General features: G+C 49.2%; 4 protein-coding genes across 5 annotated transcripts; 2 read left to right on the forward strand and 2 right to left on the reverse strand.

Annotated features, from left to right (window-relative positions):
- Positions 1-1,338: 1,338 nt before the first annotated feature.
- On the forward strand, positions 1,339-4,152 carry SDR39U1 (short chain dehydrogenase/reductase family 39U member 1). The gene is made up of 6 exons (XM_080925930.1): positions 1,339-1,391; positions 1,661-1,767; positions 1,852-1,934; positions 2,242-2,363; positions 3,077-3,220; positions 3,452-4,152. Exons 1-6 carry the CDS (start codon positions 1,376-1,378, stop codon positions 3,862-3,864), a joined length of 885 nt encoding a protein of 294 aa, XP_080782056.1. The 5' UTR covers positions 1,339-1,375; the 3' UTR covers positions 3,865-4,152.
- Positions 4,153-4,293: 141 nt separating this feature from the next.
- KHNYN (KH and NYN domain containing) lies at positions 4,294-15,440 on the reverse strand. 2 transcript variants are annotated; one of them, XM_080926662.1, is made up of 8 exons: positions 15,389-15,440; positions 14,555-14,772; positions 12,897-14,026; positions 12,635-12,765; positions 12,462-12,558; positions 7,164-7,271; positions 6,878-6,979; positions 4,294-6,437 (listed from the first exon to the last, which is right to left on the reverse strand). In XM_080926662.1, exons 2-8 carry the CDS (start codon positions 14,753-14,755, stop codon positions 6,188-6,190), a joined length of 2,019 nt encoding a protein of 672 aa, XP_080782788.1. In that variant the 5' UTR covers positions 14,756-14,772; positions 15,389-15,440; the 3' UTR covers positions 4,294-6,187. The 2 variants fall into 2 exon arrangements, 1 of the variants encoding a protein (XP_080782788.1); XR_013975283.1 differs by lacking the exon at positions 4,294-6,437 and having other exon boundaries at positions 6,877-6,979; positions 7,104-7,271.
- A 929-nt stretch (positions 15,441-16,369) lies between these two features.
- On the forward strand, positions 16,370-17,568 carry CBLN3 (cerebellin 3 precursor; the record flags this gene model as incomplete). The annotated part of the gene is made up of 3 exons (XM_080926326.1): positions 16,370-16,645; positions 16,963-17,082; positions 17,371-17,568. 3 exons carry the CDS (start codon positions 16,370-16,372, stop codon positions 17,566-17,568), a joined length of 594 nt encoding a protein of 197 aa, XP_080782452.1.
- Positions 17,569-24,809: 7,241 nt separating this feature from the next.
- Positions 24,810-43,305, reverse strand: NYNRIN (NYN domain and retroviral integrase containing; the record flags this gene model as incomplete). The annotated part of the gene is made up of 8 exons (XM_080926327.1): positions 24,810-27,663; positions 29,078-29,179; positions 29,962-30,063; positions 31,258-31,354; positions 31,682-31,812; positions 32,560-33,659; positions 34,248-34,751; positions 43,108-43,305. The coding sequence occupies 8 exons, from the start codon at positions 43,303-43,305 to the stop codon at positions 24,810-24,812; spliced, it is 5,088 nt and encodes a 1,695-aa protein (XP_080782453.1).
- Between the last annotated feature and the right edge of the window lie 11,955 nt (positions 43,306-55,260).

The following is a 55,260-nucleotide window of genomic DNA, read 5'->3' on the forward strand; positions in this document are numbered from 1 at the left end:
CCACTACCACCTATAAAGCCAGTGCTTGAAATCTCAGTCAGCACAGCAGAAGCCTGGGACTCTCTTGCCAGCCAGTTTAGCTAATTGTGAGCTCCAGGTTCGATGCGACCTTGTCCCAAAACTTAAGGTGGTCGGGAACAAGCAATACTATTTTCATGCATGTGCTCTCCAGGATTCACAAGGGTAAAGATGAGCTCCAGAAAAAGAAGCGGGAGGGGCAAGCAAGCAGAGAGCGTAACGTGTGAAAAGAGGGTCCTAGGATCCGGGTAGAAACAATGGTCTACAGTTTAAGATTTTAACGGAAGCAGGGCAAGCAGCAGACACCAAACTTGGTTCTTAAAGCCCCAGAAGACAGTGTGTGGTTTCCACTGGAGCCAAAATTGCAGCAGTTCTTGTTTGGTTTCAGACCAGGGACAAGGGACTGAGGCACATACTTTTCATTTTTACATATTTACAAAGCAGAGTTGGCCTCAGATTCTCCCAGCATCCCTCAGTCCTTACCTGGCATGCCTTACCCGTAACCTTTAAGTTTCCAGCCCAGGAGCTGGGCTGCCCTCCCCCCCTCCCAGAGACTTTTCCCTAAATAATCCAGGCATTTTGCTCTCTCGCTCTAGCCCCCAACCCCTGTGAAAGCCCTTTCTTTCTTCTCTCCCCCACTCCTTCCCATGGCGAGTCCCTTGGCCTCAATCTTTAGGGCCAGTGAACTCTCCCAAGACCAGCTTCCCAATAAACCGACCTTTAATATAATCTAATCCGGCTTGAATTGGCTCATGTCACCGGCGGTAGAAAAATAACTATCATTTCTAAAAGGAAGGAAGAAAGGACAGTGATTTTGGCTGGACGATCAACCAAAATGATCCACAGCTGGGCTTTAGACTTGGTGAAATATGTGTTCCTGGAGCCCGGAGATGGATGAACTGGGAAGCAGAGGGTGGACCGCACGCTTGTGAGAACCTTAGCTGAGGAAGCCAGTGCGCACATCAAATGGAGAAGAAACTCTGGCAGCCTGGAAGCCAGTGCGCACATCAAATGGAGAAGAGTCCTGGCAGGAGGAGGCAGAACAGTGAGAAATGATCAAAGAATGGTAAGAATCCCACAGTGCCGCCGCCCCAATACTGAACAGGCACCCAGCGCTTTGCGGTCTAGAGTTGTGCTGGTTTCTTTAGGAGCGGATCCCTTCTGCACTTCTTCCTCCATCTCCTTTGCGTCATCCACCTCTCTTCCTAGAGAAATGTACAGGCCTTCGCTATTACTGTAACTCCTTCCGGGTCAGTGGAGGGTGGGACACACCTAGTACAGAAATTCCCCCGGAGGTGAGACGCTTAGTCGCATCCGGTATTTAAATCTCGCGCAGGCGTGCTAGCTCCCTGTCGCTATGCGGGTGCTCGTAGGTGAGGGAGGGCTCAGAGTCGCGGCCAGCTTAGGCTGCAGCCCAGAGCTGAAAAAACAGGCCCACAGGGTGCAGTCTCCTAGGCAGATAGTCTGGCCTTGGTTTCCCAGCCCCAAAAGCTGAATCTGTGAAACCCCGTGACCTGTGTCACCTCTGAATCGCGAGGTGGGGTGGAGAGACCTGATGTCAGATATAGTACCGCACCCAAAGGGGCGGGCAGCAGATGACCCGCCTCCACCCCGGAGTAAACAGTTTGTGCTCTCCCATCAGGTGGCGGGACGGGATTCATTGGGACAGCCTTAACACGGCTGCTGAAAACCAAGGGCCACGAAGTTAAGTTGGTGTCCAGACAGCCTGGCCCAGGTCGAATCACCTGGGTAGGTCTAGTTTCTGGAAGGTGGGTGGGAGGGCAATTTGCGAGGGAAGGACAGTACCAGCAGGCACTGTACTTTCTCCCACAGAGTGAGCTCAGTAGTTCGGGGCTGCCCCTCTGCGATGTTGTCATCAACCTGGCTGGAGAGAACATCCTCAACCCTCTGCGAAGGTCAACAGGGCCATAAAGCAGATATCACCTGCACAGGGGGGAAGAGGGTGAACGCCTGTGAGCTGTGCATGGTAGACAATGTCCAAGTGCCCCTTGTGCCTGTTCTATATCGGTGTCTAATAAAACCCAGTGCCGTGGATAAAGAGCTACAGTCCATGACTTCTGGGGATCAGGGGTGGCAGTCCTATATTTCTTAGCCATCCTGAGTTATGCACCTGCCTGACTAGGAGAGGTAGAGGATGAGTCGGGAGGATATGATTTAGATGCATGTCTGTACTTCTGACCGTTTCTTTCATCTTCTCTGCAGATGGAACGAAGCCTTCCAAAAACAGGTTCTTACCAGCCGCCTGGATACCACCCACTTGCTAGCTAAAGCCATCACCAAAGCGGCACACCCGCCTCAGGCTTGGATACTAGTCACCGGCGTAGGTATGGCCTCTGGATCAACCTCTTACATTAACAGGGAGCCAGAGAGAACAGAGCAGGCATCTCAGGCCCTTGGGGCTTGCAGCACCCAGAACAGTGGTCCTTTCCAGTGTAGCTGCCTAGGCTTTCAGCCATGTAGGTGTCTCCTGACCCAGATCTGTATTTTCAGTGTGGTCTTTATGGGTGTGGAAAGACAGAACGTGGGGGGGGGGTGTGCTTGCCTAGAACGTCTGACAGCTCCCCACTCCCAAGCCCCTTGCTCTTTGCACTGAGCTCCGTCTGCCATGTCTCCTTTGAGACCACACAAATGCCAACAGTTAAGATATGAGCAGTAGCCACTAGACTTTTATACATATTATTTAATCCTTGCGACAACTTTATGAGGTAGGTACAGTTACTCCCATATTGAAGATGCAGACTTTTCATACAGAGAAGTAACTTGCCAAAAAAGTCACAGATGTCAAGAACGGTGGAGCTCAAGCAGCTTGGCACCTATGTCTCCGCCCCTCCCACTACAAGCAGCAGCCGCTGGCCAAAGCCTGACCGCCAAGGCTCTCAGGCTTGGGCACATGGAGACGCTCAAGGGGGAAATGGTTGTGGCTCTTTCTCCTGTGGGAACCCAAAGGGCCAAGGAGACTGGGGCTAAGGAGACTTCCACTACAAAGGGCCCAGCAGGACAGGAAGCGCCAGAGTAAACTCATGCTCTTCCATGACAGCTTACTACCAGCCCAGCCTGACGGAGGAATATGATGAGGACAGCCCAGGCGGGGATTTTGACTTTTTCTCCAACCTCGTTACCAAATGGGAAGCAGCAGCCAGGCTCCCCGGAGAGGCTACGCGCCAGGTGGTGGTTCGCTCAGGTGAGGCCTGGGAACCAGCCAAGTGGGAGCTTTCTGGGCTGAGGAGGGCTGAGTTGAAGGGAAAGGATACCATCACTTTAGCTAATACACAGGGGGAAAGCCCCAAGAAGACCCACAGCCCTCAACTCTGTCCACTCCATGGGAAGACCGTGGGAAAACGAGAAGAGAAATTAGAGTAGTGCAGGTTTTCAAGGCTAAGCATTTCCTGTACCACCTCTCTGTCTGCTTTAGGGGTTGTGCTGGGCCGTGGGGGCGGTGCCATCAGCCACATGCTTCTGCCTTTCCGCCTGGGCCTAGGAGGCCCCATAGGCTCAGGCCACCAATTCTTCCCCTGGATACACATTGCTGACCTGGCAGGAATTCTGAATCATGCCCTCGAAGCGAACCACGTCCAAGGAGTCCTGAATGGAGTGGCTCCAGCATCTACAACTACCAATGCCGAGTTTGCCCGGGCTTTGGGTGCTGCCCTGGGCCGCCCAGCCTTCATACCTGTCCCTAGTACTGTGGTACGAGCAATCTTTGGACGAGAACGTGCTATCATGCTGTTAGAAGGCCAGAAAGTTGTCCCCCGTCGGACACTGGCTACTGGCTACCAGTACTCCTTCCCAGAGTTAGGAACGGCCTTGAAGGATGTTGTAGCCTAAGTAGAAAAGGAGTCCCAAGGCAGGAGCTGGGGCCTGATCCTGCATTCTGAGAAGTGGGTCAGGTGATCTCTGTATCTGCGATCAGAAGCCATCTAGGTCTTAGACTGTCCCCTGTTCTTCCCGTGTCCTGTTGATACAACCCTATCTGGGAAACTTCAGGATGTAACCTCATTCTAACCTTAACCTCTTCAACTTCTCATGGCTTCAGTGTCACATTATTGCCCTGATTCTCCTTGATGCTGTGTAGACAGAGTTCTACAATTATTGCAATAAAGATCACTGGCTTCAGCTGTCTCTGACTTATATTCTCCTAAAACTATTACTCTACATGGCTCTTCTTCCTAAACTGGGTTCTGAATGTTTTATCTCTCTCCTCATCCTTTCCTTTCTTGGTCCCTCTTCCCAAATGAGCTGTTGAGACATGCAGTTATAACAGATTAAAGACAATATATATATATATATAAATCCATTTCCAGTGGGTTCTGGTGTCACCCTAGGACCTGTTCAGAGGATGCCAGCAACAGTGGAGAAAAGACCCTGTAGGTTAGCCTTCAGCATTTACCAAACAGCCATGAATTAATAAACACACACAGGTCCCAGCTCGTCATACACAGTAAGACAAAGTCAGTGTCCCTCTATAAACCTAGGCTTTGTCTCCCATCTTCTTGGGAACAGTCAGCCTTCCAGGACCCCAGCATAGAAGGGAAGATAATCACAGCCTTCCATACACTGACAAGTGAAAAGAGCAAGACACCATCCACAAACTTGAAAAGATCCTCTCAGCACACAGTCCACACCAGTTTTGTCCCTTGCCATCTCCCTGATCAACTTGTCTCCAACACCTAAGTGCCCAACAGAACAAAGACACTGGGACCCAAAGAGCCACATACTCAACTCTCTGTGTCTCCTGGAGTAAGTCAGAGTCAGAAAACCACCTAATTCAGAAACTTGCTCCATGAACCCAGGGGCACCTGCCTTACCTGATTATACCTCTATCTAACTCTGGCCTCCCAAAAGTTGACTAGCTCTCAATTACTCCTGGGAAAGTTAAAAGTAACAGAAAAGCATGTCAGACTATACTAGAGAAAAAAAACTGATTAACACATCCAAGTAAGGAATGTGCCACCTTGCAGATAGTAAATTCCCCAGCACAGAAAGAGTTCCAACAGATACAAAACAGTGACTTGTGGGAATTAAATGTAAACAGTTTGTCATGATAGGTCAGTGGAGTTGGTCTAACCAGTCAGGTATCTTTCAGTCCTGAGGCTTTGGCTTCCCATCCATACACAAGATGCAGCAGAGTGCCTTCCCAAATGAAACCTGTCTTCCATAAGGAAAATTAGATCCCACTAACACGGCCACTGCAAATCATGACGTCATGGGTTTGGTGAATAGGCTCAAATCCAGAAAGAGGATTTAACCCAGGGCCTTGTCAATCTGTAAACAAACAATTGAAACACTTGACCAGCTGCCATTTATAGGAGCCCTGAGAGTATTTAAGTAATGTAGCCATCAACCCTAAGTTCACTATTTTGTTAACACATTTCGAAGATTGCTGGAAAGGGACGCAGCCATTACAGGGCATGTTCTACTGAAAACCCAGCACTCAAATGGAGGGTGTGGACAGTGGACATCTCTGAAAGTAAAGTCTTAGGGAGCCTGTGCAGCAACAGGCAGACACACCTGAGCCATGATCTGTGTACAGTTTTTCAAAGGAGCCTTCTCTGTTCTCATTTCCCTCAAAGGTTATTTTTATGCCTGATGTATAGACATAAGTAAAGCAAGCAACTCTGTCAAGGTCACAGACAGGCACAGCTGAGACTGAAAGCCTGCCCACCTCCACCTCCTGGTTCTCAGCTGTTCACTACAACAGCCCACATAGTGCTGTGACCCCTCCAGGAGCCAGCATTCCTTCAGACACACTAGCCTACCCTAGAGACTCAGAGGGTGCTTTCTCAGCTTACTCTTTTTGTCACCTCCGTCCTACCCTAGCCTCCAACCAAGGAACGTGGTAGTGAAGCCACAGTCTTGGTCTCCAGAAACAGCCTCTGCACCCTACAGAAACCCTCTGTAAAGACAAAGTTGCTTTGGGTCTGATCAAAACCTCCAAAGAGCTAGCTGCAGTCCCCCCTCAAATTGAGTCACTTTAAGGATCTGTCCTCAAAGTGCCCCAGGCAAGAATATTCCCACTCAAATTCTCTTCTCTGGTGCTTCTCAGAGTGAGTCTGGGTCATAGTGTGAAGGGCAGAGGGACTGTAAGTGAGGGGGCTGGGCTGGGGGAGGCTGGCTGTAGTGGGGTAGCAGCTATGCAGGGCAGAAAGGCTCAGAAGTTGAGACTCAGCAGGGCCTCAGAAAGTTGGTTAATATCCCGGCAGTACGGTTCCCGCTGCAGAATGAAGTCCACCTTGTGGTCTTGACCCCAAAACACTTCGAGCAGCTGGCGCCGGAGCCGCTCTGTCTCCCGGGTCTTCCGAATGCCACCATTGCCCCTCTCCACGTCCTTCCCCTGCTGCTGATTACCGTGTTCTGCAGAACCTTTGGAGGGCTGCTGAGACTTAGAAGAGCCCTGTTTCCTGGAGAAAAGGCAGAAGAAGAACTGATAAGCACTCGGAAGCCAAGCGGACCTGTTTCCAGCTGTAGTGGACGGACTTGTGAAGTTTCCTAAGCAAACCACTGGGTGGCAGTATCAACCCCCTAGGAAGACAGAACCCTAATGAGATGTCCCTATCTCATTAGTGAGCCAAAGGACAGCATGGGGTGCAGTCATCTATCACTACATGCAACCACCTCCCAAATAGAGCTATCAAACACTGACCACAATAAAAAAGAAACTAAAGTTCCTCTGCCTAGTACAAAGGTCTGTCAGGACTCCCTGGGGAGAGTTTAAAGACAAACCAACAAACTGCAGACTACTGTAGAATTAAGCTGGCCCAAACTGCCACACTCCATCCAAACCTCCAATCCTCTTGAGAGGAGCAGATCTACAGGCTGCCTGCACAAGCAGGGGCATTACCTGACCGGCTTCTTCAGGAACTCATCTAGGGTGGGGCCATTTCTCCCCAGTGGATCATCTGGGACCATGAAGAGGTTCCCCACAAAGGTGAATGGCAGCAGGCTAGAGGAGGAAAGAGGAAGTCACAGAGATGACCTCGCCTACCTCCCAGGCATCTGGGACCAACACCAGGAGCTACTGGCTATCATCCTTTGAGCATCTTCAAGCCTTTCCCCAGGATTCTCACCCAGTGGCCAGAGAAGAGCTGGTTTAGAGAAAGGTCTGAGCCGGTGCCCTATTCTCTCACCGCTCTCTGATGATCGCCATCCACTTGTCAGACTCCTCGGCCAGATCCCGGAACTGGTCATTGGAGACGATGATCCCATCTGTCTCTTCAGCCAGCTTCACCATGAACCTGTCTCAAAACACAGACCCCATTCTGGGGATCTCCAGGGATCTGAACCTACAGTAAGCTATGGGTGCCTGTGACCCACTTCTTGTGATGGAAGTCAGTCTCCCAACTCATTTACTTAATAAAGAAGGGTGAGGAAGGTTTCTTGGGCATTGAGCTCAGACTCTCAAGCATCCTGGACTTTACCAAGGAGATAATAGGTAGGTAAGTAGTAGATAGATGATAGGTAGATACATAGATTTAAAAAATGAACAGATAAGTAGACGACCAACAGATAGACAAATAGATGATAGATACATATAGATAGATAGATAGATAGATAGATAGATAGATAGATAGATAGATAGACAGACAGATAGATGATAGACAAATAGGTAAGATATAGATAGATACATAGACGATAGACAGACAGACAGAGATAGAGACCAACAAGTTTGGGCAGAGTACGGAGACAGGCAGGATACTGTGGTGCGCATCTTTAATCCCAGCACTCAGGAGGCAAAGACAGTTGAATCTCTGTGAGTTCTAAGCCAGCCTGGCCTACACAGTTCCAGGAAAACCAGGGCTACATAGAGAAAACCTGTCTCAAAAACAAACAAAATAGTCAGAGACAGGATCCTGCTAAGTTACTCATTCCAGCCTTGAACTTGCTCTGTAGCCCAAGCAGGCTTTGAACTCTCAATTGTCCTACCTTAGCCTCCCAAGTGGCTAAGATCACAGCCTGTGCCTCCACAGTCAGCTTCTCTCCTAGCATGACCCAGCTACACGTGACTAGACACAGACCAAGGTTAGAGAAGAAACAGTGAAGAACCCAAGGCAGTCTCCCAACGGCACCATTTACCACAGCCTTCACTGAACACTGTCTAAGAACCAGGAAGAGCTAGCTCTAACTCTCTCCCACCCCAACCACCTGTCACTCACAGACCCGCATTCATCCTCTGAAAAGCCCTCCGCTGCAGAACTTCCCCCACTGCCTTCCTTCTAAGGGCCACAGTCACCTTCATAATTCAGACGTTAAAACCAAGACTACTGCCCAGCCTTCTACCAATCCATCTGCCTTACCTAACTACCCACCACCCTCCAGTCTCACCCGCTCTCCCCTTACACAGAGCTCTTCCACACCTGCCCTTCAGCCTAACCCAGCCCAAGTGAAAGACCTTGACTAAGGGCTGAATGTCCAGGCCTGACCCCTCCAGTCTCTCTCAGGATTCCCTTAACTCCAACGAAGATCAATGATCAGATTACACTCAACACATGCTGTGCTCTCTGACTTCAGTTTCTCAAACTATTCCCTCCATCTCCGAATGCTTCCTAAGCCCTCAGAGTGGAAGACAGCTAAGGCGCTTACTTTCTGGCAATATGGTTTCCTTGGCAGAATGCCCAGTTGGCATGCATGAGTCTCCAGCTCCACATAAACTGGGCATGATAACACACGCAGCAACTGCAGCGTTCAGAAGGAGGAGAATCAGTTCAATGTCATCCTGAGTTACTCACTGAGCCTGAGGCCAGCCTAGGCTTTGGGAGAACTTTTCTCGAAAAATAAATAGAGAAATAAAACTTCAAAGTGTTTTTTGTTATTGTTTCTAAGGGTTTGTTTTGATTTTCGGATGGGGTTTGGTTTGTTTATTTATACAGGTGCTTTGTCTGCATGTATGCCCACAGACCAGAAGAGGGCATAAGATTGTGAACTGCCATGTAAGTGCTGGGAATTGAACTCAGAACCTCTAGATCAGCCAGTGTACCTAACCACTGAGCATCTCTCCAACCCCAAAATTTAAAAACTTTTAAAGACACCTGAGGCCCACTTTAGTAATTTTCTTGTTTTGTTCTACTTTGTTTTATTTTTGAGACAGGAGGTCACATAGCTCAAGCTTGCCTCCAACTCATTGAATAGCCGAAGCTCGCCTCAAATCCTCTACCTCTGCCTTTCAAGTACTGGCATTAAAGATATTTGCCACCACACCCAGGTTCTATTTTAATAACTGCATCCACAGTAACGTTCACAAGTCCATCCCATACCCTTCTCAATGAGCAGCCCTTTCTTCCTGTAAAATAGTCATAACAGGGTGTTCTTCCTCTAAGCCCTGAAGTGCTTGATTTACAGAGGATCCTGGACCAGCCCTCGCCCCAGAGTTCTTTCTCCAAGCCATGCGCCTGGTTAGAAGTGAGCGGCCAGTATCCGGAAGGTAATGTGGTACAGAGAAGACCGGGATAGAACCAGAAAGGACAGGCATTTGGGAAGCAAGCTAAGGGGATGCTATGCTCTGTGAGGAAAACAAGAGGCACCATCTAGTTAAGCAGTTCACTGCTCTCGAGTGAGGATACATCCTGCTCTGCCACACTGGGTCCTATTGTGCTCTACAGCACTGATTTCTTCTGTAGTTTATGCCACGTACCCACCAGGTTCTACATAACTCTGCATTAAAACTGACCCAATCTCCAGTATCAATTCTGTGACAACGCTGATATGCATACGTTACTATCTTAGATAAACTGAAACCTAGACCTAACCCAAAATAGCAGCGCTTAGGAGGCAGAAACAGGAAGATTGCCACAAGCTCAAAGCCAACCTGGTCTACACAGATTAAATAACAGTCCAGCCCAGGGGTACACAGTGAGATCCTGTCCAAGACAACCAGTCACAGCAGGAATGTCCTGGACAAACCTAATTGGGTTTGGGTTTTTTTTTTTTTGGGGGGGGGGTGTTTATGTAACTTGACACAATATAGTTATTTAGAAAGAGGACCCTCCAGTTGAGAAAAATGATTCATCTGATTGTCTGTAGGCAGATTTATGTGATTACTAACTGATAAAGAAAGGACCAGCCCATGGTGGGCAGGTGATATTTTAAAAGCCAGTTGATGGACTGGAGAGATGGCTCAGTGGTTAAGAGCACTCACTGCTCTTCCAGAGGTCCTGAGTTCAATTCCCAGCAACCACATGGTGGCTCACAGCCATCTGTAATGAGATCTGATGTCCTCTTCGGGTGTGTCTGAAGACAGCAATTCATATAAATAAAAATAAATATATTAAAAAGGAAAAAGAAAGCCAGTGAGCAAACCAGTAAGTAGCATTCATCTGCAGTCTCTGTACCAGTTCCTACCTCCAGGTTCCTGCCCTGAACTCCAATCAGAGGTGACTATTGCCTGAAAGTTTAAGATGAAATAAAACCCTTTCTCCCCAAGCTTCTTAGAATCGTGGCATGTATCACAGCAATAGAAACCTAGCTAAGACACAAAGGAAGTGAAGTACCTTTTGTAAAATACTTCTGAGAAGTAAAAGCTAAACATCTGGAAAGATAAAACACATAATTATTCTGCTGGATAGCTTTTAACTGTCAACTTAATACAATCTGGAATCACCTAGAAGCACTCACAAAGGATTGTCTCAATAAGATACGTCCACTGCAAGTGGCACCATTCTCTAGGCAGCGAGCAGTTCTGGATCCTATGAGGAAGCAAGCTGAGCACTATCATGTATGCATTCGTTGCTCTCTGTTCCTGACTATGAATGTGATGTGACCAACTCCCTTAAGTTCCTGCTACTGTGATTTCCCAGCTGTGATGCATGTAACCTGAAACTAACAGTAACCCGAAAGTGGGAGCTAGAATTTCTCTTCTTAAAGTTGCTTTTAAGAGTTATCCATTTTATGCATATGAGTACACTGTAGCTGTCTTCAGACACACCAGAAGAGGGCATCAGATCTCATTACAAATGGTTGTGAGCCACCATGTGGTACTGGGAATTGAACTCAGGACCTCTGGAAGAGCAGAGTGCTCTTAACTCAGTGGTGCTCTTAACCACTGAGCCATCTTTTCAGCCCCTTAAGTTGCTTCTTTCAGAGTATTTTATCACCATTATAGAAAAATAAAGATAATCACTGTGACTTGGAAACTAATCTTTAAAAAAATGAATGAATATGCTAAGGAATAAGTATTTATAGTTGTTGAAAGATTTTAGACAGAGCCAGAGAGATGGCTCAAAAGCTAAGAGCACTTGCTCAGCATGCAAAGGACCTGCATTTGGTTCCCAGCATCCACATCACACACTCACATCTGTAACTTCAGCTCCAGAAGATCCAACACCCTTTTTGGGGCACACACACACAGTGCACATGCAGGCAAAACACTACTACACATAAAATAAAAAGTAATTTTTACAAAGATTTTAAAATAGCAAATTAGCTTTAAAATGAATCTATTTCCACACAATGTGTGTACAAGTACGGCAGGAGTAAACCCTATGTTTTCTGTTTTGCCTAAATGGTAACCTTAAGTTCTAATTTTCTGTTGCCAAGGGAGTTAACTAACCACTTCGCTTCTGTCTCTACCTCTATAAACAGAGACGATATTATGTATTACTTTTTGCCTTCATTTTTTTTTTTTTTTTTTTAGTTTGTTGAGACAGGGTCTCACCTCGTGGTCTAGGCTAGCCTGGAACACACTTTGTAGCTCATGCTGGCCTCAAATTAATAGGGACTAACTATCCTGCTTCTGTCTCTCATGTGCTGGAAGGACAAGAGTCACTATCACATCCAACTTCATGCAACATTTAGCTGGGCCCATTTGCAGTGTTAAGAGGGAACATCACTAGACTCCTGCTTAGCACCAGGAATGAGGCAAGCACATACCTTAGCGTCTTTTGAAATTCACAAGGAGGGTGAATGAATGGAGAAGGATCTTTAGACAAAGAGGTTGATTTGATTCTCTAAGAGGTGAGGCTGAGGCCATGGAGAAAGCAGATCACTAAGGACACCTGGAGCTGTGATTCCATGGTCCCTTCCATCCTGAGTCTGGTGGCCGCTCATTGTACCCTGTTCCAGACACTCCTAGCATTCAAAGAGTGTGTTTCTGCATTCTATTTATTTTAGAGGTTTGCTCTCCCTTTCCCAGAAATGTTCAAATAATTTCTCTACATTTGGAAATTTATGCCACCAGCTCTTTGAGGATCTCAACTGCACAGCATTTTCTAGACAGTAAAGCACTTTTCATATAAACACGAGGTGAATGATAGGCAGGCTGATCACTGTCTACGGCCCGTCTCCTCTCACCTGCAGAGCTGAGCTACCTACCCCACCACGTGTCCCACAGACACTAACTCCACTCCTGAGGCTGGAAGACAGGTCAGGAGCATCTCTGTCCAATTCCAAATCCCACTAGACTCCTTAAGTATCAAACTTGGGGCCACAAATACCTGTCATCGTAAGAAGAAATCCTCTTGCCATCCATCACTCGTGAGGGAGTCAGGGAAAGCAGACTCAGGGAGTACAGCTTCTGCAGGAAGTGACTCTCTGGAGAACAAGATACAACAGGGTCCTCAAGGTGGACCCAGCCTCACCCGGACACAGGTGACCAGACCCAACTTACCTCTGACCTTGGAATCCTTACTGAAGCGCCACTGAGGCACAAAGACTGTGATGTCGCGGTGGCCGCGGTCCCAGAAGTACTGCACAGCAAGAGCGATGCCCCGACTTGAAAAGCAGTGCTGAAGGCCGTGCCTGCGACAGAACATCAACTCTCAGGACCAGGCGGAGGCTGCAGCGCCAGCCCCTCAGAAGCTGTCCGCAAACCAGACAAAGAGGTCGGTCTCATCCACCCTCTGCCGAACTCAGTCCCACCAGCTACTTACACCATGGCCACGTTGCTGCCATCAATGACAACATGCCGGAGATCTGGCTGGCCAGGCACATTGGCAAGGCACAGGGTGAAAGGATCCTGTAAGGCTTCCTGGAAACGCTGTGTGCCAGTCACCAAGTTGCCCCCACGAGTGCCTCGTTTCCATGGAGACCCTCGACCTCGAGCCCCAGCCTGCTGCTTGTCTCCCCTGTCTCCCCGATCTCGGTCTCGGTCTCCACAGGGCCATGGGGGTTCCGGCGCAGGTGGAGGGCTAGGCACTCTTGGAGGTGAGGTCCCATTATGGAGCCGCTGGAGGAGAGAGGCTCCCCGGGTTGGAGCTGCCCTCTGACAAGGCACATGGGCAACAGAAGGTTCACCCTGTACACTGAACCCTCCTCTTTGCTGAGGAACCTCCTTTTTCCCCAAGGCCTTTCCTCTAAAGGGTGCCGCCTCCTCCGCTCCTCCACCTGCTAGCTGTGACCTGAAAGCCGTGCCTGACTCCCAGACCTCTTCCACATACAGCTCCTTCCTCCCGGAGCCCATGTCCCTGACGGCATCCTGTTTCCTTCCCTCCTTCTCCACAGTATGACTCTGTCCTCTTACTGCCCTCGACTTTCCCGACCCTGACACTCCAGTGCCCAGGGATTCCCCACCTTCATTCACTGGAGCCCTGACTCCCGGGAACTGAGAACTCAGCAGGCCTGGGCTCCCCACCTCACGAGAGGGCAGTGTTTGTGAAGGCTGCCCTCTGGATGCTTCCTGCACCAGACTCAGGAGCTCCTCCTGCACGGCCAGGGGCAGCTGCAGCAGGGCCTCTGTGTAGGCATCCTCCCTAGTCTGCAGCAGGGTAGAGAAGTCTCTCAGCACTCCGCCATTGTCAAGGGCTCCGGGACAAGACTGTAGCTGAAGGTCCCAGCTCAGCCGCTGCACTAACTCCTCCACCCGGCTCTGGGCCATCACAAATGCCTCTGTTAGGCCACTGATTATCAGGGAGCCGGGAACCAGAGGCACCAGCTGGGCAGATGTGCTCCAGGCCAGGCAGTCGAGGAAGAAGCCTTGGGCTCCCAGAAAGATGCAGTGCAGTCTGGGTGGGTAGTGGATTTCACTCTGCAATTCTGGGCTGCAGAGCCCCTTCAGGTATTCCTAGATGGGAAGGTCAGAGAGGAAACTTCTAGAAGCCATCCCTTTCGGGTTCACTGTTCTCCCTGAGCTCCATGCTATTACATCATCTAAGTAGATACTGTTACCATTCACACTGTAGACATACAGAAATTTAAGAACAGCCCAGAGGGCTGTCAAGTGGTGGAACCTATTGGCCTTTGGTCCAAAAAAAAAAAAAAAAAAAAAAAAAAAAAACGGGGCTAAGGGGGTGGGAGGAGTTGGGGGTCAGCAAGGGAATGTGGCCAGCCCACTCTCAACCCCACGGAATTCCTTGGCAAGGCCCACCGGTATGGTAGGGATTACCACTATCCCCAAGAGCAAAACCTAGGCCATCACAGCAGAAGTGAAACCAAAATTCTAAATAAAAAGAACTGCTGAGTTCCTCAAAGCTCAGGACAGAGGCAGCCAATAAGATAGCCAAGAGGCACTGCCCAGCCCCTCCTCCGATTCTGCCTAAGGGAGGGGCCGCCTACTAAAAGGCTTTGTAGCAGCCCTAACAGAGGAGTTCACCTTGGCTTTGCAGACGTTCTCCCTGGGGCCCTCAAGCTGCAACCAGATATGAGGGTTCTCTGGGCAGTCTTTGGAGAGGACGCTCATTCCCACGCTGAAGATACGCTCCAAGCGAGCCTGATGCTGTCGAACCTTGTCCTCTGCCTCCGCAAGCACCGCAAAGCGGTCGGGAGTCGGGGAGGCAAAGCCCCAAATAGACATGGCTTCTACCTGGAGTCCTGGAAAAGCAGAGGCAATCTCAAAGTCTCTGTCTCCCTTTAACCCAAATCCTAATCACATGGCATACATCCAACAATCAACAGGTCGCACCTAGTTACAGAACTGGTAAACAAACTCAGGAGGTAGCAAGTCCAGCCCGCGGGTAAGAGTATAGATAATTGTCTGTACACAGGCCTCTCCCTGAGAGTAAGCCCTTCATAAACAAGGCTATCCATCTGAGATAGCCAGAGGAAACTGATGACCACCGCCCTGGGAGGGGAAGGGTAAGCGGGCCTCCCGCTCATTCTGAGGGTCACAAGAAGTGGGTGGGGGAGGAAAGCGTCCCAGAGCTGAGGAGTCTCGGTGTGAGTAGAGGAGGGCCTCATGACAGATGAATACGCGCCAGAGGCTCTAAATGTGTAGTCCTGGGGTGGGGGGGGTTGCTCCTGTCTGGCTTATTCCTTCACCAGCCCACCTCCCCGCACCCCCACTCGCCTCGGAGCTGTTCACCGCCAAGCACCCCACTCGGGGCCCGGGGCCCAGCCCGCCCCCAACAGCCTATGGCGGCCGCCCCCAACCCAGCCACCCTCCGGCCGCGGCCTACAGCTCCCCAGCGCCGGGAAGGGGCGCGCCTACCGCCAAAGCCGCGAGTTCCGCCCGCTCCTCTAGGTGCCCGCGGGGTGGGGGTGGGGTGGGATGGGGGGCGGGTTTCTCCCGCGCCCTAGGGGCCGGGGGCCGGGAGCCCGAACCTGGGAGGGCCTTCACCCAACCTAGACTTCTCTCGTCAACAACGCGTAGTGGTTTTGGAGTCACTTTCCGGCCCGGGACGGCGTCAGCCCGGCTCCTCCCCCGCCAGAGCCGCACTGGCCTGGGCTCCCGGCAAGGCTGCGCGCCTCCTCCCAGGCTCCGCCTGCGGTCCGGCCGAGCGACCCGCCCTCCACATCCCCGGCGGGGCCGCCCGGGTCACCAGCATTCACCCCACCCCCAAGGCCTCCTGCCTACTCTCACGTTCGCCTCCCATGCCTGGGGTCCTTGAGAGTTCTGCACAGTTGAAGGTTCCAAGAGGGGAAGCGACTGGTCCAGAGTCACAAGAGAATCCTGCCCTTGTCACAAGCACTTTCACCAAGTAGATAGATTGAGGGCGGAGGTGGGGGGGGGGGGAAGATGAGGACACACCTTGCAACAAAAAGACCCCATGGAGAAAGACTGTGGATAATTCTGAAAAGGAGAAGATGAGGAAGAAATTGAAGAAACGTTGTTTCACACGTCTGTGTGTTTGTGTGTGTGTGTGTGTGTGTGTGTGTGTGTGTGTGTGTACACACCCTTGTGTGGCTAGAGCCCTCGTGTCCTCTCTCCATTCCTCTTCTCCCTCCCAGAGCCAAACTGCTGTCACTCCATGCTTTGCCAAGGAGGAGTGATCTGCAGCTACAGCAGTAGTAAGGCCAGGACAAGCTGTGGGATACAAAAAGATACAAGGTGGGGAGTGCCCGGGCTAGGTGCCAGACTCACAGGGGACAGACGATCAGGGCAAGAGGACTGAAGCCTTGAAGCAGAGGAAGGAGAGCGAAGGGGACAGAACCCAGCGAAGTCTGTGGGTTACAGAGACACCTAGCAGGGATGGCACCAAAACGGCACAGCCCCAAGGTGTCCTTGGCCCTGGTGCTTCTGACCCTGGAGGCTGGGTGGGCTCAAGAAGGGTCAGAGCCTGTCCTGCTGGAGGGGGAGTGCCTGGTGGTCTGTGAGCCAGGCCGACCTACTGCAGGAGGACCTGGGGGAGCAGCCCTGGGAGAGGCACCCCCAGGACGAGTGGCGTTTGCTGCAGTCCGAAGCCACCACCACGAACCAGCAGGAGAAACCGGCAACGGTACCAGTGGTGCGATCTACTTCGACCAGGTAATCCCTCTGCCCCACTAGAAGACATGCAAGGACCTGGACTCCACACTCCAAGCCACTTTGCATCTCTCAGACTCCAAGAAAACCATTCCCTGTATCTCTTGCTCCACCTTCAAAGATGGCCACCAACCGTTTGCCTTCTTTGATTCATACACATAGCCATCTTAGCCCTTTCCCGTAGATTTTTCGTCTACAGATGTCTGTCACATCTGTTTGCCACCCCTTCTCTCCTCACCCATTGAACAAATGCAAATCCCCGTGATGTTCCTGAACCCCGGGCACCCAGAATCCCTCTCAACAGGATCTGCTTCCCGCAGGTGCTGGTGAATGAGGGAGGTGGCTTTGACCGGACATCGGGCTGCTTCGTGGCCCCTGTCCGTGGAGTCTACAGCTTCCGATTCCACGTGGTAAAGGTGTACAACCGCCAAACTGTCCAGGTGACCCAAATGCCAGCCCACCTCTGGGGAAAGGGAGGGTCACAGTGGACCACAGCACATTCCCGATAGCCCTTCTATTGACCTGTATCCAGGGGGCCAGGAGCAAGGGAGGAAAGGTTCTGGCTAGGAAGATATGGCAGATGTAAAGATCTCAGCATTGCCACCCCTCAGTGCTCACTGGAGAACCCACTGAGCCTCAAGTTCCCCCAATAAAAGCTCTTGGGAAGATGGGGTGATGTCCTGAGCTAAGAAATAGCACTTACATGCTAACTGGGCTCCCCTCCCCAGGTGAGTCTGATGCTGAACACATGGCCAGTCATCTCAGCCTTTGCAAATGACCCTGATGTGACCCGAGAGGCAGCTACAAGCTCTGTGCTGCTCCCCCTGGACCCTGGGGACCGTGTGTCCCTGCGCCTTCGTCGGGGGAACCTTCTGGGTGGCTGGAAGTATTCAAGCTTCTCAGGCTTCCTCATCTTCCCTCTCTGAGGACCCATGCCTTTAAACAACAGATATCCAGCACCTGCCCCTTCTGCACCCCCCCCCCCGCCCCCGACCCAAAACCAAGTCTTTTTGGAGCAAGAAAAAGGCCCCTCCAGGGTGCCTGCAGCCTGCCTCCTTGCATGAGATTGTATTTAAACACCCCAGGCTAGGAGTAGAGATGAGCAGAGCTATGGAATCTCTAGATGAACCGGCTTCACCACTACCACTCTGGTCGCCCTTGGACTCCACTCCTGTTCTCCACCCCAGCCTCTTGCTCAGTGCTATTTGGTGACAGGTGGTGCGGGTAAGCTTGACAGGCTCCCACAGGGGCCCAGATGGACCAGCCTATAGTACCTGCAGGCTCCATCCTGTAATGGATGCCAGAAAGGAGAGCTCTCAGCCAGCACTGTATGAACAGAGCTGACAGCTCAACCACAAAGAGCAGTGTGGAGAGGCCACAGAGCATCCGTAGCTGGAGAGACAGGATGAGGTTATGTGCCTCCCCTCAACATGTAAATGATCTGTGCGTAAACTGGAACAGTCAGAAGGCAGGAATCCTGCCATCCCTCTGTGTCAGGTCCCAATGGACTCTGGCCTTCATCTCCTATATTTGTGTGTGTGTGTGTGTGTGTGTGTGTGTGTGTGTGTGTGTGTGTGTGTGTGTTCGTGTTTGCTCTGGCTAACAGGGGAAGCTAGAGCATGGAAAAAAAAAAAACCCTGGAAGCAGGGTCAAAGGTCACACATGAGTCATGGGACATATTAGTAACCACGAGTCCTCTTCCTTGAACTGCCCCACCTTGGAAACCTAAGTTTCAGCCACTCCCCACTCTTGATCAACACCTAGTTCCTCCAGCTGTCTCCCAGCTGATCTCCCTGTCCCCTCCATCGCTCTTCCTGGAGATCTGCAGGTCTTACTCTCCTTGGGTTTCCTGTTACCTGGGAGTTCATGACTCATCCCTTTAACTACTCTCCCATCATCATCAGAAACTCTCTTTTACCCAGTCATCCCAGCATGAATGGACCCTTCTAGAGCAACCGGGGAGCTGTGGTGGTGAAGCCGGTGTGCCTGTCCTGTTAGTGAGGGTGCAGTTTGGCACAGGACCGCAGGACTGAAGCACATACAGCTTGTTGAGGAGAAAATAAATTCAAAGCTGAGCGTGGCAGTCGAAGCTTTTTAGAAGCTATAATGTATAGTGCTCATGCTAAATAAATACCAGAACGAGTTTTAAAATGAAAATCTAGGTGTTGATTCAGGAGACAGAGGCAGGTGGATCTCTGTGAGTTTCAGGCAAGCCATAGTAAAACCCTGTCCGAAAGAAGGAAGGGAGGGAGGTGGGGAGGGAGGAAGGAAGGAAGAAGACAAGGAAGAGAAATAAGGATGGAGGTGTAGCTCAGATGCAGAAGTTAATGTGCATGGAGCACCAGGTTTAACCCCAGCACTGGGTTTGGCAGGTAGGGAATAGACAAGGGGGTGAGGGAGGACTTTCCTTCAACATTTGTCCTTACTTTGTGACCAGGAAGACGAGTTTAAACAAGATAATGTTTCTGTCTCACATGAAGAATCTGAAGCTGGGGGTTCAGGATAATCACAAAAGACTAGTCTCCCCTTTTGGAATGCCTCTTCAGCATGCAACCTCATGGCCCAAGATGGCTTCTTGAGTGCCAGCCATCACATCCAAACAAAGCTGGAAAGAGGGAGAGAAGAAAGGACACAGCTCCTTCCTTGAAAGGTTTTCTGACAGCTGCCTACACACATTTCTGATTACATCTCCTTGCCAGAATGGAGTCACACCACACTGGACCACACCAAGCCAGGACAGGCTAGGAAACAATCTTACCTTTTTATGGTACTTTCCATTTGCATGCACTCATGACATGTGTGTGTGTGTGTGTGTGTGTGTGTGTGTGTGTGTGTGTGTGTAAGAGACAGAGAGACAGAAAGAGAGTCAGACTACAACTTTGGGTGTTGGACCCCCCCACACCTCCTGCTACGTTTGAGACAGAGACTCTAACTTCACTTTGTATACCAGGCTATCTGGTCTGGAAGCTTCTGGAATTCCTTAGAGCACGAGAATTACAGATGCACAGACTATGGCGGGCCTGAACATAAACTCAGGTCATCAGGTGTGCACAGCAAGTGTGGTAGCCATTGGACCCCCTCCAAAGCCCATAGACTTTATTCCAGGCAGTCATGTCCAGTGAAATGTCAGGAAACCTATAGTAAGGAAGAAGAGTAATTGGACACTGGCAGTTTTTCAGACTACACTAGACTAGATCAGCCTGATAACACCAGGTGGTATAAGACGCTGTTTATTTATTGTCGTTTCTGTAAGTCAACAATCTGGAAAAGCATAACTATTCTCCGATAAGGTTTTGTTGAAAATAAGGTGAAGGGCAGTATACTTCCTTCCCAGATGGGAAGAAGGAAGAAGCCACTTCCAAATTCATCTAGCATTCAGCCCCTTAGAACTATCGTTCTGATAACCCCAAGCTCCTCTGTTTTCCAGCTCAAAGCCTCACCCTCTGACTCTCTCCAGTCTATAGCTGCCACATACTTCTGATGTCCATGGGGAAAGTTCTTGGAGGTTAAGGATTCAATGCTTAGACTGGACCCACCTAGAATATACAAAATAAACTTTCTATTTTAAGGTCCCCACCAGCGGTGTTATTTGCTAAGTTCCCTTGTCGTGTAGCCGAATATTGAGATAGCTTCGTGGTTAGGGTACAGGCTCTGAGATACCTGCATAACACAAACTTAAAAATCTCAAGATGACATTTTGAGAAAAACACTTGGCACAATTCACCTATCCGATGGGAAGATATGAGTCTGAGATACCCAAGACAAAGATCAACATAGGTTTTTGGTTTGGTTTGGTTTTTAGTTTATTTGTATTTTTTTGTGTGGCTGTTTTGCCTGTGCACCACATACATACAGTTCCCTTGGAGGCCAGACGAGGGCATCAGATCCCTTGAGACCGAGTTACAGCAGGCAGTGAGCCACCTGGCGGGTGCTGGAGTGTAAGCTGGATCCCCTAGAAGAGCAGCCAGAGCTTCTCCCCACTGCTCCATCTCTCCAGCTCGCCCCCCGACTCACACACACTGGTTTCAGTCATTGTAGAAGATAAATCAGCTCCTACCCAAACAAGAACTCATTGGTTGATAGTCCAAGACTTCCTGGGCATGAAGAAAATGCCCCTCTTCTCTTTTGACCCAGAAACAGGAGACTTATCTTTGACCACACAGCCATGTGGCCCTTTTACATTTGAAGACCAAATCCAAAACTTGGTCCAAGTAAGATAGTGTCCATTTTTATGATAGTGGGAGTGGAGGTTTAAAACTGGACAACCCAGCCTAGTGTAGTGGTACACAGCTGTAAACTTGGTGCTTAAGAGGCAGAAGCAGGAAGATCTGGAGTTGAAGGCTAGCCTGGGCTACATAAATTCTGTCACACATGTGCACTAAACTTGTATAATGCTGTCGTGGTATGTTTGCTTTATTAAAATGCTCAAAGCTTTTTAAAGGCTCCGACCTATTAGACTTGTGGTTCCATTAAAACGTTCAGGAGAACTTTAATTTGTAATCAGTGTTTAAGTGATTTGACTTGTAAAGTTGTTGATTCGTTGGCTGTGTGTTTTTTGTGTTCCGTTTTGCTTAAGTAAGTTTCTATTAAATAGTGAGGAACGCCTTTTTGAAGGCTGTGTGTCGTCTTTTCTAGGAACCAAAGTTCCTTAGACTCGAAGAACCTAAAAAATAGAATCCACTGTCAACTTTCAATCTGGTCTCTTCCTGGCCCTCCCCACCTCTGCCTCCGCCACTGCCCTCTGGAGGCTGAACCTACCCCCCCCTGGTCAAGGTGTCCGTCTTCCCCCACCAACATGGACCCTGTTTCCTCTGAGCACACTCCTTGCCTTTGGCTCTTCTCTACTCTTTCCCTTCAGCAGTTAAGAGTTTGCATCTCTTCCATCTAGGAGAAAAAAGATGAGAAGAGAGGTATCTGTGGCAACAGGTAGCTCTCTTCAGCTCCCCAAACCCCAGAACCCCTCAGCATCAGCTCGCCTCCTCTTTAAGGCCTAGATGTCATGATCTGTGGCCAGTTGCTGGCCTGGGAGGTCACTGGTGAAGTCTGGCTCTGTCGCTCTGCCCACACTGCCTGGCCAGTCACCCATCCCCAGTGGTCACGGCTGTTCCCATGCAGTTGGTCCTCCTGCTGCCCAGGTGTCTTTGCAGTCCTGTCCTGCCATGTCCTTCCGGTGTGCTGCTGGAGCACTCTCTGGGCTTTCTGATCTTTCTGCCCATGTCCCAAGCCCTTTGTCAGACTCGTCTGCCACTTTGTTCATCTCCTTGCTGTTGCGAGGCAGGGTCTTACCCGGCTCTGCATCCTGTGGCTCCAGCTTGCTGAGATGCTTGAATTGTAGGCTTGCACCACCCCGCCTAGCTCACCCTTAAACGATGGTGTCTCTCAAGCTTCTGCCCTGAACTTCTCTGGTCTTAACACACTCCCAATAACACTCTCGTCCATCCACAAGATGAAAACCTCCCCATGTCTACAGAAACCCTTCTGAACAGACCTCTTCATTCCACCTCTGCTCAACTGGCTGAAACACACTTTGTAATTTGAGCTTTCCTGTTGCCCAAACCAGAGACCAGAGTTTCTCCCGAGGACTCCCCCTCCCCCACCACAAACAATGATTCTGCTTATTGGTTCCCGTCTACCTGACCGGCAACTAGTGATTTTTAAGCTAGAATTCTAGAAAATGCTCCATATCCTGCTCCTGGCCTCCAGTTCTCCTCAATCCCCAATACTTTCTCTACTCCAGAACTGCCTTAGTGTTCCCTCTAAGCTTTAAAAGCTCCCAGTGGCTACAGAGTAAGTTAGAGGCTAGGCTGGGTTCCATGAAACCCTGTCTCAAAAAAAAGAAAAGAAAAACAGGGATACACAATTCTCTTCTAGAACCTTGTAAAGTAACTGATCTAGAAAAGGACAGGATTTTGCTGACCACCTGTCCAAGCGACTTTCTCAGTCTCTGACCTGTACTAATTAGTGCTTTTGCTTTTGCCTTGAGTGGCTCTAGGCTGACCGTTCTGAAAACCACAGACTTTGTTCCATGGGCTTCTCCTATGCCTCAAATCAAACACTATACTGGGCTCGCTTATCTTTCTCCTTCACCTGACATTGGGATCCAGGAGAGAAGAGATTATGTCCTTCACAGGACCTATCATGCTCTCCACTCCTACATAGAGCAGAACACATAGTAGGTGTGCTTCAAATAGGAAATGAATAGGGGTCACACATGCACTCGCCTGTCCCTCCTGCACGCTGTAACCATGACAACCGAGCAGAAGTCTGGGCATGTAGGAAAGGCAGCAGAAAGCCACAGTCCAAAGAATGCTTAGCCAGAAGTAAGGACTCCAAATTTGAGGGGAAAATGAGGGTTTCCAGTTCAGGAAGAGCAGTGAGCCCCCCAATACCCCCCACTCTCTTCATCCCCCAGTTCGGAAGAACATCTCAACATTGACTCCATTTAATTGATTTATTGAAAAATAAAAACCACTTGAAAGAGCATATGATAGAAATTGTACTTAACAGGAAGAAGGGTTTGGATATAGTCCTGGGGTGGGAGAGTGAGGCAGACTACTATATGAAGACATGGGGAAGAGGCAAAGGTGGGGTGGTGAGAAGTACAGTACCTGCTAAAAATTCTACAGCTAACCTCTCAGCATCCTGGGGCGCACTCAGCATTCATTCCTGGGCAGGCTGCCAGCCCGACTGGCTGGGGAGCAGCATTCAGGTAGCTCAGGATTAGGAAATGTCACCAAAGGGAACAGAGGTACAAAATCCGAAAGGATTCTCATGCTTACACAAGTTGCTAGAACCCCTATCGCAGTGATGATTCATCTGGGTCCCAGCTCAGCCACCAACTACCTGTGTGACCATGGGCAAGTCACTTCCCTTCTCCTCCGTTATGAAAGAAGCTTGGCTCAATGGAGACCTCTCCTCAGGACCCTGCGTCCTGTCTAGCAACCTGAGCTCAGCCAGACAACTGAATCGACTCCTTGAGAAACGAGCTACTAGGAATCCAAGCCAGAGTGGCCTGGTGCTGGACTCTCTCTAGCCTGTCAGCTTGGCTGTGTGAAAATGCAGAGCCGTGAGGATCATGAGAGGCCCAGTCGTGCTGAGTGAGCTCTACACAGAGGCAGACGTGGGGCACTGCAGCTATCAGGACAAAGCTGCCCCATGCAGGCAAGAGAGGGTTGTGAGCTTTGGCAGAGGATGAGTCAGAGGAACAAGAGGAAAAGCCACCCAGCCATGTGCCAAACTACCCACATCAGATGCCCTGCCCTTGACACAGAATGTGGGCACCACTAGACCTTACAAAAGCAGCTCTTCCAGTATAGACACCACACCCGGGATCAGGGTCCTTGATGCCCGAGAGGTGACCACCACCACAGGCAGGGGTCAGGAATCATCTTTGCCGACTGAATCGACAAATGAGGTAGGCCAATTCATCCCCTTCCACCTCCCCTTACCGAACAGGTAGTGGCTATAGCTGATCACCTCCACCCAGAGCCATCATCCCGGAGGCACAGGAAGGCCACACCCCTTTCTTAACCGCTATCCAAAGGAGGCTAACTGGAGAATTGCTACCTTATTGCTACCGGGCGTGCCTGTGCCACTGAAAACTCCAAGGGCAAAGGCTTGCCAAAGGCAAGGTGGAAGGGGAGGCACTCACGTGAGCGGTGATACCTACCGGGAGTATCCTGTCAGTTTAGCTGTGTAGAAATGCAGAGCTGTGAAGGTCAGCCCTCATGATCACGAGAGGCCCACTCCCACTGAGTGAGCTCTGCAGAGATACCCACACTATTAAGTATAATATGTGGGGTGTAAGACACTAGGGAGGGGTGCACACACCAATATACACCTGATTGTGTAAAAAGGAAAAAGACGGCACTTGGGGAGGACTGTGAGCCTGGCCTACTTTGTTAAGAAACTTTTGCTCCAAGTGTAGAGCCGCCAGAGCCCACTTAGGAAACCTTTGGCACATTCTCCAAAACCCCTATCTGGGGATGTGCTATAGGGACATTCATCCCTGGGTCAAGGCAGCTCAGCAAAGCTTTACAAAGGAACTTCTCCACAAAAGGCACAACTAAGGGGACCCAAAGAGCTGAGAGCAATGCTCAGGTCAGACGGGGGACTAGCAGCAGAAATGCAGGACCCCTGGAACAGGCAGCTCCCCGACTGTTCTAACTCACTGCTCTGAGTCAAGGGGCAGGGGGGTGTCATTCTTGGGAAAGGCCTTCATTAGACTGCTAGGGTAGACACAGCCCAGCTTGTCTGGGACTGGGAAGCCCCATATCCTATAGAGTGACAGGCTCAACCGGTCCACGATATAAAAAGGGCCCATCCATTTGGCGCTGCTGCCATTTCTGGGAAGAGACAACAAGAGGACCTGGTCACCCACACTCCACTCGTTCTCCTGACTCTCCCTCTTGAAGCGCCTGTTCTCAGCCTTCTCGCTGGACTTCTCTGCCACTCTCCAGTGGAAGTCCAACAGGTCTCGCATCAGCTGCAGCAAGAAGGCATCCATCTTGAGCCCTTCAATGTTTGCCCGGCTCATCTCCCACCACAAGGGCTCCATCAGCCTCATCTCACCCCCAGTCAGCACCTGGAATGGTGTGGGCTCCGAGGTGGAGGCCCTAAAAGCCAGGTGCAGCAAGGGCAGAGAGGCTGCCCACTTCTTGCCGTACAGAAAGATGAACTCCTTCAGGGCCCTCTTGAATTCCCAGTAGGCCTCTGAACTCATCAGACAGGGGAACTGAAGAGCCCTACTCAATGTAGCCACTTGGGCTCCTAGGGCTAGCCCACAGCTCACCAGAACATGACGGGCAAACTGGGGGCCTTGGGCTGCCTCCAGCCTTATGGGAACACCCCATCTTGCAAACACATGCTGCAGTAACACCTGGGCCACAGCCACGTGAGTGTAGGGCTTCAGAGGGAATGCCTCCACCCACCGGGTGTTGGCATCAGCCACAATGAGCACGTGCTTATGACCCTCTTCGCTCACAGTGACTGGACCCACTACCTCAATCTGCAGACTAGACCAGGGAGCGGTTGATCTGAGAGGCCATGGGGACTCAATAACCTTCAGCTCCCCACCTATGAGGTTTCGGGGAATGCAGAACAAACAGCTCCTACAGTAATCTTTCACGTGTTCCTGCATTCCAGGCCACCATCCCAACAACCTCGCCGTCTTATAGGTGTCCTCTGGCCCCTGGTGCTCCCCCATGGGGCTGTCATGCACAGAGAAAATCAGATCCCTCCGAAGTTGCCTTGGGACTACCCAAACCCTGGGATGCTTTTCCCCCTTGAACATGAGCAGGCCACTGTCTGGGTCCAGGCTGAGTGAGTTAAAGACAGGACTGAAAGGGGAGGGCCCAGACAATTTCTGCCCAGCCTGCAGCTTGGTAATGATATCGGCCAAGGTGCTGTCACTCATCTGTAAGGCCAACAAGTTGGGCTTCCTGCCTTTAGTATGGGGGGTCACCATTGGCGCTGGCACATCCTTTGGCAAATCCCACCACTGCCCACCCCCTTGGGCGCCCTGCTTAGCCAGAGTGTCCACCGTCACAGCAAACAGAGAGCCCCGATAAGAGGTTCGGTAGATGAAGGGAAGGGATGAGAAGCCAGACGTGAGAGAAATGATGTAGGAAAGCAGGCTCGGATGAGGTAGTGAGGTCCCGTCAGATGACAGGAAGCCTCGGGCTTTCCAGAGTGGCAGGAACTCCCAGAGGACGCTGAAGATCCAGTTGCAGTGGGTGACAAAGACCACTGGGGACTGGGACCGGCCGAAGCGCTCTAGGCCACAGGCCACGGCTGCCAGGTGGGCGTATGTGGATGTATAAGGGGAACAGGAAAAGGCAAGGGAGACCGGGGGGCTGGTCGGAGACAAGATGTAAAGACCAAAACCAGCACACAACTCGTCGTCGCGGTAGAAGCAATAGCCAGACACATGGACACAGATAAAAGTAGACAGGTCAGAAGAAGGAGGCAGAAGCTGGAAAACTCGGGGTATCGAGGAAGGAGGTGTCAGCAGCTGGTTTTCCCCCAGCAGGCCCTGGAGAAGGGACAATTCCAATTCCCTCTTGCCTTTGTCCTGCAGCAAGAGAGACCATCGAATCAACCACGCTTCGGAAGCCCTCCGGCTATCCCATGCCTCAGTATCCACGGTGGTCCGGGAGGCATAGGAAAGACGGAGAACCACTGGGTTGTCTCCAACGCATCGGGAGAAATGCTTGAGGGCCCAAGCCACAGCATAGGGGCTGTCCCCTCCTGACTGAGGACCCTCGCTGTCCTCATCGGGGAGGAGAGGTTTCGAGGTATAGGCGATGGGGTGCTTCCTTCCTGAGTGCTCCTGATGCAGGCTGGCCCTCAGTGACACTTGGCTGACAGTCACCTCCAGGTAGAAGGGCAGGTTAGGGTCAGGAGTTGACAGGCAGAGGGCACACACTAGGGCTCGTTTCAGGGCCAGGAAGGATTTCTCGTGTTCCTGGTTCCACTGCCAGTCCGGCTTCTGCTTGAGGAGGCCGAGCAGGGGCCCCACAAGGACTTCGTAGTCAGGAATGACATCCCGGTGGGAATCCATAAAGCCCATAAAGAAGGACAGTGCGGTGAAGTTGCTAGGGGTGGGGAGCTGGGAAAGCTGGGCTAGGACCTGCTGACAGGGAGCCTTCCCATCCCAGGGGACATCCAGGTATGGAGACGACACCACAGGCAGAAGGTCGATGTCTAGAGCCCCCTCCGAGGGGTCACGCAGGCTGAGACACCGGAGGATCTCCTCGGAAAAGGATGGGCACTCGACCCCGAACGCTGATGCGGGGTTGGAGTCCTGCTCCTCTTGTTCATCAGGCTTTGGAGTTCCTGGCTCCTCCATCAGCTCCTCTTCCAGGTTTCCCTCCCCCTTCTCCATGACTTCTTCTACGGTCTGTGGCTCCTCCACAGGTTCGGGATCAGCATCATCACCATCACCCAACTCACGGATGCTGGCTGAGCTGGGAGGAAGGGTCTTCCACACCTTCAAGAAATTGCCAATGTCCATGTCTAACCTATTGCCAAAAAAAAGAAAAGAAAAGCAGAAAAATGAGGGGCGGCCCCAACCCCAGATTATCCAAGGGGAAAGCCACACGCACAGTCACCCTACAGAGCCCACTTCATTCCTAAGAGTCCGTCACTTATGGTAGGGGTAGGTCAGGAGCCAGCTATAAACACTTGCTCTCTAGCATACACATGCCAGAACTTCACTCAATGGGGGGATCGTCTGCTCTGAGAATTTATCAAAGCAAAACCTTACTGACTGTAGTGGTCAGTCTTAATGATCAGCTCGACACAATCTACAATCAGCCGAGAGGGTGGTCTCAGTGAAGGACTGTCTAGATCTAGTACCCGTAGGCAGACCCGTGAGGGATTGTCTTGATTACACTGAGTGAGAAGACCCTCACTACGGACGGTTTCCATTCCCTGGACAGGGGATGCCACAATACCAACAGAGAGAACAAACTGAGCACCAGCAAGCACACATCCATTGCTCTTTTCTGACTGCAGGCAGAAGGTGACCTTCCCAAGGTCCCGCCGCTGTGACTGCTCCCCTGAGCTGAAACAATCCTTTCTCCATAGTTATTTTTGTTGGGGTATTTTATCACAACAGGGAACCAAACTAAATAAACTAAGACCGTGAATCGTTTAGGTTTAGTTTTAAGCCAGTGGCTTGGTAAGAGATGACTGACGCTCTTACGTCAGGATGAACATCCCAGGGGAAGTTCAGCATTGTGGGGGAGGGGGAGAAGAGCTTCAGCTTCCTTTCCGCTGATGGAATGAGATGAGAGATGAGCAGGAAGCAGTGTCCGGTCCACAGGTCCCAGGCACCGGGGGATGGGCAGCCAATGTGGCTCAGACCATAGCAAAGCCAGAGGGTCAGCGTCGCCACAAACTAATTCTGCCGAAATGACCTTGGAAAAGTCACTTGAGTCTCATCTATGAAATGATGCATACGGTTGCTTACACCTAACTGAAACTGTGAGGATCAAAGGAGGTGAATGTGACAGCGGCTCCCTTGAACAGCAGGCAAGATCAAGCCTGTTTCCTGCCACACATCACCAGCAGCCTAAAGCAGAAATGGTCAAATGGCCCCAGCCTGAGAAGACGTTCTTTCTGCCTGCCAGACACACACGTAACGGAATGCTACACAACTGCCAAGGTTGGGTTTGCATGACATAGGTCCGAAGACAGTGAGAAAAGGCTGAGCACGAAGGCCAGTTGTGGAACTATGCATGAAAAGGTTCGTGGGAAACATTTAAAGTGTAATGTAAAGAGTAGATAAAAAAAATAGATAAAAGCGTCAAAATGTAGCAGATGCTTAGAGAGTAAAAGGTCAAACTGCCCCATTCGCTATTAAGAACTAGATAAATGCTGACTAACATTCAGTCCCAGGAACGCCTGGGAGGGAAAGGTCTGACACAGTACCTGTTTGGCTTCTTCAGAAATTCCTCCAAGGTGGGGCCATCTCGGCCCAGGGGGTCATCTGGTACCATGAAGAGATTCCCAGCAAAGGTGAAGGGTAACAGGCTAGACCCACAGGAGAAAGGGGCAGGTCATAAGTGAGCCTAGAGTCAGCTACACACTGTTGCCTCCACGGGATGCTCTCTCCCTCTCTCTCCGCCCCCTCATACACACACACACACACACACACACACACACTCACAAACTCACACACACACACACTCATACACACTCACACATACACACACACACTCACAAACTCACACACACACACTCATACACACTCTCACACACACACACACTCACACACACACACACACATACACACACACACTCACACATACATACACACTCATACACACTCACTCACACACACACACACTCACACACACACACACACTCATACACACTCACACATACACACACACTCATACACACTCACACACACACATACACACACACACTCACACACATACACACACACACTCACACATATACTCACACACACACTCACACATATACTCACACACACACTCACACAAACTTACACACACACTCACACACACACACACTCACACACACACACACTCACACATATACTCACACACACACTCACACAAACTTACACACACTCACACACACACACTCACACACACACATACACACACTCATACACACTCACTCACACAGACACATACACACACACTCACCTACACACACTCATATACACACTCACACACACATACATACACACACACATTCATGCACACACATGCACGCACACACTCGAGCGGGCACATACACACAGCATTTACCACTGGCAAGCCACAGACTGTCTGACATCTCACCGATCTCTGACCACCAGCTTCTTGGAATTATTCATTAGGATGTGGATCTGCTCGTTTGTGACAATGATTCCATCTGTCTCCTCTGCCAGCTTTACCATGAACCTGCAGGAGGAAAGGAAGTCACCCACCGTGCAGTCACTACCCCTCTCATCAAGCCAAAGCTGTAGCACATCCTCTCTTCCATGTGTCCATCTGGAATCCCAGCAGCCCCCAGAGGGTGTTCTTGGTTGCATAGACCCCCAAATGTATATACAGCCACACACCCCTCTTACACATATAGGCTCACGCAACACACAGAACCCATCCCCTGGCTCACGTTTGCATATGGGTATTTTCTGCTCCCATTTTTTTACCTGTAAGATGCAGATAAAAATACCTACCCCGAGTTGCTCTAATAATTAACCTGAGGTAACGCTTCTAAGTACCTAATTCGGTGCCTAGTGCACAGCACTCAATATTCTTCATCAAGGCACAATACTCACACCCACGTCAAGATATACATCCACATACGTATCAACACATAAATCACATGGCTTAATGAACAAACCTCTTCTCCCTGGGATCACCTTCCTTCTAGGAAGGGCTGTATGGATTGCAGGGAACACAGGAAAGAAACAGAACCTTTCCCTACCCAACATGCAAAGTGCCTAAGAGAAGTCAAAAGCTGCCGGCTGGGCACAGCAGAGCCTTCCTACCCTGCTCTAGCACAGACTCCCCCGGGCACGCTGCTTCTATAGCCGTGCTGGACAATGAAGGCTGAGGATTGACCAGCAGAGAGGATACCAACATTTAGACTAACCTGGTCCATCTAACCCCTTTTCTATAACCTTGCCCAAGGATCCGCCTATGTAGGGTTACATATATACCTCCTCCCAGAATCAGAGCTTGAGGAACAAAGATTAAGAACATCCCTTGAAATAAGAACTTTAACCCAAACTGACACCTAAAAGTCTAGGACACCTCTAATGCTAATTGGACAAGCCGTGTGCTCATCTAATTGAGCAGCACCTCCGATTAGCAAATTAACACCTCAGATTGCAATCCAGTGCAGTGGGTCGGATGAGCCTCGTGCTCATGAACCAGTGCACAGCCTCTAGAAGCCATAGAGAAAGAAAGCCAGTAAACTTGAGGAAGTGCAGCGCCCGAGTTTCAAAGACGGTAGCGACCTTGTGCTTGGGGAGAGCCAACCTTCAACCATCTCCTAATTTGTGTGCCAATCCCTGCTCTCTGACACGCCATTTGTCTCCATTTCTGCCCGAGAAGATGAGCCCCACGAAGGGACACGACCCAGTATACCTGTAGTCGTAAGTGGTGATCTTCTTGCCGTTCTCCAGCTGGGAGGGGGTGATAGAAAGCATCTTCAGTCTGTGAAGCTTCGTCAGAAAGTGGCTCTCTGAGGGTGACAGAACAGAGAGATAGCAGAAGAGCTACATGGCAAAGATCAGGGTGGGGTGGTGGGAGAATGGGCCAGAAAGGCAAAGACAAGAAAAATCAGCAGGAGACATGGCTCAGTGGTTAAGAGCACTGACTGCACTTCCAGAGGACCTGAGTTCAAATCCTAGAACTACATAGTGGCTCACAACCATCTGTAATGGGATCTGATGCCCTCTTCTGGTGTGTCTGAAGACAGCTACAGTGAACTCATACATTAAATAAGTAAATAAAACTGTATTAAAGAAAAAGGAAAGCCAGATGACCTTGGAGGGGCTGGGCATCTCACCTCTCACCCTCCGGTTCTTCTTCAGCTGCCAGGTGGGCACAAACACAGTGATCTCTCGGTGTCCCCGGTTCCAGAAGTACTGCACTGCCATAGCAACGCCCCGGCAAGAGAAGAAGTGCTGCAGGCCGTGTCTGTGGGATGATGGGAAAAGAGGGAGCTACTTCCCAGAAGACCCTGCTCCATCATTCATCCCTTGCCCTGAGACCCAAGCAGGTAATGTCCCCAAAACACCAAAGATGCCAGCATTAGCCTTTCCTTAACGCCCCCAAACAAGGTCTCTCCTTGAAGTCCTAGCTGTTCTAGATGGAGCGTACTATGTAGACAAGACATCCATCCTCCTGCCTCTGCCTCCTGAATGCTGAGATTACAGGGGTGTGTGCCATCAGACCTGCCCTGCCCTCAAACAGCTGCCTGGAACTTAAGACAGAAGAAAGAGAATTCTGACCCCCTACTGTGTGCCAAGAGCCCGATCAGCACAAAGAACTACTCTACCGTGTGACGGATAACGCACATCTCTGCACTCACACCTCTACAACAGTAAGCAACAATCTCTCAGGCAGGCTGCAGTCTGGAAAAGCTTCTAGTAGTTCTGGGGCCAAGTCTTGCAAGTGTGAGCTACTGAAAAACCGGCCTGGGTAGAGCTGAGCCCAACGGCCAAATAAATCCCTGGCTGACTCAGAGACCATAAGCAAAACTTTTTACCTCTCAGACTCTACAGCTACCTAAGAATAGAGACCTTGTCTTCCGTGATGACTCTGTACGCGCTACATGAAGAAGCCATTCAACATGGGTCCCCTTCCTCCATCTTTTGCTCCCATAGAAAGTCTAGGAGGAGTACCTGCCCAGCTCCCCAGCACGTCCAGCCCCTCGCTACTCACACCATGGCCACACTGCTGCCATCAATGACCACTCTCCTCAGCCCTGGATCCCCAGGCTCCTCAGACAAGTTCATCTCGAAGGGTGTGTTCAAGGCCTCGTTGTACCTCTGGAAGCTGGTCACTATGTTGGTGCCCTGGGAGTGAAGGGACAGCCTCTGGGTTCCATCCCAAGCCCCAAGAAGGCCTTCCTTCAGGAACTGATGTTTACTTCGGGAGGCCACAGTACTACTGGGCTGGAGACTCTGCCTTCCGGTATTTCCCTGGCCCTTCGGCAAGGTGACTCTATTCTTTGAAGCCTGAGCCTCACTCAGGAGCTTGGTAACATCCACGGTCGGCCCTGCAACTGCAGACGCCTGAGCCTCTGGTGTTTTAGAAGCTCTGGAGGTATTAGAGGCTGCAGGTGCTTTGGTGGCTACGGGGACTTTGGGAGCTGCAGACTCTGCTTTAGCTACGGTTTCAGTTTGAACTTTGGGGGTCTGGAGGCCTGCAGGTGTTTTCATTGAAGGTGTTTTCTGAGCTGTAGAAACTTGGGGGGTTGTGGGTGTGGCAGGAGCTGTAGGCACTTTGGGAGCTGCAGGCGGCCCCCCTTCCGTGGGTGGGTGTTCAACTTTGGACACTGCTGCAGCTGCTGGCGCTTTGAGAGTTTCAGACGATGTTGGAGCTTCAGGTACTGACTGGCCTGTCATCCCGGATTGAGCCATTGGCCTGTCTGGAGTTGTGGGTCCACCTTGCTCTGTGGACAGTGCTAAAGAGGACAGCTTTTCCAAGCCTTTACACTCTGACAACGCGCTCCCTTCATCTCCCTGCTCACCTCCAACTTGGGGTACAGATGGTGAGGATGGCCCCACTTGCACAGGTCCTGGATTAACCTTCTCTTTGATAGCACAATCCCCTGGCTCCACCGATAAACTGATGATTTTGGTGGGGGTCTCTGGCCTCAGGCCATGCTTTAGGGCTGTCTCCTTTCCTAGCTCCCCGACTGGTCTACAAGCTGGGCTTTCTGCACTGGGCAGAGGAACCAGCTCTTTCCTCTTCCATTCCAGCTTTAAGGGCAAAGGATTCTTTCCAGGCAGCTTCAGCTGAATGGGGCCCACAGGCCTCTGCCAGAAAGGGAAATTGAAGCAAGCCTGGGACAGAAGCCAGGCCAGGTGAAGAGACTGCAGTTCATTGATCTTCCAGAAGGTGGCAGCAATGGCCCCCGGCCACGAGGGCCCAAAGGCTGGCCCTGGGGCCCAGGCCTCCCAGGATGGGCACACTCTCAGAGCTGGTGACTGCAATGAGATTCTGCCTTCCGTCTTCTGTGCCTGCCTTTGCTGCAAGAGGGCTTGGGTGTGGTTCGCAGAGTCCTGGCTGCTGATATCTTGTGCAGCGGCCCCTTCCTCTCCGACACCATTCACATCACCTTGCTTGTTGGACTGGTCCCTGGAGAAAGGCCAAGTTGATTGAGAAGGTAAAAATGGCAATTTGGTTCCCCAGTTACTACTTCGGGGAGGTCGGGATGGGGTAGGGGTGGAGAAACCCATCTCCAGTACTCACTGTGCTAGCTGGTGTGTGGTCTCCGGTGGCATGCTCTGAGCTGGGGTCGGGGACCCAGCCGCTCCCAAACGTGTTAATTTCTTTGAATTTTCTGAAGCCCGATTCAAGGTTCCTATCTCTTGGAGGGGTCCAGGGCTCTCTCCTATGGTCACCAGGGATGAGCCTTCCTTCTGCTGCTGGGTAGGGAAGATCAGGACCTCTGGGCTGGGGTAGGTACCAGAGATGCCAAAGTGGCTGAGCCACTTAATGATATCTTCCTTGCCAGCAGCATCTCGGACCAGACTGAGAAGCAGCTCCTGGACGGCTGGAGGAAGCCGGAGCAGGTCTTTTGTATACTGGCCACCACGGATCCACACCAGGGCCCCAAAAGCCCGGGTCACCTCTGTCTCCCAAACCCCTCTGGGGGTGATGATTGGGGCAGGGCCCCAGCGCAGCCGTGCCACCAGCTCCTCCAGCCAGTTCTGGATCATGGTAAAAGACTCAGTCAGCCCACCCACCATTAAGGAGCCAGGAGGACCAGGCACCAGGTAGGCTAGGGTACTCCAGCAGAGGCAATCCAGGAACAAGCCTTTTGCCCCGAGAAAGGCGCAGTGCAGGACTGGCGGGTAGCGGACCTCCTTCCATAGCTCTGGGCTGCACAGACCTTTCAGATATTCCTGGAAAGAAGGGAGACAACAAAAGGAACCAGTCCTGTTAGTGGCTAGCCCCAGTCTGCCGGCTGCACCTCAAAAGCCAGCCTCTCCAGCCTGGCCAGCGCTGACACCACCAAAGCCAAATGTTCCCCCTCTTCCCCACCCCCTCTTTACAGGGAACAATAACAGAATGGATAAGAACTCGGTGGGAAGAAAAGATCTAAGTTTGGAGGCAAGAGACCTCACGCTTAGTTCTAAGTTGCCCTCAACGGACAAGGATTGTAGGAAGTCTGTCATCTTCTCAGGACCTTCTGTCTTCACCTAGGGCCTCACAAGTTCAACTAGATATGCGTGAGTCCAGACCCTCCACCCCCTGGCACTATAAAACATGTGGCACCTGAGGGGAAGAAAGCTACACACTCTCATGTGCTGAGAACCTGGGTAGCCTGGGGTAAGTTATTACTTCCTTCCCCGTGGCTGCGTCTCCCCATCCACTCCTGCCTCGGGAGCCTAATGGAAGCTTCAGTGAGTTAAGCGAGCTTGTCTTACTAGGATAGTGCCTGGCACAGCCTGTTCTCATTCTATGGACTCATAAGGGCTTGCACGAGTACACGAAGATCAACAGTGTCTGCACCAGATCCTAGCCTGTCTGCCTCCCTGAACCCAGAGCTCTCTGAAGCTCCTCAGGCTGACTGACTTGCACAGTGACTTGCAGGTAATCCTGCAGAATTCCGGCTTAATCCCCTCTCCAGAAGCTCTCCAGCACAGCCTGAACCTGTAACCATGGTAACTGCTGCCCAGTGATGGAGGTAAATTGCTGGGCCAGTGTCTAGAGGAATATCCCACTGAACGGAGGGCCTCCAGTGCTCTGGCTGACCAGCCCTTGTGTTCATCTACCTACCAGCATAATCCAGTGATCTCCAAGAGCTCCTAAGCAGTCTCTGAAACAGCAGCCCAAGTGAACTGAGGTCACCTTCATGTCCTTTCACATCCATACCCTTCAGAATCCTCCGTCCTGCCTTCCCTGACAGTTCCTTTCCATGGCAAATGCTCCTTCACCCCCTTTTAAAGTCTCTGGCAGCCATCTGGAAACCCAGGCTAGCACCCCTGCTCAGGGCACAAGAGATTTTCCCTGCTTTATCTTGTGTTTACCTCCCTTCCTGGGGGTAACTTCTCTCAACAAAATCTGACCGGCATCCCACCCGAACCTCATCTGGTTTCACTACCAAGAGAGAGCAAATGTGCAAGCAGATCTCACTTTAAGGAATGCTCACCACCCCATATGCCCCACATCCCAACTACACAGAAGCAATGTGTAAAGCCAGAGGCAGGTTGAGGAAGAAAACTGTGGGCAATTTCTTTAAAAAAAAAAAAAAAAAAAAAAAAAAAAAAAAGCCTAATGGGATTAGGGAGATTGATCTCTGGGCAAAATGCTATTGAGGACGGACCTCAAAGAGCCACCACCTACAGAGGTGATTCTCAGCCCGTGGGTCATTGACAGGAGTCAATGTGGAAACACCAATATTTACATTTCAATTCACAACAGTAACAAACTTAATTGTTATAAAGTAGCAACAAAAGAATTGTAGGGTTGGCAGTCATCACAAGGTGAGGAACTGTGGGAAAGGACAGCAGCATTAAGGTCGGGAGCCTCCACCTAGAGTGATAGGAGCATCCCAGAGGCTCACTGGCCAGCCAGCCTCGTCAGTGCGTTCCATGTTTAGTGCAAAATGCTACCTCCAAAAGGTAGACTGGATTGGCTGAAGAGACGGCTCAAAAGTTAAGGGTTGCTTGCACCCAAAGTCAATTCCCAGAACCCATATTTGACATCTCACAACAGCGCATGACTCCAGCTCCAGGGGAGCTGACACCTTCCAGCCTCTGAGACTATCACACTTACAGGGCAGGTACACTTTATGCTCACTGTACGAAGGCTCTCTCTCTCCACACAGAGAGAGCTTAAAATATGTATTGTTCCACTGATAGTTCACCACTTTTATGACAGTATAGCAATTGAGATCATTTTGAAAATAATAAGTATGAATTAATATTTATTTGGATCTTGTGTGCCAGGCACATAGATTATCTGATATATTCCTCTCTCAGTCCTACAAAGGCAACCTTCACTATCTTCCTTTTAGATGGGAGAAAATCACATGTTCAAGCTCACATATTGGCATGGATACCCAGCACAATGACCCCGAAGCCTACAGTCTTTCCTGTGTGAATATACACTGCAAAGCCAAGCCACACAAGAAAACAGCAGGCATTTACAGTCCAGAAAATGATTTGAATGATCTATGGATAAATGACACCAAAAAAAAAAAAAAAAAAAAAAACGGGAAACATCAAAAAAGGGTGATACCATCTGTAGAGACATATTGCCAATATTCCACAAATCCTCTCAATCGGAAGTTAAATGGAAATATTAGTACGAACAATATCACGTCACAGGTACTTATGACTCCCCAAGATTCTCCTTCCTTTTTATAAGTCAGTGTTCAATCCGCACGTCCCTACCTCTAAAGGGCTTACATCATTCTCTTCTCAGAAGCATAGCAGACAATGTGTCACACAGTGAATAGGACATTGTTTTTGAAAACAGAACACAGAAGAGTCCAATATTAAAATGTGAATGAAAGACCCAAGAAAAGGGTTGAAAGATATTCAGGCAAGAAGCAGGAGTTAGCCAAGTATGGTGATGCATGCCTTCAATCCCAGCACTAGAAGGCAGGGGAAGGTGTATCAAGGCTACCCTGGTCTACACAGCAAGTTCTGGGACACCCATAGGTACGCAGAAAGACTGAAAATAAAAAGCCAGACTTAGAAAATAGAAAAAAAATCAGTGGTTAAGAACACCCAGGGTCAATTCCTAGCATGACACAGTGGCTCACGACTGTTTGTTACTGGATCTGCTGCCCTCTTCTGGTGTGCAGAAACACACGGAGGCAAAGCACTCATACATAAAATACATAACCAAATAAAAAGAGAAAAAGCAAACAAAAGTAGGAGAAGATGTGAAGGGTCTGCAGAAAGCTCATCTAGACGGGAACTCAAGAGGGTAAAGTGGGTGTGAAGGGTCAGCAGCCCCAAGTTCCCCAGGCCAAAGACCATGAAGTCCAGGAGGAATGTAGAGAAAGTACCGAGCCACACACGGAATGGAAACAGAGGTCCGTACAAAGGTTCCCCCGAGAAGCCTCAGCATGTTGGAGAACACTACAAACTTGCTCAAGGGAAAACAGCTCAGGCAAAGGAGCAGGACAAGAACAGCCTCAGGCTGCTCAAAAGCTAGATGTCAGTAGAGTGACGTCGTCGTCGTCACATTTATGAAAGAAGTAAGTTTTCCTTTCTCACTCAACACCAGTTAAACTACCAATCATGATATGCAGACATGTAGATTACAACACCTTTCCTCCTAGGATATATGGGGTAAGCATGCGGCTCCATGGAAGAGCCTCAGTGTTGGGAAAATATATATTATATTTACACGTTTTGTGTAATATGTATTTATTTATATATTTCATATATACATATGCCACTTCATACATTCTTTGCTGCCCTAACAAAATACCACGTGTTGGGTCATTTAAATTCATAATTTCATTTGCTCCAGGTTTTAGAGACTGTGACGAGCACCAGCATCATCCCACGCTGAGACAGAGAACAAGCAGAAGAATCTCCAAACGTACAACGAGCCCATCTCGTCATAACAACCCACCTCTTAACAGCCATCCCTCTTATTACCCCCATTGGTTAAGTTGTAACATGAATCTCGTAGGGACAGGCAGAGCATAGCAGCTCTACAGAACAAAACAAAAACAAAAAGAAAGAAACAGGAAAAGAGCTAAACAAGGTCCTGGATAAAAATCAAGAGAAACCTCAGAATACAGTCATCGGTTCTACAGTCATTACGGAACACTGACTACAACTGTCTTCGTAGGACCTGGCTCATTCACACTGCATGTGGCTCAGGAAGCAAACTATGTCTTGCTTCAGAATTCCCTTTGCTGGGGCACCATCTTTTTAATTTGATAAAAGCACTGAGGAGAGCCAGCTGCACACCTGAAATTCCAGTACTCAAGAGACGGGAGCAGGAAGGTTGTGAGCCAGACACCAGTCTAAGCTACACACTAAGTTAGGCTACATCCACATAACTAGACACTATCAAAAGAAAAGAAGAAAGGGGCAGGAGGAGAAAGAAGGAGAGAAAAGAAAACTACAAATGGATGAGTTCCATCAACCCAAGAATGGATTTAACAAAGAACAAGATAACAGAGGCCAGGAGATCAAGAAACTGAGGTGACAGAAAGGGTGACGGAGCATAAAGAGGGGGCTGTCCACAAGAGAATATCTGCAGTTACATAAACTCATTTGTAGGGGCTTGTTCTCGGCTGGACACTTTCAGGAGATGGTGGGACCTCCGGAAGGTGGAGTCTAGTGAAAGGAAGTGAGGTCACCAGGGCATGGAGCTCTCTCTGTGACGCGTGGTACCACCACAGGCGCAAAGGAAGCCTTCTGATTGATAATTGTTCTCCTCACATAGAAGAATGCAGTGAGGAGCCAGAAGGTTTAAGCATCTGTGATATGTACGTAGAAAGATAAGCAATATGGAAAGGAGTTTTTAACTTTGATTAACCCATAAAAGCAAAAGAAAACAAAAGCCCTAGAGTACTTCCTTCATGGAATAATGGAGCAATACCTAAATATAGGCTTAGAAAACAACGGAGACCAAACACATTGGAAAGGAAGGGGGTGTATCGGTGTGAGGGAGCAAACCCCTCACGTGTAATAACAGGAAAAAGAAAGCAGACATCCGACATTAGTCGAAAAGCAAGAGCGTCTCTGAGCTCTGTGAGAAACACGGAGACTTGTGAATGCCAGAAAGATCCCAAAGGGTGGGAAAAGATTGTTATCTTTTGTAAAATTTAAAAAGGCATAATAACTTTTAAATGTAAATTACATGATGTTTAAAAAAAACAAACAAACAAAAACAGCTGTTGGGCAGTTTTTGACCATGCATGCCTTTGATCCCAGCACTCAGGAGGCAGAAGCAGGCCGACCTCTGAGTTCAAGGTCAGCTCTGTTGTCTGCAGAGCATGTTCCAGGACAGCCAAGGCTACACAGAGAAACTCTGTCTCAAAAACTACAAAATAAAAACTTTAATTAAAATTTAAAATGATAATAAAAAATTTTAAAACTGACATTTAAACAAAAAGAGATCAGGTTCTCAGTCATGACACAGATATGTAGTCCCTAACCAGCTCATCGGGAAGAACCCTGATTTAGAGCACTTGCCAATTTCTGTGGTGTAAATATTCTCACGGTGGCTATAAATAGCTCTCCAGTAGCTTGCAAAGTTTCTAAAATTTTAACAATGGGCGCGTGTGAGCCAAACCCAGCACACACCTGACCACAGTCAGTTTCTTTGGTTCTACTCACTGAGTACCAGGGACAGGCCAACTTCCATCTTACACCAGAGAACCAGAACACAGACCCCAGAAGTTTACCACTGTACGAAGAGAGAGAGACAGAGAAAGAAGTGTAACCATGTCACCTGTCCTGTGTGGTGCACTCATCCTCATAGTTGTCAAACAGTGCAGAAGGCACGGACACACAGGTTCAGCACCAGGGTCCATTGAACCACTGTTCAACTTTCCTCTCTATTTGGCAGTTTCACCTCAGGGGAGCCAGTTCCCCGAGATTCTCTTCCTACCTGGGTTGTGATAGACAGCAACATCTCTAATATTTCCTAAATCTGCCCCTGCACAAGAACTTAAAAACACAAGTTTAACAGATTTTTTTTTCAAAAAGCAAGCACAAATAATAAAAAACATACTGGATCCTAATTTAAGGGAGTCTGCATCTTTCTTGACTCCTCTTCCCCTTCCAGAGCAGACCTCACTGTCCCTCCTCCTCTCCCAAAAGTTCTACGCCAGTTGACCTACATATGGAAGGCAACAGCCAGAAGTCATCCAGGTCCCTACAGTAAGGGACTGCTTGGCAGGAATTTGACATTGAGCCAAGACAGGGAAGTAAGCTCAGGCAGGAATCTGATTTTAGGCTAGATCATAGAAGTAGGCTTCAGGCAAGAATGACTTTGGGCTAGGACTGGGAAGTAGGCTCAGATATCTTGGTCATCCTAATAAGCCCTTGGAAACAGTGATCACAGGACTTTGTTTATTACTTTGCTTGTTCCTAGACTATTTGTGTTTATTGTCTTGCTTGTTCCTTAGCCTAGAAACGACCTTATTACTTGCATGTAATTAAAATGGTATAAAAGCAGACTAGGAAAAAATAAACCCACCTCAGCCTCAGAACTGGCTGGGGTCATGCTACAGTGCTGTCTAATTCTTTTTCCTTTTCATCCTCACGCCTGCCCTGGAAAACCTGTTGACTGTGTTGGCTTGGTCAGTACAACTACAGTTGGAGTCAGCCACATTGCACCCTTCTGAAAAACAAGGTATCCTCACATCAGGAAAGGCTCACATAGTAAGTAGCCAAAGCCTCTCAGCTTAAAAGACACCAAATTGGAAGAAAGACTTGGTCGTTATAAAATCAGTTACTAACAGCAACACCTGGCTTCCTCCCGGTGGCGTTCTCTACATTTTCCCCAAGTATTTGACCATGAATTCTTTCAGTTGGCCCTCACAATTCTTACATGAGAAGAGTGTTATTACCTTGTTTCACAAACGAGAGATAAAAGGTTCAAGATGGCTGAATTATTAGACCTGGGCCTCTTCAAACTACGCTTCTCTATCTGGGCTGTGATGTGGCAAATCCAGGCCTCCTGAAAACCTTAGCCTCCCTGCATTCCACAGTCCCTTGCCCTCCACCCCTGAGTTTCTTTCTTCTCTTCCCACCAACACAAGAAAGGAAGTTACCCAGAATTCCTGCAAGCTGCTCCCACCTTCAACAATGCCCCTCCCTAGGGCAATGAGAGGAGCCTGACAGAGCCTCTGGATCCACTTAGCAGGGGCTTGGCGTGAGAGATTTAGGGGTGAAAATCCACAGTCCAAAGAGGCAGCAATGCTAACAAGCCTGAGGCTGACTTGAAGTTTAAACAAGAAACACAAAGTGGAGCTTCTCAAGCAGTGTTCTTCAAGGGGCAGAGCAAGTAGGTGGCTCCGGGGCAGAGGGCCTAAGTGACATGCAAAGGCCCCGGGTTCAGTCTCCCAGTTTAAGGAAGGCACTGGTCAGTTTGGTTAGCTCTCCATGAAGGCTGAGCTGTGGTGCTTTACAGGGGTAGAAAGATTAAGAATGTAAAGAGCCCAAAGGCCTCTTCTTAGCTTACCCTACCGCGGCCCCTGAAACTAAGAGGCCCCTGCACATCTGTTCTCTGGGCAGACACCTCTCCCCTCCCCCCAGCACCTCTGTCAGAACTGGGAAACTGCTGAGGCAGCAGCTTACTAGGCGTGTTCAGGGAGAAATTTCCCAGCTTCCCTAGGCTTCTGCTGGCTGTGTTCTGGGCCTCCCCTACCCAGGCCCTGACTGGCTGAGATGTGGGTAAAGCCTCAGCCAGAGAGCTTAGACGAAGGTATCTGAGAGAAGGAAGCCTACAGCATTCCTGCAGGAGAAGATAAGGGAATCTGAGGGAGTGGGGGCCCTTGGGTGTGACTAAGGCAGAGGGAGGAGCCCAAGCAGAGGATCTGGTCAGAGAAGCCAAGTTGAGCATAAAAGGAACAAGCTCTGACCTGGCCTGTCCAACATCCAGCAACCATACAGCAAGCCCTTTCATCTCAATGCCCATGGTCCTCCCCCAGATTCCCTGGCATTCCGAGGCACTACCTTACAGAACAAACACATCCTACCCTGAGCCTCTCAGAGAAGCTACTGGGTACAGCAAGAATGTGGGGCAGGGTCCTAGGTTCTAGCCCAACCTCCTCCCACTCTAAGCTCTAAGCCCTAATGCCGCCTCTATAAACTGCCAACACTGCTCTACAAGTATCTCTAGGGCCCTCCTCTGGTCCTAGTTCTCAAAGAAACCGCCCAGGATTTAAGCAGACAGAGGGATGGAGGCCTTGAAGAGTCTTGGTGAGAACAAAAGACGTATGTTGCAGAGGCCAAAAAAATGCAGGCCCTTAGACAGATTCCCAACGATGGAAAATCGGGGCCCCGTTCCTGACCAGAGAACACTTGTAGGAAGAGACTCTCAGCAGAGGTTCTTCCAGCATAATTAAAGGACAGACGTGACATGCAAGAGAGGGGTGGGGCAGAAGAGAAAGAAGGGAGCAGAGGGACAGAGCCCGGGTTGCAGATCTAGAGGGAAAAAGGCCCAGACCCGGCAAGCCAAGCGGCAGGACCCCAAGACCTATGGGACTACTGCCTGTTCAGGCGTGAGGGAGAGGATCTGACTAGAAAGGTTAGAAACGAAGCTGTTTACCTTGGCTTTGCCCGTGTTTTCCCGGGGCCCCTCCAGCTGCAGCCAAAAGTAAGGGGTGTCGGGACGGCTCTGGAAAGCGGTCACCTTGACCCTGAAGACGCGCTGGACTTGCAGCCGCTGCCGGTGTACCCGGGGCTTCGATTTTGTCTGCACCATGAACCATTCCTGCGCTGGGGGTCTACCCCCGGACAAGAGCATGGCTGTCCCTCCCGCCCGTGGAAAGCGTGAGAAGTGTCAAGGGTCCCTGCACTGAGGCCCCCAGCCACCTAGCCCCGCAGCCTAAGCCACGCCTCCCCTCCTTGAGGCGCGCCCCCCACCGCCTCCCTGCTGCGGGCTCTGCGACCCACCCGCCAGCGCTCCGCGCCCGCCCTCCCAGCTCCGTCCTTTTCCGCAGCTGCACAGGAGACTAGCCCTTCCTGCTAGGGGTAGTAGCTAGGGGTGGGACCGGGCGAGATCCCGGCGCCCTTCCTCCCCCCTCAACCCCCCTCCCCCGCCTCCGACCTCGAAGCCAGGCCCCCTGGATAAGCTCGCCTGGGCTGCTGGCTGGCTTAAAGGGGCGCTGAAGACGGGGAGGAAAGGAGAGGAGGCTGGGCGGGGGTGGAGGGGGGTGGGGGAGGCGGACAAGGTCTTGGAAGCAACCGCCTTCCACCGAAGTTTTGTGTTCAGGAGTCAAAGTTCCTTCCTCGAGAGAAGGAAAAGGAAGAATTAAAGAGTTGATTTCCGAGAGACCCTGTTTTGAAATTTCAAGCAGTGCTCTACACACACACACACACACACACACACACACACACACACTCCTAGACTTCCCTTGAAAACCCACCTCTTTGTGGCAGGAAAGGGTTAAGGGAAAATGGGGTGGAGAGACCTCAGAGGCTATGGCCCCCGTAGAAACTGAGCTGGAGACCAAGCAGGAAGTAAAGGGTTACAGCTCTGACCCCCCACCCCCCACTCAAGTCTGGGGACTGCCTGGAACTGGCTCTGGGCCCAGACCCTGCGGAAGCCCCCCAGGGCTGGAGAGCAGGGGAGTTAGCTGCCAGAGTTTTCAGTCTTGTGTTGTTTATGAGAACCCCCTTTTAGCAAGTGTGAGTTAGGGTGTGAGGAGCCAGTGGGAGGTAGGGTCTCCAGTCACCCTTATCCACAGCCATCTGGTTAGCATCAGTGGGCTGAGACTAGCCCTGGGCTGGGGACACTTTCAAAACCCTAGCTGCCTTGGAGACATGCTCAGTACAAAGAACACTTTATGTAGTCTCTTAGCCTGAAGTAGCCTGGCACTGTGAAGGCACAGTCTGCAGTTGGGGCCCCCAGAGAACCTTACTCTCCAAACAAACCAAGAGTCACAGTTTGACAGACCAGACGCAAGGACGACCTGACCACTGGGAACAAAGGACAGCTGATATTCTAACTAAGTCCTTTCCTGGGATGTGGGTGGTACCGGGCCACCTATGTGAGTCTGCAGGCCAGTGGGGGAGGTGCATGCTGTTACAGAAGGGGCCAAGGGGGGAAAGATTCAGGTTACTGCCAGACTAGACAGGATGGCCAAACCCCACCTTTACATCTTATCCCTGGATTGGAAAGGTGGTCTGTGGGATTCTGGGTAATCAGCTCCTCACCCCTGCCCCTCCGGAAGGCTTTGAAGTCAAAGGCTAACTGAGTGACCCCACTTGTCTCCTCTTTCCCTGCTTTTAAGTGTGCTGTCGATGAAAAGGCAGGCTTTCTGTGCACACCAGAGAAATGCCAGAGGGCAGAAGGCTGAGGCCAGAGGCCTTGACTTGGAAGAGAATGGAGGGTTGTGCCTTAGTTTCCCTTCCTAGAGCGAGGGATAGGTGGGGAGCCACACAACCTCTCCCTACCTCTTCTTGTTGGTGATGCTAAATTCTTGCTGGTCCCCACTAATGACTGTGAACTTCAAGCACAGTTACTAATGTCAGGGGAAGACAGAGGTTTAATCCTGTGTTCAAAGAGGTCGTGTGGAGGGCAGAAAGAAGCCAAGCATAAGATTCTTCATAAACAGATCCTTTAAAAAAAGCAATTTATTTAAACGTTTGTGTTCTGTTGCTTTAGCTCACAAACATGGGGGGTAATAGTCCAAGGCACAGGATAAACGTCAGATCGCATAGGTAAACTTATGTAATTCGGGTACTGAATTACAGCTCAGTGTAGCTGTGGACACTGTACTGCGACATTTGTTAACTGGCCGTCTCCTTTCCCAAATCTTGTCTTCCTCCCCATCTCAGCCCAAGCCAGTGTGTCCTAGAGATCCTCTGCCCTAAAAAGTCTCTCCTCTGTGACTCAGCCCTTACCACCTGCTCATCCATCCACATGAATGGAGTGGGTTTGGCCAAAAGCTGGTGATCACCCCCCTTCGTCAAGAATGAGCTATGAACCCCCAAACAAGTCAGTAAATGCCTTTGGTCAGGACTTGGGTGTCCTCTCTGTTGATGTGTCAAGTTCACTCAACAATTTCAAAATTTATTTATCTACCTGCTAGGGAGACAGGCTCTTGGGTGCAGTTTTGACTTGGGTATCTACTTGCTTGTTGGAATGTGTCCTACATGGCACAAACTACCCTAGAATTCACTATATCGTTCAAATTGCCCTTAACCTGGAACAACCCTCCTGTCTCTGTCTCCCAGTGACTGGGATCACACACATAGAACAATATGCCCATCTTCTCTTAACAAAGTTCCATCCAAGTGTCCTCCCAGCTCCAGCTCAACGACATTCATTAATTCTTTACCTACGTTAGGTTAAACGGTGCTTGCTTGCGCTAGAAACCTCCTGAAACCTGGCCCAAGTCTACCAAGGTAGAAGGGTCCTGGCTAGAGAGGAAGTGAACACCTTTCTAAGTATCTAAGCATGAATGTTAGCAGTAAGACGCCTGCCAGGAGTCTCCTTGCGGGAGGAACGAGAGGTCTCCAAAGCAAAAGATCATCTGGATTAAGAAGCGCCCTGCACTGTGAGTTTGACTGATGGATCCTAATCCTTCTGAAGCTTCGGAGGGAGGGGCAGTTCTGTCATTCAAATACCTAGGGATGGGGTGGGGAGCTTTGTGAACCAGACAGCCCTGCCTGGAACCTTTCTGGGACAATAACTAAGAGGTCGGCCTCTCCTGAACTTTGCGAGGGGGGGGGGGTTCTCTAAGTATCTTTCATTTATGGATGACTCCCATTAGAGCAGAGGTAGCTTCCAGAAGGCATATAGAATTGTCAGAGTCTAAACAGACAGAAGGAGGCAAGAGCCAAGGAAACCAGCTACTGCTCTATAGATTTCTACATAGGGTGTTTCCCTGGAGAGCTCAGTGCATAGGTGGGAAACATGGTGTTCTCACAGGAGGTAGCTGAAGATGGTTTATAGAAGGTCTTGCCAGGCAGTGCCAGTAACCCACCATTTGGGAGATAGAGACAGGGGAACCAGGAGTTCAAGGTATATTTATTTTCATTCTATGCTAAAAATTAAAGACAAGGAGCTGGAGAGATGGCTCAGTGGTTAGGAGCACTGTTGCTCTTGGCAGAGGACCCAGGTTCAGTTCCTAGAACCACATGATAGCTTACAACTGTAACCAGATTTTTACTATTTTGTGGGTTCCCTTTTTTAACCCCCCTTCTCTACCACATACTCCCCTTCCAACCCTCTGACACAAAGTAGGAGAGAAAGATTAGAAGGGAAAGGGGGCGTTGATATCCTTAGAGTACTTACTGATAATTAGATTCATCAAGTTCCTGGAGGCAAGTTTGATCTGCCCCATCAGAATATCCGGTTGCTTCTTGTCATTATTTTGCACATGACCACTTAACAAACCACAACAACACAACCAGCTACCTGCAGCAGCAGCAACAGCCAGTGCACCCCTCTTGGGACTCCAGCATTTATGTACCCTCTCAAGAGCCCCCAGGATTTCAAACATCATACACTTGCAGAAACTATCTGCAGCTGCCAACATCATGCCCCAGGTACAACACAAAGCAAACACCTGGGATTAAAACGAGAACATATTCCTGTAACATGTCTGTGTTTTTAAAGAAACCAAAATTCTTACTATACACAACCATCCCTAACTTGGGTTCCAGGGTATCTAATGCCCCCTTCTAATCTCTGAAAGCACAGTGGGCATACACACTTGCAGGTTAAAACACATACATAAAATAAATCAAATATTTTTATTTTAAAAATTAAAATCAAGGATAAAAATGCAAGATACCATTTTAACCTGTGCCCTTACCTTTTTTTAAAAAAAATCAGATAAGTCTTTTATTGAAATATTTTCTTGTTACTTCTTAACTAGCCGGGCACGCCACTGCACCACCGTTGATGTCGTTGATGTCATCTGTGATGTCATGAGGGTGACGGCCATCCACATTGCAGCCCACAGACTGTGCAGTCCCCAGGATCTCCTTGATAGTTCCAGAAAGCTCTCTGGCCAAGGACCGGTGTCGTGTCCCATCTGCCGCTGTGCCTTTACCTTTTAATGTCTTATTACTTGTCTGTATGTGAGTATAGGTGCTCTTTTTTTTTTTTTAAAGCTCCTAGCCTTCTTTTAGCCTGGTCAGTGAGGCTACCAGGCAAGAGAGAAAGGAACTTTTCTTTTTGTTTTGGTTTTTTTTTTTTTAAGATTTATTTATTATATATAAGTATACTGTAGCTGTCTTCAGACACACCAGAAGAGGGCATCAGACCCCAGAGCCACCATGTGGTTACTGGGAGTTGAACTCAGAACCTCTGGAAGAGCAGTCGGTGCTCTTAACCACTGAGCCATCTCTCCAGCCCAGCATAGGTGCTCTTGAGCCATGGCCAACACATGGAGATCAGAGGACAACTTTTGGGAGTTGATTCCCTCCTTCTGTTGTGAGTCTCAGGGATAAGCTCAGATCATCACGCCTTACCGTGACCACCAAGCCCTTCCAACCCTACCCTTATTGTATTTACGTACTTATTAAATTTGGTGAAAGGTCTCCTATAGCCCAGGCTAGCCTCAGTCTCCCTAGGTAGTCAAGTATAAATTTTAAACCACTAATCCTCCTTCCTCCAGCTGGGTCCTGAGATAACTTCAACCTGGTTTATGTTGCCAGATCAAACTGGGGCTTTCCAAATGCTAAGTGAGCATTGAACCAACTGAGCCACATCTCCACCTTTTTGATTTGTATGTTTTTGTTTTTGTTTTTGTTTTTTAGGGGAAAAAAATAAAAACAAAAACTACTATCAGGAGTAGCCTTGCTATTTTCTGGACTTTAGGAATCTAATTCATAGGTTAGATAGCCTTACTTCCTTGTCTATTTTGCCACAAAGGGAAACTTATTAGTAGAAAACATACGTAAACTAACTGATAAATAGCCTTTTGTCTCAGCTTTTCTCATTCCTAAGTGGCTGGCTTTATCTGTTCTTGACTATATGACAATGAATAGATTTGCTGCATGACGCAGCACTGCTGACAAACAATCCTGAAACTCACACTCCTGCACATATGGCCTGCACTTACATTCCTGGAGCTGAAGTGTCTCTGTGTGTCTGTGTGTGTGTATCTGTGTGTCTGTTTGTGTATGTGTCTCTGTGTGTCTGTGTGTTTTTTTTGTGTGTGTCTGTGTGTGTCTCTGTGTATCTGTCTCTCTGTGTGTGTGTGTGTTATCAGAATTCATTCTCCTACTTTCCACCATTTTTAGATTGTTTAATTAATTTACTCATTTTTCAGAGATCTGTCATCCAGGCTAGCCTTGAACTTGTGACTCTCCTGCTCTAGACAAAGTGTTGGGATTGTAGGCTTCAGCATCCTGATTTTGTTTTCAGGCTTTTTCCCTTCACTTTTGTATTTTTTTAAGATTTATTTATTTATTATATATAAGTACACTGTCGCTGTCTTCAGACACAGCAGAAGAGGGCATCAGATCCCATTAAGGATGGTTGTGAGCCTCCATGTGGTTGCTGGGATTTGAACTCAGACCTCTGGAAGAGCAGTCAGTGCTCTTAACCACTGAGCCATTTCTCTAGCCCTATACTGATTTTTTTGTAAGTTTCCCATCATGCACCCAGGTCCCAGTCATCTCCCTGACCCCTCATATTCACCCCACACGCTGACAACATCCCCCCAAAGGAAAATAAGAAACAAACAAAAGACAAAACAAAGCATAGAAAACACCTCATCGTGCAAGCTGTGCTGTGTCACAGTGTGTCCCACAGAACACCCCTCTGTCCACACATCTTCACTTGCAAATGTGCATTGCGTTGAGTCACTGGTCTGGTTCCAGGTCTCTGGCTTCTGACACACCATCAATATTAGATTCTCACAGGACTCCTCTTGGATATCCTGCGGTGGTCCTGTGTCATGGAGATCCTGTAGCTTTGGACCGTCCCTTTCACATGGGCCAAGAGCTCACAGGTGGTGTAGATTTGAGGGTGGGACGACCCAAAGGCCTGGACCAGCCTCCCTTTTCTGTACCAGGTTAACTCTCCCTCATTGCTCCCAGCTAGTCTAGCCAATGCCACATCACATCACAGCACGGAGCAGGGTCAGGTCTCCTGCGGTCATGCCTTCGGGGTGGCTCACTGTACCCTGCCAAGTGCTGCAGCCATGGAAGGTCTAAGCCAGCTCTCCCTCTCTCCCACATGTGGACCTGACTCTGCTGGGCCCCTGCCACCCAGATCTATTGTGCTCCCCATGCAAGGTGCGGGGCCTGCTGTCCCCTCTGCTGCCACCAGTGAGAGTTCTCACATAGCTCGGGCTCACCTAGTAACTAAAAATGACCTTGAACTCTTGAGCCTCCTGCCTCTACTTCCCAAGTGCTGGATCACAAACACAAGCCACTAGTCCAATATCAGCCATTTCACCATCTCAAGGGCAAAGAGAGGCTTCTGTATCTCACCTCACGACAGTGTTTTTACCTTCCTCCATAACTCTGAACCAGAAACCTTGGACTATTGTCTTGGCTTGAGCTGGCAAGATTGTCTGCTCTGGTGGCACATCAGATTCAGTGATTTCTGCCTTGCCTCCAGCCTGACCAAAAAAAAAAAAAAAAAGTTTAGCCTTTGTTAAAAGAACCTTGGGGTTGTGTTCATAAGTGTCTATTCCCCACGACTACAAGAAACACTAGAGGTCCTTAATATCCTCTACCGAAGCCCTTGGTGCACTTCGGACAACTAAGTGTAAGGAACATTTACATACATCTCATCAGAGGGCCCTGTGGACTGGGCTGTGACTTTGGGGTTCAGTAGAGACACTTTAAGGGTTGTAGGTCTCTGGGGAAAGGACCAGACATACTGAATGAAGGCGGTCATTCAGCAGGACTAGAGGTCAGAAGCCATCAGAGTTAAACCCTGGAGAACGTCAGATGATTCACGAAAGCCACTCTGAAGCAGGGCCTCAGCTCCCACTCCCAGTCAGTCACACATTAAGTCCAGTAGATTGACTCATCTTTCCTTCAGCTAATACCTACAGAGTGTCCATCATGTGCCAAGCAAGGTTCTAGGTGTGTGGAGACGAGTAGAAACCAGAGTGTGCACACTCATGGCTCTATGTCTTAGGGTTGACAGTGACTGCACAATAATTTTATTGGAACTACATTATCTACTATAAATAAAAACTAATGCTATATGTTGTGCAAGTCTCTTAAACCAACTGTATTTGCCTGCATGTGCTAGAGTTTCTCCAGAAATGTTCTTAGCATCTAAAAAATAAAAATAATAAAAAAAAAATGTTGGCCAGGCATGTACGTCTTTAATCCTAGCACTCAGGAGGCAGAGGCAGGCAGATCTCTGTGAATTCAAGGTCACCTTGTTCTATTTAACAAGTGCCAAAACAGCCAAGGTTACATAGTGAGACCATGTCTTAAATAAATGAACAGTGTATACATTGATTTTATTTATTGGCAGTTCTGAGGGTTGATTCTAGGGCTGAAGGCTAGACTAATACAAGTGAGCGATAACTCCCATCTTATTTCTCCCTTGTATTTTATTTTTATTAGGGGTGACTGTGTGTGTGTGTGTGTGTGTGTGTGTGTGTGTGTGTGTGTGTGTGTACATCTGTGTGTGTGCACATCATGTATGTGGTGGCCAGAACAACTCTCAGGAGTTAATTCTTTCTACCATGTGGATCCAGGAGATTGATCTCAAATTTTCTACCTTTACCCATTGAGCCATCTCAGTGGCTTCTTACTTTTTATTTTGAAACAAAGTCTCACTAAGTTTCTTGTCTGTCCTTGCAGTCACTCTATAGGACTTGAATTTGCAATCCTCCTGCCTCCCCTTGCTGAGTATCTGTGACTCCAGGCTTGCTCCACAGAGCCCAATTTGGACGTTATTTTTAACCATAGATTTTAGTTCAGAGCACAGTTTAGTGGAAACACACATCGTACCTTCTTTGGCAACTTCCTCCTGCACCAACATCTGCTCCAAAGTAATCAATAGACAATGATACATCATCATCAGCCCAGATTCATAGGTTACACTGGGGCCCCAGCTGCCTGTGACCTTACTCTCTGCAGGGCCTCTCACAGAACTGGAACTTCACAGTTCTCCAGGATGGTTTTTTGGCTGGCAGTGGTGTTCTTAGGATCTGCCTGTCTTCACATGACACCCAACACTGGAGTTACAGCTGAACAATAGTGTGCCAGCATATTTAAGTGAGTAATGAACATTCAAACTGGGATTCTCATGGGTACAGAGCAAGCAATCTTACCCATTAAACCATCTTCCTGTCCCATTCTATTTTTAAATAAATAGGAACAAAATAATTTATTTAAACAGAGACCACCAAGTACAGGTGGGACAGGGCTTGTGAAGTTCCCAGGAGGAAACGTGATACTGTTAATTTAATGTCTTATGGCCTGCTGGCTTATTTGGGGCTTCTCTAATCTGACCACAAGAGTCTTATTTTCTGAGCTTCATGGGTTCACATGCTGCAGAAACCATTTGCCCAGACTGCTGTAACCACAGTGAAGTTGTATAAAGGCTTCTATAGGCTCCCTAATAAATCCAGACTCAGGTTAATTGACGAGCATCACTTTCTCTGTGGCATGGCCTTCCTCGAACATGCTGAGTGACTCCTCAGCGACGGTTTTCCGGTATCATTATCCATGGAGCACATTTGGTGATAGAAGTTGGATATGGTGGTGAAAACCACCAGCTCATACCATGCAAGATGACACATGCCTGTAATCTCATCACTTGGATGGTAGCACTAGGAAGATCAGAGTTCAAGGACAGCCTCAGCCACACAGATCATAGCTCAGAAGTGGGTTGAGACACACCAGCTGTGGTATCCAGAATCTACATTCTCACTCTAACACCCCCCCCTTTTTCCAATTTTAAAAGGTAATAGCTTCTATGATGAGCTATAGGTGAGATGTCCAGTCTAAACAGGACAGAATTCACTCATCTTAGTGGCTTTATTATCAGGTTCCTCTTTTTTAAAAAAAAGTGTAGTAAACTAGGTATTCATGAGAAATTTTATTTTATTTTTATGTTAGCAACTTTGGTTGGTAGTAAAATGTGGCCCTAGAACTCTCCCATCCTGATATGCACATGTGATGTTATTAGACACCCCCTCCCACATGCAGAGCATAGTCCATGGAACACATACCCAATCTGACCTGACTTTCAACTTATGTTGACCAATAGGATGTTGGGAGGGTTACACTGAGCTAAGTAAAACCTTACAATGTTGGCTTTGGCTGTCTTGCGATGTTCGGCCATCATGTAAGGGATCCCAGGATAGCCAGAGAAAGGGTCACGTGGTCATTTAAAAAAAAATCTGGCTTCAGACCTGGGAGACAGAACCACCCAGGTGAATCAGGCACTGAACACAGTTCCTGAATGTGCCAGGAGATTGGAACAGAAGAGCCAGAATAAACCAACCACAGAGCTATGAGGAAGTGAACCGATGTTGCTGTGAGCCTCTGAACTGAAGCAGATCTTTATGTAGCCTCTATAGAAAGAAGTTATTAAAGCACCTGGCCAACCAAGCAAGCACTTCATCTTAAGACATCAACTCCTAGCTGGGGACACATACTTTTAATCCCAGCACTTGGGAGGCAGAGGCAGGTGGATCTCTATGATTTCAAGGCCAGTCTGGTCTACAGAGTGAGTTCCAGGACAGTCAGGGCTACACAGAGAAATCCTGTTTCAAAAAAGAGATCAACTTACTGAGTATGCGTCTCTTAGTCAGGGTTTCTATTCCTGCACAAACATCATGACCAAGAAGCAAGTTGGGGAGGAAAGGGTTTATTCAGCTCACACTTCCACATTGCTGTTCATCACTAAAGGAAGTCAGGACAGGAACTCAAGCAGGTCAGGAAGCAGGAGCTGATGCAGAGGCCATGGAGGGATGTCACTTACTGGCTTGCTTCCCCTGGCTTGCTCTGCCTGCTTTCTTATAGAACCCACGTCTACCAGCCCAGGGATGGCACCACCCACAATGGGCTGCGCCCTTCCCTCTTGATCACTAGTTGAGAAAATGTCTTACTGCTGGATCTCATAGAGGCATTTTCTCAACTGGAGCTCCTTTCTCTGTGATAACTCCAGCTTGTGTCAAGTTGACACAAAACCTGCCAGTAAAATGGGGAACATTTCTTTGTTAATATCTCTATAGCCTACCATTTTCTACTACTTGATAGAGAATAAACTCTTTGTAAACAAACTCATAGAACTTTACCACACAGACTTGTGATAATGGCAGCAGCTACTGAACAAACTTCACTCACAGAAATCCTCATCCGACACTTCTGTCCAGGTCAGAGTTCTCCAAAGAAACAAACCAACACAAGAGAGGCAAGGAAGACTGTGAGACTTATTACTAGAATTGGTTAGTATGACTGTAACAAATTAGGATGATTAGGAGGTGAAAGGCCTTGGAGGAAGTGTATTACTGAGGGTGCGCTTTGGGGTTTCAAAGCCCATGACAAGCCCCATTTCTCTCTTGGCCTATGGACCAGGATGTAGCTCTTAGCTACTCCCACAGCACCACAACAGCCTGCAGGTCAGGATCTGCTCTGTGCCTCCAGAGTGCCGCTATGTTTCCTCCCATGATGCCAATGGACTAAAGCTCTGAAGCTGTAAGCAAGCTCCCAGTTAAGTGATTTCTTTTATGCAAGTTGTCTTGGTCATGATGTCTCTTTACAGCAATTGAACAGTGACTAGGACAATGATTATGAGGAAAGGAATCTCACATTCTGCCGTCTGCAGGCTGAAGAAGCACAAGAGCCCACGGTGAATTCGGGCCAGGTTCAAAGACTTGAGACCATTTCCGGAGGGCAGAACTGTCCTGGCCCACAGAGAATCTGCCTTTCACCTGCCTTTCTATGACAGCCAGGTTCTCAAATGACTGTGAATCTCCCTCTGTGAGGCCGGGATTGACCAACAGACAGTCTTCTATCTTAAAGTGGGAAAGGCTTCCAGAATCCCCCTCCAGATTTACCCAAAAGCAATGATTTACCAGCTTTGAATATTCCTTAGTTCAGTAAATGGGAAATATCAAATTAGCCACCATGTAGACATGGTAGTGCACACTTATTTTTAAAGATTTACTTATTTTTTATTAGTATGGGGTAGCTGTCTTCAGACACACCAGAAGAGGACATCAGATCCCATCACAGATGGTTGTGAGCCACCATGTGGTTTCTGGGAATTGAACTCAGGACCTCTGGAAAAGCAGCCAGTGCTCTTAACCACTGAGCATCTCTCTGGCCCGGTGCACATTTTAAATCACAACATCTGGAGAAGCAGACAGATCTCTGTGACCAGCCTGTGCCACACAAGTGACTTCCATGCTAGCCGAGGCCACACAGTAAGACCATGTCTCCAATGTGTGTATTTATATGCCACCACAAATTCTCATGAAACATCTACTTAAAGTTTTTTTTTTTTACAATTTATTTATTTTTATTTTGCATGTTTGCACCATATGCATGAATGGTGCATATGGAAGCCAGAAGAGGGCAAGGCCAGAAGAAAGCCTCAGATCCCCTGGGAGTGGAATTACAAATCACTGTGAGCCACCATTTTGGTGGTGGTTGTCAAAGCCACGGTCATCCAGAGAAGCAGCAAGTAGTCTTAACTGCTGATCCATCTCTCCAACACAATGGTTCTTGATTTTAATGTAAATATAGCACAGAAGAATTACAGGAGTAGGGAGCCTCATTTCAGAATTTCCCTGATTACTTTCAGCGATGT

Source organism: Micromys minutus (genome assembly GCF_963924665.1).
Source record: "Micromys minutus genome assembly, chromosome: 12".
In the NCBI taxonomy this organism is placed as follows: Eukaryota; Metazoa; Chordata; class Mammalia; order Rodentia; family Muridae; genus Micromys; species Micromys minutus.

What these genes read in the sequence shown, in the direction of transcription:
- KHNYN (XM_080926662.1), bottom strand. Translation starts at nt 14,755, where the DNA reads ATGTCTATTTGGGGCTTTGCCTCCCCGACTCCCGACCGCTTTGCGGTG. An exon ending in ATGGCGATCATCAGAGAGCG is followed by an intron (nt 6,980 to 7,163) that starts GTGAGAGAATAG and finishes TTCCTCCTCTAG; the next exon opens with CCTGCTGCCATTCACCTTTG. An exon ending in TTCCTGAAGAAGCCGGTCAG is followed by an intron (nt 6,438 to 6,877) that starts GTAATGCCCCTG and finishes CCTTTTCTCCAG; the next exon opens with GAAACAGGGCTCTTCTAAGT.
- SDR39U1 (XM_080925930.1), top strand. An exon ending in GCCCAGGTCGAATCACCTGG is followed by an intron (nt 1,768 to 1,851) that starts GTAGGTCTAGTT and finishes TTTCTCCCACAG; the next exon opens with AGTGAGCTCAGTAGTTCGGG. An exon ending in GATACTAGTCACCGGCGTAG is followed by an intron (nt 2,364 to 3,076) that starts GTATGGCCTCTG and finishes CTTCCATGACAG; the next exon opens with CTTACTACCAGCCCAGCCTG.